The 70,337-nt window shown below is 53.3% G+C and overlaps 1 protein-coding gene across 3 annotated transcripts; it reads right to left on the bottom strand.

The window, feature by feature from the left end:
- Window positions 1-1,405: 1,405 nt before the first annotated feature.
- On the bottom strand, window positions 1,406-58,657 carry DISP3 (dispatched RND transporter family member 3). Of its 3 annotated transcripts, none has more exons than XM_032393677.1 (21): window positions 58,408-58,657; window positions 30,753-31,854; window positions 29,620-29,839; window positions 21,147-21,283; window positions 20,111-20,245; window positions 19,651-19,811; window positions 18,193-18,332; window positions 17,104-17,252; window positions 16,737-16,898; window positions 15,732-15,893; window positions 13,587-13,700; window positions 12,628-12,764; window positions 11,405-11,589; window positions 9,403-9,533; window positions 9,154-9,326; window positions 8,021-8,147; window positions 7,341-7,486; window positions 5,295-5,454; window positions 4,399-4,512; window positions 3,756-3,922; window positions 1,406-2,958 (listed from the first exon to the last, which is right to left on the bottom strand). In XM_032393677.1, the coding sequence occupies exons 2-21, from the start codon at window positions 31,849-31,851 to the stop codon at window positions 2,596-2,598; spliced, it is 4,182 nt and encodes a 1,393-aa protein (XP_032249568.1). In that variant the 5' UTR covers window positions 31,852-31,854; window positions 58,408-58,657; the 3' UTR covers window positions 1,406-2,595. The 3 variants fall into 3 exon arrangements, with proteins under 3 accessions (XP_032249568.1, XP_032249560.1, XP_032249579.1); XM_032393669.1 differs by lacking the exon at window positions 58,408-58,657 and adding an exon at window positions 50,748-51,169; XM_032393688.1 differs by lacking the exons at window positions 20,111-20,245; window positions 58,408-58,657 and adding an exon at window positions 50,748-51,169.
- Between the last annotated feature and the right edge of the window lie 11,680 nt (window positions 58,658-70,337).

Here is a 70,337-nt window from a genome sequence, read left to right on the forward strand (position 1 = left end):
GCCCCCCAACAAGGGCTGCCGGAGCCCTGGGTTCACCGGCCTGAACCCCTGAGCAGCCCCTTCAGGGCTGTGTGGTCCCAAGCTCAACCTGCCCCTGAGCCTCAGTGCTCTTTGCTGGGCCTCTGAGGGCTCCGGTTTCACAGAAGGCTGACGGGGAAAGTACTTAAGGGTGAAGTATTGTACACATTCAAGGGTTTCCAGCCCAGATTTTCTAAGAACAGGCCTCTTGATTTGACCACCAACCTTGAATGTCCCCATCTGTCAGCCTTTGTTACAATTCTCCCCGAGGTTGTATACCTTTAAAGGTTGGGGCAGACTGGCTGGGGTCAAAGTCTGGCTCCTCTGTTACGAGCTGTATGACCTAGCCAAGTCAATCTCTTAGAGCCTTGGCTTCCCCCCCCATAATGGGTATGATAGCACACACTCTGTAAGGCTAACAAATGAGCCGATGCACGTTGAGCCCTGCTGGTTCTGGGTTGAAACGTGTCCCCCCCCAGAGATACAGTGAAGTCCTAACCCTGACCTATGAATGTGAGCTTACTTGGAGACAGGGTCTTTGCCGATGATCAAGTGGAGCCATTAAGGTAGACCCTGATCCGATACCACTGGTGTCCTTGTATAGGGATCAGAGGATGTGAACATCATAGAGAAAAGATGGCCATGTGAAGACGGAGGCAGAGATGGGAGGGACATGTCTATAAGCCCAAGAACACCAAGGACTGCCTGCAACCAGCAGGAGCCAGGAGAAACGCCTGGAACAGATTCTCCCTCGGAACCTCCAGAAGGAACCACCCTGCCAACACCTCGAGCTTGGACTTCCAGCCTCCAGAACTGAGAGAATAAATTTGTTGTTTAAGCACACACCATCCCCCCACCCCAGTTGGTGGCATTTTGTTCTGGCAGCCCCAGCAGACGGATAAAAATCCTGAGAAGAACATCTGGCACAGTAACTAGAACCATGAATTACTTAGGGTCTGGCTTCAGCATAGATGGTGGGTCCAAAAGTCTGCTGTTCCCCATACAAATACTGAGTCCCCACTCGGTCCCCGGTGTGCACTAGGTGGGGACACGCTATTGCACCTCTGCCTTGCAGACCTAGCCCCTCGGTTAATATCTACAGATGACCAGGTGAGCTAGCCTGGAGGTCACCCTCGACGTCTTTCCCACCCTCAGGGCTCAGTTCCAGCTCAGTCTGCGTCTGGCTTCCTAATGCCCAGGGGGGCAATGTCTGCCCCAAGGAAGAACAGTACCTGGCACACCAGAAGGGCTCAAAAATACCCCAACTGGGGCGCCTGGGTGGCTCAGTCGGTGAAGTGTCTGCCTTCGGCTCAGGTCATGCTCCTGGGGTCCTGGGATTGAGCCCCGCATCAGGCCCCCTGCTCAGTGGGGGAGCCTGCTTCTCCCTCTGCCCCTCTCCCCACTCATCTTTCTCTCTCTCTCTCAAATAAATAAAATCTTTTTAAAAATTGCCCCAACTGGCAAGCCAGATGAGCCCCTTAAAAGAAGGTGCATCTACTGAACCTCACTCCCATAGTGCTACCTGAGGCCCCCAACCTCGACCTGGGCACGCAGAGCACTCTGGGACCTTGGTTCCTGGGGAGTCTGGCACCCTCCACCCACCTCCCTCTCCTTCCAGGCCCAGCCCCACCCCCTGTGCCAGGTTCTGGCCGAGCAGCCTGCAAGCGCTTAGTTATTACAATGTGAAGAATGCGGCGGGGCCAGTGATGCTTTGATGCTCGTGTTAATGGCTGCGGTCTGCGGTGTCATCTCACTCGAACAGGAACCATCTGCTGTGAGCTGGTGGCAGGCACAGCCAGCCCCCCACCCAGGGACTGCCTCCCCCAGTTCCACCCCCCAGAGTCGAGTGGGGGAGATGGGGGCTTGGATCAGTGAGGAAGGCTGTGTGGGGGCCCAGGGTAGGACATGCAGAACCCCAGACCCGTCTCTTGTACTCTCTGGCCAGGACCGAAAGGCCTGGGAGGGACCACAGGACCACCCAGCACTGGCCGCCATAAAGCTGGGGGAAGGGGAGGAGGGTGGTAGGGGGGTGCAAGGCCCCTGCCCTTGAACCCACTGTGCTCTTCCTGCAAATTCCCCGAGGGAGGCATGGGGCTCAGGAGGCAGCTGGGTTCTGCCACCGCCCCAGCTCCATGTCAATCAGTTTGCCTCCTGGTGCCTCAGTTTTCACAGCTGTAGAATGGGGGCCCTGTAACACCCACATGGGAAAGCTGTCACCAGCACTGAGGCAGTACGAGAGGGACACCCCCTGACCACAGGGACACCCAGCATGGAGGGGGGCTGGACTCTTCCACTCTCAGGGGGTGCCTGACACAGCTGCTGGCAGCCCAGCAGAATGGGGTGGCGGCCGGCTTCCCCCCCCAGCCCTGGCGGGGTGCCGTCATGAAGGCAGTGCGGGCCACACAGGTGGGCGTCTGCTCCCACACTGAGCGATGGGGCGCCTCTTCCCGCCCAGGCCTGGGGACAGAACTAGTTAGAGCCGAGCCGGGAAACAACGTGCCTCTGGGGTCAGATCAAGCGCCTCGTCCCACACCCGCTGGACAGGAAGGTGCGCCAGTCAGGACCCAAGTGCCAGGGCTATAGGGAGGCCCCAGTGGGCAGGGGGATCTTATAGCCGCTCCGAAGGAGCACGAGACAGGCGGCCAGCCCCAGGGCCCCCGCCAGGAGCACGGCGCCCAGGGCTTTGAGGAAGGAAGTCCTGGTCCGGGTGAAGGAGCCGGGCGCCATGATGCCGAGCAGGGCCGTGCTGACCGTGAGCGTGTAGAGGATGGACACGCCTGTGTTGAGCGCGACGATCTTGCCGAACTTGGCAAACGGGGCAATGATGCAGAAGAAGAGGGGCACCGTGGCGATGACCGTGGTGAGGGCGCTGGACACGATGGCCACTCCCACGTGCCGCACAGCCTCCAGGGTCCGCCACTGGCGCTGCGAGTGGGCGTCCTGGGTGCAAGGAGAGGGCAAAGGCTGGGGCCAGGGGCCCGACACCCAGTGGGCTCCCTCCCTGCTTGGGGCCAGCCCGCTCCTGGACGCCCCCAACTCTGCTCCCATAAATGGGGCCGGTGACAGCACCTACTCTCCGGGCTCGGTGGGAAGAGGACCAGATTCCCTGCCGGGGGCGCACAGGCAGGCACCTAACGGCTCAGGACAGCCAGGCTGCTGCTGGTTTGCGTAGTAGGTCCTCAGAAATGGCCCTGATGGCAATGGATCTCTTGCTTTGGACTCTAGGCAGCTAAAAACGTAACTGATTTAATTTATGTATTTATGAACGTTTCCACACCAATACAACTCCAAATTAGGAGAAAACAAAACACTTTACAAGACCCAGAGCTGGTCCTGGCACTGAATATATGAGCATGCTGTTGCTAAGCCACAAAGATCTGGGGCGGGGAGGTGGCCTCAGAATCATGACTAGGATGGGCCACCCTGCTCCCCAGGCTGGAGAAGGAGACTTGGACTCAGGGAAGCAGGGAGGGCACTTGGACATCATCTGGTCCGAGGCCTTATGCTCACTAGAGAAACAGGCTGGGGGATGGGCCCGCCCAAGGCCCACAGCGCTGCTCTGGTGGGGCTGCCTTCGAACCTACATCCCCTGGGCATAGAGATTGGCCACGAAAACCTCGGCCCCTAGAACAGTCTGCTTGGGAGCTGGGCACCAGGGGTGTCCAGCTGGCCTTGGGGGCCCCTCAGCTACACCGGGGACAGGAGGTGCATTGGGGTAGGGCCAGCAGGGTGCTCACCTCAGCCTGGTGGGGGGGCAGGTTCTCTCCAGCCAGCAGGTAGCCCTCAACCAGATGGACGCAGTAATCCACAGAGGAGCCGACGAGGATGGACAGGGAGATGGCTTCCACGGCCCCCATCTCCCAGCCGCTCCAGTACATGATGGTCACCACGAGGCAGACGATACCTGCAGGGGGCAGGGGACAGCCGGCAGGCAGCTTGGACCCAGCCTCACCCACACAGTCCTGGAGGGATGGTGGGTGAACTCAGAGGGCCCCTGGGGGATGGGGTGAACCCTAGAGTGGAGCCCCCACCTCTGGCGACAGGAGGGACCAGGAGGACCAGGGCCAGAGAGAAGCAGGGGTTTTGGGGAGAGGGATAGGTGCAGCAACATATCACTGGGCCAGGAGCTACCACCTGGCAACATCCGGGTCCCTTCTGGGAGCACACAGGTTGGTGGGGCACCATCCTGTGAGTGACCGTCACAGAGGGTCTTTCTGCCTGGGGTGGGGGTGGGGTGGCTGGGAAACCTTCAATAAGGATGTGTGACAGTTAGGGATGGAGAGGAACCTCCTGACCTGAGGCCACCAGCAGGACCCCTGCTGACTCCTGGCCCCACGGCCTGATGCCTATTGCCCGCCCCCCCCCCCCCCCGCCACATACCCAGGATGCTCAGGAGCACGGGCAGGAGGAGGAGAACGTGGGTGGTGAACACGGCCACTGCGGCCACACAGATGAGCAAGGATAGGGCCAGGCCATACAGTGCACTCTGTACCCCTGGAAGGCAAGAGAAGAGGGTCCTCAGCTGGGTTTTGTGGGGGGGTTGCCTATAACAACTCCCTGCCCCCACCGCCCCTCCATGATTCAGAGGTTACTGGGATCCCACGGATGGGCACTGTCACAGCTAGCCGTGTCACTCTGGGTAAGCCACAGAACCTCCCTGAGCCGCATCTATAACACAGTAAGAGTACCCACCCCACACAGGCCTCCCTTGGAGTTTATTATTATTATTATTTTTTAAGATTTTATTTATTTGAAAGAGAGAGAGACAGCAAGAGAAGGAACACAAGCAGGGGGAGTGGAAGAGGGAGAAGCAGGCTTCCCGCCGAGCAAGGAGCCCGATGTGGGACTCGATCCCAGGACCCTGAGATCATGACCTGAGCCGAAGGCAGACGCTTACCAACTGAGCCACCCAGGCGCCCCTCCTTTGGAGTTTAAAGAACACGGTCAGGCCCTCAGCACGGGGCGTGGCCCTGGGAAGGCCCATCATGACAGAGAGCTGCCACAATGGTGATCACTGTTACTGTTTAGGTGGCCAAATTAAGGAGCAAAGAATGGGGCTAGGTGCCCCTGAGCAGGAGACCCACACTCTGGCCTCTGACTGGTGTTCCTGGCCACTGGGCCATTCCGGTTGCCCCAGGACTCTTGGCCAGGACAGAGATGATAAGTTGCAGCTCGGACAGGCCATGCCGTGCCCTCCCTGCCCCAGGTCACCTGCTACCACCTGCCACTTCAGGCCCGGGGAGCTAAAAGGGATGAGGGGCTGGACTGCCGCTTGCCTATGATCTCCATGAAGATCTGTTTCCAGTGCTCACAGGTCTGGAATCCTCGGCGCAGGGCCGAGCCCTCGGGGAAGGTCTGCAGTTGCTGCTGCAGGAAGCTCTCCCAGCGCAGATAGTCCGAGTACGTCTGGAAGGAGGACTTGCCCTTGTACGTGGTCTGTGAGGCACACGAACCAGTGAGATGGGGGGCGCAGTGTCCACTCACTCTTCCCAGGTGACAGCTGGTCCGCTGTGTGGCAGCTACAGCTGGCCCCTGGCCGCCTGCACACGGAGGGTGCCCCAGTCCAGGGTTACCTCCCACCGGCCTCTGGGTGCCCGTGTTAGCCTTACAAGGGCAGCAGCTTCTGATGCCACCAAAGACCCCATCCCTTTCCAACAGAACCAGCGGCAGCTCCCGGAGCCCCCATGCTCTGCGTCCCAGCCTGTGCACACACTGTTCCCTCTGCCCGCACAGCAAGGTCCCATCACCCTTCAAGGCTTCTGTCTCCTCCAGGAAACCTTCCCGGAAGACCCGAGACGGGCCTCTGCTGGGCTCCGGCAGGCCTCGGTGTCTCCCCATCAGAGCTCTTGTCACAGCCCAGCAAGCCGCCGGTCTCCAGCCCCCAGCTCCTGGGAGCCGCTCAGCGGGGGACACAGGCACTCACCCTGCTCTGGGACCTTCCCACACACGCTCTCCCTGCGCACAGACCAGCTCACGGCGTGTCTGTGCGCACGTGTGTGTCTGAGTGTTGGTGGGGTCAGCTTGGAAGTGACACCCTGTGGTGTGGACGAGCCCGAGAGGGGATTCCATCCTCTCTCAAACCATCTAGGGCCTCAGCCTTTGAAAGCGAGGGGATTCTGACACAGGCCAGAGCATGTGTGAAATTGGGGACCATTATGCTGAATGAGATGAGCCAGACACAAAAAGACCAGTGTTGTAGATCCCAGTTACCTCAGGGGCCCAGAGTAGCCACGTTCCCAGAGACATGAAGTGGAACAGTGGGTGCGAGGGCTGGGGGAGGGGCGGGAGGGAGTTCGAGCTTCACAGGACAGAATTCTGGAGGTGGATGGTGGTGCTGGTTGCATAACAATGTAAATACGCTTAGAGTTACTGAATAGTGCCTCAGAAATGGCTAAGACGGTCGATTTTACGATGCATATTTTACCACAACTAAAAAAAACCAACGGCCCGGGGCTTTGGAGTGGTGTCTACATTGGCCTGGGGCTCCCTTGGAGGAGGACTGGGAGGGGCTCTGGGGCCTCCTGACTTGGGGCGGCTGCTTCTGTGGCGAGTGGCAGGTGGTGGGAAGGAAAGCAGGTCTGGGGGCCAGAGAACGAGGACTGGTTTTCATCCCCCACGTCTCTACATGGTGGCCCTGCTGCTTCCCGGGACTGCCACACAGAGGGCAGGGATCTTCAGAGGAGGCACCCGAGGCCGGCGGGGAGCCGTGACTGACTCAAGGAGACACAGTGCGCACCAGGATCAGAGCTGGGACCGGACCCTGGGTCTCAGCACACGGGCGGCTGCAGCAGGCTCGGTACACAGCCGTGTCACAGCCACAGGGCCCGCAGAAGCCCAGGCCAGGTGTGCTTGCGTGTGCCCGTGTGCGTGTGTGAGCGCGCTCGCACATGGGCCTCCCTCCTTGGGCGGGGTCCAGGGACAGTCAGGATGAGAGAGGAAGTAGTGAGGTGTGGGGATGGCTGGTCCCCTGGCTTCCAAGCTCTCCTGGGGGAGGCCCAGCGCCCGGGTCTGTGGCCCAGAACCCGGCACCCCAGAGCGGCAGAGGGGAGCGTCCGGGACTTCCGCCAGCCTCCAGCCCCACTGGCTCCTCACCCCAGAGGCGACAAACCAACACACAGCCTGGGCCGGTGGGAACAGCCTACATGGTGGAAAGGGCAGCGCCCTGTGGTCAGATGCCAGGTTTAACACTTGATGTCGACACTCCTAACAATGTGACCTGGCGGGGGGAGTAATTTCACCTCTTTGGGCCGCAGTATCCCCCTCTCTGAAGAGCCGCCCCTCTGATCTGGCCACACTGTGAGGCGAGGCCACTGGGAGCTCACCGACTCAAAGGCCATGGAGATCCACTGCACTCGGCCCTCCTTGACACCCAGCGCCCCGTGTGATAGCTGCCCAGGGAGCAGGTTGGGCTCGGGCAGCTCCTTGCATTCCGGATGCAGCATCTGCAGGAAGGAGGAAGTGCTGTAGCCTGCAGGGAGAAGGGGAGACAGGTGGTCGGGCTGGGGACCTGGACAGCACCCCTTCCCCCCATCCCACCTGGGCATGTGTACTCACCCCCCGGTGAGCGGGTGGCAGGGACACAGCCCTGCCCCCAACCTCCCAGCCTTAAAACGTGTCTGCCACCAGTGACAGTGGGCCGTGAGGTAACCTACAGCAGTCATTTGCCACTGGGGTAGAAAAGCACACCCTGGGGCACCCTCAGCAGAGCCCTGGCATGACCTCAGCCGGGTTTATCGGTGTCCAACCCGGCACACTCCGGCAGGTGTGCCCACGCACTGCACACATCCCCACACACGCGCACCTCTGCACCCATCCGTGTTCGCGCACGAGACGGCTCTAGAAGACTCACGCGCCCTCGCCCCAGTGCGGACACAAACTCGAGCTCAGACGCGTGTCTGCAGGACTCATGCCGGGCACGGGTGGCCTCGTGGCTGCCCACCCTGGGAGCAACAGACGGCCTCCCCGGTGTGTCCTCCCTCTGACAAACGGCTCTCCCGCGCACCTGAGGGCAGGCACTGGGCCCCGCCCGGCTTCACCAGCTCCGAGTTCCCCGCGATGGTCTTGCAGAGGTGACACAGGTGCCCAATTTCTTTGAAGAGATCAAAGCTGCTGTCATAGACGACACTGCCCTTTCCCAAGGAGACACAAGTGGGCGCGGGCCGCTCAGTGAGTTGGGAACTCAGTCCCGAGCCCCGCCCCAGGGGAAGAACCTCCACAGCTCCCCGCCACCCGCACAGACATCAGGCTGGAGCCTCTGCATGGTCGCCTGAGGTCCCTGGCCGAGCCTGCTCTGTCCTGCTCCCAGCAGCACCTTCTGCTCCCAACACTGCCCACCCTGCATAGGGTCCCTAGGCTCAGCCCTGCTCTCACTCACACGCTCTCACCTGGGCTTCCTGCTGTCTCTCCCCGCTCCGCACAGCCAAATCTCCGTCCTCCCTCACTGCTTTGTGTCCTCCCCGCCTCCCACCCTCCTCTGAACACCTGGGGGACTCGCTGTCGGGACTGATCCCACAGATCTCTGACTATCCTGGCTCCTGAACTACTTTGGGTCTGGAACCTTGTATACCCAGCCGGACTGACTTCTCAAGGCAGGAGCTCTGACCCTACCACATCCACGGTCCTTCCCACCACATGCTCAGCACCCATTCCGTGCCAGACAGACCTAGCCATGGCTCCAACAATTTCTCTCCCTTCCAACACCCAAGAACCCAGCACGGGGCACAAGCACCTACAGGGGGCGGAGCCCACACAGAGGGGAGGGCCCCGCAGTCAGGCACGCAGCAGGGGCTGTGGGTGCAGGGAGGGGCCTCCTGCAGGAAGAGGACGGTGGGGGGGGCGGAGTTTACACGCTTGTATCTCCCTTAGCTCCATTCTAGCCCCTCATGGTGAAGGGCAACCAGCTCAGGCCCACAATGTACCCAGATTCCTGGGCGATTCTAAGAGCTCAACCCTGATCGCTCCTCAAGAGAAACAGTGCCCTCGAGGGCCTGTGGTGGTCCTGTCTGGGCCTCGTGAGCAGTCAGAGGAACAAGAGGGCGTGGGGGGAGCTGGGCCAGTGGCCATCTGGGCTGGTACTTGTTTGCAGATCTGGTGCGGTCCGGCCCTTTGACATCTGCCCAAAGTGGGCCCACGTACCGGGTCTCCGATGACATGGTTGTCCACCTGCCGCGTGCGGTTGATGCCAATAATGCCAAAGACCACGAAGACCATGGCCCCTGTATCCACCAGCGGCCGCACGGCTGGCTTCCCGCAGCCCGTGTTCACACAGGGGTTGAAGCCGAAGGTGGCCGAGAGGCGGGCCTTGGGCACTGCAGAGGGAGTCACATCTGTATGGGAAGGTGGGGCCCAGCCTCCCGAGGCCCCACTGCAGCCCCCCGCATGTACCTTTCTCACTGGGCACATAGAAGAAGCCTTTGGTCGGGCCGTCGGGGCTGGAGCTAAGCAGGCAGCCAGGAGGGGCTGCACACACACGCCCGTGGAAAGGGGGCTTGTGGGACTGAGCAAAGTACACTTTCCTGTGGAGGCAAAGGAGCCCGGCTGAGGCTGGGAAGGCCAGGAGGAGTCTGGGAGGTGAGGCAAGCATAGCCACGTGCGGCTGGGTACCAGGACTGGAAGAGGGCAGGGACGGACTCGGGAGCCCCCCCAGCACAAGGATTTAGTCTCAGTTTGGGGGCTGGGGTGCGGAGGTCACTTCTGGTCTCCCCGCTGCCGGGACGCGCCACGTGGCCTGCTCAACAGCCTCCTGTTGTGTGTGTGTCTCCCCACCTGGGGCATGAGGGATGGAGACCAGGAGTTTCCAAACTGTCCTCCAGGGGGTGCAAGAGTTCACAGAGGGGCCCCAGGCCAGCCTTGCGGTTCCCTACTCAGAAGCACCCCCACCTTAAGCTGAATAGTTACTGAGCCTCAAGATTCTGTGTGAAGCAAGGGTTCCATGGTTAGCTTGTTCACCACTGGACCTGACATAGCTCAACGTTCTTTCTAGAATGTTCTGAGCTCATCCAGGCAGCCTGATCCCGGTTGCTATTGTGTATGTGCAGAGCAAGCCCAGCCCTGGGCTCAGGGGAGGGTGGGCAGAGGGACCCCCACCCCCTAAGCCAAGGTACCCTCGGCTGGAAGGGCCCAGTGAGCCCATCTTGGTCACCTGCCCCCACCTCCACGCCATGCCTCTGTCCCAAGTGACGTCCAGCCTCTATGGGTGCCCAGCACCCCGAGGTCAGGCTCTGTCAGAGTCAGAGCCCCGCATGTCACCAGCGCAGGGCCCGCACTGTCGCTCTCTAGGCCCAGCACCGCTCCCCCTTCCAGAGCAGAGCACGTGCCCTCATTTGTAACGACACTGTGGCTGACTTGTTAGCTGCTGTCTCCCGCTAGCCAGCCTAAGGGCAGGAGCCACATCTGTCTTATTTACCACCGTATCCCCAGCACCAGCGGGCTGCCGGCACCTAGTCGGCGCCCCATGTTTGTTCAATGAACAACGAAATACAGCCTCAATGGATACATGAATGGGGGGCCCTGGTCAGAACACGGGTGTCCCCAGCTGCTCAGAGCCCCCCTACCCCCCTTGGGAACAGAGTGCTGTCACCGTTAAGTATTTTGGGGCACTTATTACATGCCAGGCACTAGGCAGGGCCCGAGTATGCAGTAGCTAAGTACAACAGTCTCTATCCTGTCTCCTTATGGTCTGGCGGGGCGGGGGAGGGGGTGGCGTTAATTAAAATATTTGCAGAATTAATTATATAGAGAGAGTGAACAGTGCCTTGGAGAGGAGGTGCAGAGCGTACACATCCACTCATTCGGCAAGTGTTCACTGAGCACCCCCTGGGCGCCAGGCCCTGTGCTGGGCGCGAGGGACACAGCGGGGGAAACGGTCAGCGTGCCCACCGCACGATGCTCCCGAGGAACGACAGGTTATAAACCACGGGTCAGAGTGATCCCAGGTGGCGATGGGGGCTGGAAGGGGAGCAGGTGTAGCGCATGGAGAGGGACCGGGCATGGTTCTTCGGGACGGGGAGGGAGTTCCGGTCAGGGACAGCTTCTCCCAAGAGGGGCCATCGGAGTGGACGCCTGAATCCCGGAGAGAAGCCATCACACCTGAGGCGCTCGGGAAGAGCATTCTAGGCAGAGGGAGCAGCAAACGCAAAAGGCCCGAGACGGCGCCTGCTGGGCATGCGGGGGAGGGGCAGCAGCACCAGCGCAAGGCAGGGGGGCGGGGGGGAGCTGGTCACTGGCCCGTCCTCTGCGCCGGCGTCCCCCACTCCCCAGTCCTGGGCCGAGAACTCTCTGAATACATGTGTGCATGTGGACAGGGGCTTCCTAAAGGTGCCTGCTGACATCTCCCGGGGGAGAGGGCTCCGGCTGGGGGAAAGGGGCTTATCTGCGAGGCCGTTACCGCGTGTGCTGCAGCTCGTTGGCGGCCGCGTAGAAGCTGAAGTCAAACTTCCAGCCCCGCTTGGCGTCACAGGCCAAGGTTGTCACCATCCACTTGCGGGAGGGGCTCGCCGGCTGGAGCAGCCCTACTGTAGACATACAAGCGGTCAGCTTCTTGGTGAAGTTACCCAAAGGCGCTCTATACACCTAAGCAGTGGATCGACAGAGACAAGACAGGTGACTCCGGGGGGCTGCCTCGGCCTGGGCCCGGCCTCAGGCTCCGGCCCCTCCCTCCAAGGCAGGTCCCCCACCCTGTCCAAGCCCCCCCACCATGGGGGGGCAGAGGCTCAGGAGGCCTGGGTTCGAGTCTGAAGATGGAGCAAATCCTTCCCTCCCTGGCTGAGCCTCAGTCCTTCCTCCAGCGGGGCATCTACTCTACCCAGGGCCTGAGCTGGGCTCTGAGCGTGCGGCAGCGAGCAAGATGGGCTTGGTCCCTGCCCCCGTGGAGCTGCCAGTCACAATGGCTTTACGGTCTTTTAGGGGCTATGAATGTAATAGGATGATAAGACAGGATAAATGGGCAGGGGAGGAGGAGGGCAGACGAGAAGTGGACCAGCACAGGGCTCTCTGAGGGGATGACATTCATGCTGAGGCATCAGTGACGGGCCTGCTGTGCGTTCCACCAGAAGAAAAGCTTTCTAGGTAGTGGGAACAGCACTGCAAAGACTCAGAGTCAGGAAATGCCTCAGACACCTCACCATTCAGATGGAAATATAAACCCTGAACAAATGAGTTGACACAGGGTGTAACTTGTGATTCAGATGATTCCTGAGAGGGAGACCCTGGAGGCCTGGGGTGGCCCTCAGAGGCTGGAGCAGCTGCTGAGAACAATCACATGACCACCGCCTACTGAGCACTTCCTGTGTCCTACATGCTATGTACTATTACCTCACGTACCTCCTACCCTGGCTGGACTTTACACACCCCATTTCACAGATGAGGAGACTGAGGCTCAGAGGGATTAAGCAATCTGCCCAAAGACACACAGATTATAAATGGCAGAGCCAGGACTCGAACCCAGGTCTGGCTGACTTGGAAGCCCATACTGTCACCACTCTGTAGGTGCCACAGACCTGGCTGGGAGAGGGTCCCCGTCTCCCTCAGAGACCCTGCCTCCCCCTCCCGACGTGGCTCTGAGGGCCCCCCCCGGTACTGGCGGTTCAGGTCATGGCAGCCCAGGCTCACCTGGAAGGAAGGTACCTCCCCGTCCCCGGGGGACACGATCTGCCAAGGGGCGGGTAGGCTGGCGTTGAGGGAGAACCTGTACACAGCAGGGTGGCCTTTACTCTTCACCTTGGATACATACACGGTGCCTGGGGAGTCTGGGAGACAAATGAAGGATGGAGGAGGGGTGGACAGTCCCCTTCCCTAGCTTCCCCTGACCTGGGGCAGCCCACTCTCTGTTCTGTGGACTGAGGAGCTGAGCCCTAACTTGGGCTCCTCTCTAAATGCTGGCACTGTTCCTCTCTATTGGACCGAGCCGATGGCCATGATGGGGGGTGCTGGTGGTGGGCAAGCCGATGGCCGTGATGGGGGGTGCTGGTGGTGGGTGTGGGGATGGGGTGGTGGCACGGATGAAGCGGGAGATGGCAGTGGTCACCAGGATGGGGTGGCAGTGTAAGTGGATGGATTGACCCCAAGTCATGGTGAAGATGTGCCATCTGGGTTAGGGTAGTGGCAGTGCTGCCCGTGATGGGGGGGCGGGGTAAATGGTGGGGCCGGGGCTGCAAATGACAACCGCAGGCACGGAGGGTGACAACAGCCATGGGGTGACAAGGACACACAGAACTGCCCCATGGGGGGCTAATTCCCACACGTGTCCCAGCATCCCACCTCTGATGGAGACCCGGGCAGGGATAAGCCAGCCTCCGGGGCTCAGGATGCCCCTGCCCTCCCCGAGACACACACACAACAGGTTGCTGGGGCGCCAGAGGCCTGGCTGGGGTGGTGGCAGGAGGGGATGCCTACTGTTCTGACTGAGGAGAGCTAGTAGGATAGTGGACGAGGGCCCCAAGTTCACCCCCCAACCCAACCCCTCATCAGTGACTCCAAGAACACAGACTCTTGTTCTCATAGGAACATCCTAGTACTAGGCAGGATCTCCCGAGGCCCTCCCCCCCAGCCAGACCACACTCCCCACTAACCCTGTGGGGTGGCCTCAGGTCGGCTGGCCCAGGGGACCCCCGAGCCCCGCTTCTTCTTCTCCAGGGATGTCCGGATGTTGTTCTGCAGGCTGTGGGGCTTCTCCTGGAACAGACCTACCCCCGTGCCTCATTAGGAGGGCTTCCCTGGCTGAGCCCGGCAGGGGAGGGCAGAGATGGAGAGAGATGGCCACCCTAGGGACACAGGCCTTGGGGCCCTCAGCTTGGGGGAGGGGTGACAGGGGTCTGAAAGAAACTGTATGGAACTGAAAAAAATGCCAAATACTGAATTTGCAGGAATCTGAAGGCAAAAGGAAGGCACCTGTCAGCTCCATTCAAAGGAAGACACTCTGACGCTTTCCCTCCTTGTCCTCGCCATGCCTTAAGTACCTCCTCTGTCAAATGGGGTGACTCCGAACCCCCAGAGGGTGGCGGAAGGACCAAATGGGATGCTGCATCTCATGCATTTAGCTTGTGATAAATGCTCGAGTGGGAACAATTGGGAATGGGACATCATCAACCAGCAGAGATGACAAGAGACTGTCCTGTTTTGCCTCAACCACTGGGATGGATTTTCTGTTTTCTTTTGTTGTTGTTTCATGAGAGAAATTTTACACCTTCAAAGATGCAATCTTCACAATAATTCTCGGAGATCATTATCATTAACCCCATATGACAGAGGAGAAAGCAGAGAGGTTCGGGGAGGTTCTGTGACCCGCAGAGGAAGTGAGAGGCAGAGCCTCATTTGGATCTAGTCTTGGCGGCCCCGAAAGCCCTTTCTGCTGCAACCCCAACAGGTCTCCCTAAGAGCAGTTCAGGGAGCTAAGAGGGGCAAGGGGCGGAGGCTGGACTTGGGCTAGTGTCCTGGCCCTTCTCTGGACAATTCCAGGAGCTTTGGCACCGTCCTGGGTTTTGTCCATCTAGGAACGAGGAGTGGCTTTTTGACTCGCAGTTGGTCCCACAGCAGCAGTGGTAAGGGAATTTAATGTGTAGGCGCGGGCGGGAGAGAGAGGAGCCAGGGATGCGGCCGGGGCTAGATCCAATTTAGGAGGGGCTCTTTGGGCACCTCTCTGAGCTGCAGTCGATTATCATGCATTTGGCTAATGCCATTACCAAGGGGAAGGCCAGGTTAATGTGAACACTGCCCTAATTAAATGAAGGCAATTACAGCAGTCAGCGGATCTTCTCCTAGGAGCTGGAAGCTCCTAGAAGCTTCTCTAACTGACCTGGCAAAGCTGTATGACCTTGGGCCAACCTCCCCTGGCCCCAACCCCGACCTCAGGCTTCCCTCTGTAAAATGAGGGCCTGGATCAGACTACCCCTAAAGCAAGGAGACATCTTCAACTCACCTCCTTGCTCATCCCTGACACCCACTCCCCATCACCAAATCCTATGGATTTCACCTCTTAAAAACCTCTTGACTCCACTGCCACCATAAGCACGCTGGCCCAGGCCCACTGTCTTACGTTCAGATGAAGGCACCAGCCTCCTACCTGGTCTCCCAGCCAGCTTCTACCCTGTCCCTCCCATCTACCTCCACACAGCACCTGGGAGAATCAGTCATGGCCCTTCTCTGCCTAAAATCCTCCAGTAGCCCCCCTGCCAATTAGAATTAAATGCAGACTCCTCACTCCAGTCCTCCAGTCCCTGGCCCAGCATACCTGGCTAGCCTTAGCTCCTGAGACCGACTCTCTCAAACCTGGCCCTGGTTTTGCCCACCTCTGGTGCTTCCCTCTGCCTAGACTTCTTCTCTTCTCTCTCTCTCTCTCTCTCTCAGCCTGGCTAACTCCTTCCCTTTCTTTGAGTCTCAGCTTAGACACTGCCTCTTTCAGGAAGCCTTCCATGATGCTGAGCTCCCCAGGCTCCCTGTTCTTCCTCCATCACAGCACAGATCTACTATTCCAATGCTGGCCCCTAGCAAGCAAATGAACTCCCTGAGCTCAGGAAGCCTGTCCTGCCCACTACGGTTTCCCCAGCACCCGGGAAATACCGGTTTCAGGAAATGGGGAAACACTCAGGCTCAGATGTGGAGTGATTTGCTGAGGTCGCACAGTGACCTGGACCTTGCATCTCGCAGGCCAACAGTCTTTGAGACCTGAACTCCGAAGAGAGCAGGGAGCCACAGGGGACACCCGACTGAACTCTTACCTGAGCAGGTGATGCAGGATATGCCCTCAGCGCTCAGGTTGTACTTGAGGTCCAGCAGCACCTGGATGTTGGTATCGGGCCGGAAGAGCAGAGGGGCCCGGCTGGCGGGGCGGAGCCGGCTGGCAAAGACCAGGGACAGGATGAGGACGGAGACAAAGAGCCCTGCCAAGAAAGGAGGCACACTAGGCGGGGCCGGGGGCCAGGGCCTGGGGCCTGGGGGGGTCCTCACAGCCCTGGGGAAGAGCTGCTCCCTTTATGGGGGAGCAGTGTGGGACGGGGTCCCCGGGGAGCTGGCAGAGTTGTGGCACGCCAGCCTGTGGGTGAAGCTGGTCAGGGATTGGTCCTCTGGGGGTCGGGGTTGGATGTTATTCGTGTCACCTGGGGGGCAGGTGACAAGCTTGCATTCTTGGACAAGAACCAGCCACCATCTTAGAGCACCTAACAGTTTCTGAGGAGCTGGCACGTCCACTCGATTACAAACAACTCTAAATACTGTCAGTGACTATAACTATAATAGCATTCAGCATTTATTGAGCACTTACTGCATGCCACACACCGGGCTGAGTTCATTCCTTGCACCGTGGCTTGCCCTCCGACTGCCCTATTGGATACATACTATTCTTATCCTCAGGAACAGGATAGGAAACTGAGGCTCAGACTAACCGACAAACCCAAGGTTACCCAGCCAGTACATGGTAGAATTAGGATTCCAACCTGGCCAAGCTGGTCTGACTCCAGAGCCCAAGCATTAAGTGCTCTGCTCTACCACCCGGTGTGGTGACGGGCACAGTAGGTGCTCCATAAACCACAGTTATGGGGGGACCAGCTCCATTCTACATGGGAAGGGGGTGACGCCCAGAGAGTGAGACGCCAGCCCAGGGTCATGTGCAGGAGGGGGCTGGGCTCCCAGGGCCGATACGTCCTTTGGGGAGTCTATCCTCCATGCCTCGGGCACTGAGGAAAAGCTGCAAGTCAGAGGGGAAAGAGGGTGGAGACCCCACTTACCCACGATCACCCAGCGGCTCTTGACAGCGGACCACAGGGCCCAGTGGTGCAGCATCTCCTGCAGCTGGGCAATGAGCTGGCCCCTGCTGCCCCGGTCGGGGGGTGGCTGGAGGCTCTCGGGGGGCACAGACACCAGGGACACGTCTCCCAGCTCCAGCGACACTGCCAGGGCAGAGCAGCGGCTCATCAGAGGTCAAAGCCCACTCTGGTCCCTGTCCTCTCCAGGGAAGCCCAAGTGCTTGATGAGGATCCCCGATGGCCATCAGGACCAGCCTGTCCTCACACCATCTCATCAAAGGTGACCTCCCTGGCAGACGCAGGCCCGGGTCTCGCCAGGGTCAGCAGGGCAGGCCGGCGCCAAACTTACCTGGCTCCTCCTCAACGTTCAGCAAGGGGATGTCATCGTCCAGGTAGGGCATGGGGCCCTGGGCAGGGCTGCCCCCAGGCCGCTCAGGAGTGGCGAACACGTCCCCGGGAAAGTGCAGGGAGCTCTTGCGGCCACACTTCTGGTGGCAGCTGTGGGGAGAGTGGGGGCGAGGGGTGAGCCCCGAGGGCCCCGGGTGCACAGGGAGGGTACCAGCCACCGTATGAGCCCTGGCATCACACTGCTGTGGACGTTTCCTGGAGGACATTCACCATAGACTCCCAGGAGCCTGTTGCCTGATTCCTTTCCAGGGCCATCTCCCCAGCCAACCCCCCGCCCCCGGACCCTCGGTACCATTCTTCCTCTGGGAAGACAAAGGATGACGGCAACCATGACCCAGGGAGAGGGTCCCCTGCGCTGGTGTGCCCCGCCCCAAGCCCAGAGCCCCTGTCATTCTGAGTACCCAAGCCCAGCCAGCCACCCAGGCCTGACTCCATGTGGTCACCATCCCTCCCTCCCCCCTTCCCCGACCACCCAGCCCGCGAGACCCCAACACTTTGACCTCTGGCACCACCTGTGGGCCGACCCATCCAACTCTGCACACAGCTCACTATGTCTAAATATGGTTACTCCACCAAAAACCCGAGAAGCATTTAACATGGTGGCTGGCATGGGGGGGCTGGTCAGACCACTGGGTTTAAATCTCAGCTCTGCTGCCTACTGAACGGGTGACCTTGAAAATGTCGCCCACCCTCCCCCAGCCCTTGTTTTTCGTCAGTAAAATGGGCGAAACAAGGGAACCCAGTTCCGAGGGTGCTGGGGGGGGGGAATAAGGTCTTGTATAAAGGCGCTTTGCCCACTTCCTGGCACGGAGTAGATGCTCCCAGATGGTAACTCCCCGGCAGGATTCTCTTCTCCCTCCTCGGTCCCACAGGAGTGCCCAGCATAGAACTGGGCACACTGAAGGTGCTCAATAAAGGATCCCACAGCTTTTAGAAGAGAGGGTGGGGCGCTGAGCGGCCCTAGAGGACGTGTTACGGGCATTTGGTGAGAGGAGGACACGGCCCCCCCCCACCTCTGCCGGCCGCTCACCTGGTCCGGCAGGCGTTCTCTAGGGGTGCCATGTAAAGGCTCCAGATGCCCAGGGCGGCTGGCATGGTGAACAGCACAGCCAGCCAGCAGCAGGACACGATGAGGGACATGAACAGGCCAAAGTCGTGGACGGCCGGGATCTGGCAATGGAGAGGTACAGGTGGGCTGTGAGGCCGCTCAGGCCCGGAGTCCAGGGAGCCTGGACCTCTGTAGCCAAAGGCACTCAAGACCCCAGACCACTCCCAGAATGGGGAGGGGGTGGTGAGGAGGCCCAGGCTGCCAGGAGGACATCAGAAGGCGAGGGCTGGCAGAAGGGGGCACAGCAGGGGAGGAAGAGTCCCACCTCTGGGGCAGAGGCTCAGGTCCACACTGCAGCCCCCTGCCTACGGTGATGCCTAGCACGGAGCAAGCACTCACTAACGGTCATTACCCAAGCGCCTAGGGGGTCAGAGGAAGACAGCCTGTTAGACCAGGCCACATGTGAGTGAGGGTAAGGGAGAGAGTGCTCACATGTGCACCTGGGGCTGGGGAGCCATGGGGGGTGCTCTGGGGTGTCCCAGGGACCCGCATAGGGATGTGGCAGTTGAAGGAAACTGTAACCAACAGCACACAGGTCTTCGCTGTTTGTGAAAAACTTTGACAACCAGCTCATTTCAGTCCCTGAATAATCCACACAGGAGGCGAGTGAGGCTCAGAGGTCTTAAGGTCACACGGCCAGTCACAAAGGGGACCTAGAACCTAGCTCTGCCTGTTTTCTGGACACAGTTCTCTACCAAGGCCCAAATAATCCCAAAGCATCTAGTGGTTTCTAGATGGGATACTTGGCCCAGGTCATTAAATGTTTCGAAGGCTTGGGTGGGCTCACTGCCTTTCGGGTTCTGTTGGCACCAAGGACCTGGCCCAAACTCAGATAACTCAGATCCTTCTCCTGAGCTCAACTCAGGGGCCTGAAGGAGCATGGGGTCAGTGAGAGGGATGTCGATGAGAAGGATGACAATGTAGGGTGAAGCTGGCTGGTGGGTGGGAAGAGCTCTGGACTGGGGGTCAGCGGACTTGGTCAGGCTCACCACTTACCAGCTGTGTGAACTTGAGGAGGTCACTTTACCTCTCTGGGCCTCAGTTTCAGTATTAGGAAAATAGGGATGTAATTGTACCTCTGTCATATGTCTTGAAAACTAAACGTGGAAGAGCTTTGGGAATTGCCACACACCCTTCAGGGCAGAGGTTGGTTTACTATTAATGAGCATTAATAATAAATACTATTTGTATTTTCATGATTTTCCCATTTGTTAAGTTCTGGTAATGACGACCAGTAGCAAGAACGGAGTCTAGGGACGTGGCAGGTGCCTTGAGGCAAACGCTGTGTGGCTGCAAGAGAAGGGGTGAGTGGGAGGAGCAGAGCCCAGGGACCATGGGAGGAACGGGGAGGCCGGGCCAGGGACAAAGGCAGTCTCTCACCTGGGAGAAAACATTAGCTGCGTAGGCAGCGGCCGTGGTCAGGGATGTGAAGAACGTGGCCTTGCCTGCCGTCTGGATGGTGTGGATCATCCGCAGCTGGGGGTCCTCCAGGTGGGTGGCCTGGCGGTAGGTGTTGATGAACACAAAGACATCGTCCACACCTGTGGGCGGGAGCCCCGGGCCAGCAGGGGCAGGCTCAGGATCATGTTGCTATCTCCAGAATCAGACCCACGCTGGGCCTACACTAACCCAGAGTGGCCCCCTGAGAGGTCAGGCTCCAGGGGATTCCTGCTTCTCAGCCTGGAGTTTGGAAAGACCCATCCGACTTTGGCTCTACCCACCAAGAATCCAAGCCCCACCCTCCATGCTCCCTGGCCCTACCCCTTCCCCAGAATGAGGCCCCTATTCCAAATCTTCACCTCCTTTCCACCCTTCCCACCATGCCACAGAGGCAACTCACCGATGCCCACTATCACAAAGGCAGCCACGCCATTGAGGATGCCCAGGTACTGGATACCAAAGACCACATGGTACAAGAAGAGTGCCACCAGGCAGCTGAGGCCAATGCTGGCAATCCCGAAAAAGGACAGGAACACTGGGCAGGGCAAGAGGCACATGGGATAGAGTGGGAGGGCCCAGCAGAACACACACCCTTCAGGGACACAGCTGGATCCTGCCTCACACCCCATGTCCCCACAGAGTGCCCTTCACCACCCTGGGTGTGCCCTGAACAGTTCTCATGCCCAGAGAGAAGGGGCCAGGCAGGAGGCCAGAGTGGCAGAGGGAGCCATCTGAGTGGGTGGTTCACAGACCCTCATCTTCATAGAACTGACCTCGGTTGCTAGTAGGGAATTATTATATGTTTAACATCTGTCACCCCAGTAGACTAGAGGTTCCATGGGGGTAGTAAACGTGTCTATGATATTCTTCACTGGATCTCTGGCACCTCAGAGCATCCGACACATAGTCAGTGCCCAATTAATATTTGTTATGTGGATGAATGAATGAATGTCTTTTCTATTTTTGAAGGTCTGGCTAATCTGTCGTTCGCTTGGGCAATAGAGAGTACCTACTGTATATGCAGAAAGCAGCAGCCAGGGTACGTGGGAAGGTGGCAGTGTTACAGTGAACTGAGGGACAAAAGGGCAGCTGGGGACTATAAAACAGGCTACAGAATAATCCATAAAGGAGGGTCCGATACTCCAGACTCCCCAAAACAAAATTTTTAGCAAGGAAATGATGGTCAAAGGGCACAAGGTTAACCATGTGAGGTCCCGGGAGTGGGGGCCCTCAGGTATGGCCCGAGCTGTGTCTGGACCACAGTGCCCCTGCCTGGGGTTGAAAGGTGACCTCTGAGCATCCCACCCCACCAGCTCTGACATGGCAGATTCAAGATGATTTCTGGCATTCTGGAGAAGGCAGACTTTGGTGGAACAAGAGCACGTGGGGTGGGGAGAGGGGAGCTGGCTCCTGCTGGGCCTTCTGAGGAAGCCTACCTGAGCAGGAGGTGAGAATGTAGACGAGGGCCGCGATGCAGCTGCTGCTGATGAAGGCCAGGAGCATGTCGTTGTTGAAGGTCCTGCGCACCTCGTAATCAAAGAGGTCTGTCCCCCCGTATAGAACCTGGACTTTGCTGGTGGGGGGTGGAGAAGAAAGACAGAAGTGGTTTGCAGATGGCTGTTGACACTTGGAGGACCAGGAGATATCCACCTCCACAGTGGCTCTTTACCTTGGCTATACGTTGAGTCACCTGGGGGCTTCCAAAAATCCTGATGTCCAGGCCAGACTCTAGACAAATTAAACCACAATTTCTGGGGTGGGGCTGAGTCATCAGTGTTTAAAAATCTCCCAGGTGATTCAAATGTACGGCCAAGGTTGAGACCATACTCAACACAGATAATAATCAATCACAGTCAAATCCTATGCCACCTCCCAATTCTCAATATTTGCTGCAAAATTCTAAATTCAAACCAGCTTCCATATATGCAGTTTTACATGGCTATTCAGTGTGCAGGTGACACAAGCTATTCTTTTTTTTTTTTTTAAAGATTTTATTTATTTGTCAGAGAGAGAGAGCACAAGCAGGGGGAGTGGCAGGCAGAGCAGGCAGAGGGAGAAGCAGGCTCCCTGCTGAGCAAGGAGCCCAACATGGGACTTGATCCCAGTACCCTGGGATCATGACCTGAGCCGAAGGCAGATGCCCAACCGACTGAGCCACCCAGGCGTCCCACAGGCTATTCTTAGTAATAACAAAAACATAACCAGCTGGTCACATTGAGTTTTAAAATACAAATCTGCTTCTGGCCATGATGGAGTGATAAGATCAAATCTAGATCTACCCTCCCCATGAAATTAACAACAACAAAAAAGAGAAAATATATAAAGCAAGACTCTGGACATGAGATAACACAGGATGATAGTACCTGAGAGACGAGAATCAAAATGGGTCCTATGGTTATCCTGACTTACCACCTTGAGAGTTGCTGGGCCCCAGTGCAGCCTAATATATGGGCTAGTGGGCTCCCTAAAGGAGGGTGCAACTTTCCCAAACTTGATGGAAACTATAAACCTGCTGATTCAAGAAGCTCAAGCAACTAACTCCAAGTACAAAACAACAACAACAACAACAACAACAAACCCCCAAAACCATGAATGAAACAACAACAAAGCACATCATAATCAAATTGCTCAAAACCAGTGACCAAAAGAAAGTCTTAAAAGCAGCCTGAGGAAAAAGATGCATCACACGCTGAAGAACAAAAATAAGGATGACATCTCATCAGAAACAGTGCAAGTGAGAGGACAATGGAGCAGTACATTTTACCTACTGGGAAAACAGTTGACCCAGAATTCTATACCCAGCAAAACTATATTTCAAAAGCAAAGGCAAAATGAAGACCTTTTCAAATACACAAAAGCAGAAAGAATTCATCTCCAGTACCCCTGCACTATAAGAAATGTTAAAGGAAGTCCTTCAGGTACAAAGAGAAGGATAACAGATGGAAACATGGATCTATACAAAGGAATAAGAAGGACTGCAAATAGTAATGGCATGAACAAATATATAAATTTTTCTTATTACTCATTAAGTCTCTTTATAATTGACCATTTAAGCAAAAATAATAATATAGTGTGGTATTTATAACGTGTATGAAAATAAAACACATGACAACAATAACATAAAGGCCAGGAAGAAAGAAATGGTAGTATACCACTGTAAGGGTCTCACACTATACACAAGGTGGTATAACATCATCTGAAGGTATGCTGTGATAATCTAAGGTTGCATACTTTAAGCCCTAAACCAAGCACTAAAATAAATAAAAAGTTATGGCTAAAAGGCTAACGAAGGAAATAAAACATAATAATAAAAAATACTGAATTAGTTCAAAAGAAGGCAAAAGAGAGGAAAAGGGGAACAAAGAATATATGATAAGTAGAATAAAATAAGATAGGCTTAAGCCTAACCATATTAATAACTGCATTACCTATAATTGTCTAAACACCCCAATTAAAAGGCAGAGACAGTCAGACTAGCTTTTAAAAAAATCAAAACCTAGTGGCCTACAAGAAACGCATTTTATGATTTTTTTGAAGATATTTATTTATTTAAGTAGTCTCTACACCCCATGTAGGTCTTGAACTCACGACCCTGGGATCAAGAGTCGCATGCTCCTCTGAAACCCACTTTAAATATAGACACAAATAGGTTAAAATCAAAAGGATAGAAAAAGATGTGCCATGCTAACTCAAATTAAAAGAAAGCAAGAATGGTTACATTAATAACAAACTAAGTAAACTTCAGAGCAAAGAATATTACTAGGGATAAAGAAGACAATTTCAAAATGATAAAGGGTTCAATTAATCCAGACAACACAATCAACCAATTTGACCTAATTGATATTTATTAAGCACCCCACCCAGCAATAGCAGAATATGTATTCTTCTTAAGGGCACAAGGGAACATTTAGCTAGACAGACCACAATCTGGATCATAAAACAAGACCCAATAAATTTAAAAGGACTAAAGTCATACAAAGTATGCTCTCTGACCACAAAAGAATTAAATTAAAAATCATCTACAAAATGATATCTGGAAAATTACCAAATATTTGGAATCTAAATAATATACTTTTAAATAACACATGGGTCCAAAAAAGAGATCAGAAGAGAAAATAGAAAGTATTTTGAGATGCACCTGGGTGGCTCAGTCGGTTAAGTGCCTTTAGGCTCAAGTTATGATCCCAGAGTCCCGGGATCAAGCCCCGAGTCAGGCTCCCTGCTTCTCGTTCTTCCTCTCCTTCTACCCCCCCCCCCCGACTCTGTGTTCTCTCTCTCTGTCTCAAATAAATAAAATCCTTAAAAAAAAGTATTTTGAATTGAATAAAAATGAAAACACAACATATGAAAATTTGTGGGATGTACTAAAACAGTACCAAAAGGGAATTTTATAGCAATAAATACCTATATTGGAAAAGAAGAAAGGTTTCAAATTAATGAGCTCAGCTTCTAGTTCAAAAAGTATAAGAGAAAATTACATGTAAAGTAGGTAGACAAAAGGAAATAATGAAGATCAGAGAAGAAGTTAATGAAAAACAAAACAAAACCAACAGAAAAAAAAAATCAAAGAAACCTAAAGCTAGGTCTTTGAGAAGAACAGTAAAATTGACAAGCCTCTAACCAGACTGATCATGAAAAAAGAGAGAAGATACATATGAAAGAGGTGACATCACTAGTTTCTACAGATATTTAAAAGATAATAAGGGAATATTATGAATCACTTTATACCAACAAATTTGACAATTTAAATGAAATGGACAAATTTCATGAAAGACTCAAAAACTACCAAAGCTCATGCAAGAAGAAATAGATAATGCTAATCGCCCCATATTTTTTAAATGAATTTTTAAAAAATTGAAATAGCAGGGGCGCCTGGGTGGCTCAGTCAGTTGGGCGGCTGCCTTCGGCTCAGGTCATGATCCCTGGGTCCTGGGATCGAGCCCCGCGTCCAGCTCCCTGCTCGGTGGAGAGCCTGCTTCTCCCTCTCTCTCTGCCTGCCTCTCTGCCTACTTGTGCTTTCTCTTTCTGTGTCAAATAAATAAATAAAATCTCTAAAAAAAAAATTGAAATAGCCCTGTGTGTGTGTATTTTTTAAGTGTGCAAAAAAAGAAATAGATACAGAGTCCAGAAATAAACCCACATATATATGGACAATAGATTTTTGTCCTAGGTGCAAAGGCAATCTTTGTTGAAGGGATAATCTTTTCAACAGATATGCTGGAACAATTAGATATCTGTATAAAAATATGTGGCATGTCCATACACTGGATTACTGCTCAGCATCTAAAAATAATAAACTATCGATACCTGCAACAACATGGATATAACTTAAAATAATTAGGCTGAAAGAGGTCAACTAAATGAGTGCATACTATATGATGCCATGGATATTAAATTCTAGAAAATGAAAACCAGTATATAGTGATAGAAAACAGAAAGTGGTGCCTGAGGTAGGGGTGGACAGACAAGAAAGGGCAGAATACAGTGATTAGCCAGGGTATAGGAGGAAACTTTTGGGGGAGATGGACAGGTTCATCATCTGATTATGGTAAAGGTTTTATGGTATATACATGTGTCAAAACTAATCAAGCTGTAAATTTCAAGTATGTGCAGTTGGCTGTATGTCAATTATATCTCAATAAAGCTGTTTTAAAAAACCAAATGGAACATTTAAAAGCCAAGTAGAAAAGATCTTTGGATTATCTACTTTGTTGAACTAAATAGGTTAATTGATCTTTCATTAGAGTAGAACACTGAAAGTTCAAGCAACTGTTTATTAATTAATTAACTCATTCATTTGTATACCATTTATAGAGTGCCTTTGAAGTTCTAGGTCCTATCTTAGTTGCTGGCTATAAAAAGACACAGGCCCAAACTTTTACTCTCAGGTATAAAGGAATAGCTCATGGGAGACAATATTCTTGCCAAGAACTACAAAAAGTCAGATAAAATTCAGAAGTCATCTATTTAATGACAGTAGAGAGTTCCTAAAGTAATGAGAAGTAGAGGAACTCCAGAAAGACTCTGGAAAGAGAAGAACCTAGGAAAAGTAAGTTGCCCTTCTACAGCTGTTTTCATCCTGGAGGCATCTGCTGATTCTGAACACAGGCAGAAGGCTGAAAATCAAGGCTAGGAGTCAGATGAATTAGCATAGTTTGGGGCAGAAACTTGTAGACCAGCAGAGTATATGGTCAGTTTCTCCCTCAGTACTTGTGCTGGGTAGTGGAGCTGCATGAAGCATTAGGCTGCAAGTCTAAGCAGAAAGCCTCTGAAAAAGTGGCATGGAGTTTTTGTTTTATTTTTCTTTTTGTAGTTTTGAGAAACAAATATTAGAGTTTGTAACTGTCAGGGAAAAGAGTTGTGCAGAATACACCAGGCTCCCAGTTGAAAATTCTAGAGAATCAAGGGCAAACAAGAGGCAGATTGAAACTTTGCACGGCTGCAGCCCTGACTCAGCAAAATGGTTGGCTACTTAAGGTGATCAGTCACAAATCTGTCTGCCTAGTGGAGAGAAGGACAAACTTTCTGTGCAGGAAAAAATATCATCTGGACCTCTTTGTTTTTTATACACAATGTTCATCACTCAATAAAAATTACCAGGCATACTCATAGGCAGGACCACATGACCAAAAACCAAGTGAAAGAATAGACTACAGAAACAAATCCACAGGTTATTCCTATATTGAAAGTCAGCTGATAAGGACTTTAAAATAATGATAATTAATATGTTTAAGGAGAGAAAGGATAATATGGACAAAAGAAATAAAACTAAAGAATTTCACCAGGGATTTAGATCAATAACAAAGAATCAAATGGAAATTCTCCACAGAAAAACTTAACATTAACATTAAAATCTCAGCAGATATTACTTGGCAGATTAGATATAACAGAAGACTAGAGTATAACAGTGAACTGGAATATCTAAAACATAGAAAGAAATGAAACATAGAAAGTAACATATACTAGAACATAGAAAAAAAAATAAAAACCTTGGAAAGAGCAATGAAAACACATGGAACTCAGTGAAAAGGTCTAACATTTGTGTAATTAGAATCCTAAAAAGGAATCCTAAAAGGTAAAAACAATATTTGAATAGGCAATAGCCAGGAAACTCCTAAAACTGATGACAGTTATCAACCTACAGATTCAAGAAGTTCTGTGCATTCCAAGCAGAACAAATACAAAGAAAACTACACTAACATAAATCATAGTTTCACCACTCTTGGTGAAACCAAAGCCAAAAAAGAAATCTTAAATGCAGCCAGAGAAAAAAGATAATTTTTCAAAGAGCAATCAAAATATTTACAGCTGACTTTCCCACAGAAATGATGGAAGTCAGAAGACATGGATTGAGAGCTTTAAAGTATTAAAAGAAAATAACTACCCATTTATAATTCTATACCAGCAGAAATATGCTTCAGAAATGAAAGTAAAATAAAGATGTTTTCTAGGCAAACAACACAATTTATCACCAGCAAACCTGCACTAAAAAAACAAAAAAGACAAAACTACTAAAGAGAGTTCTTCAGATCAAGAAAACGATTCCAGGGGGAAACATGAAGTTGTAAAAAGTAATGAAGAGCAACAGGAAAAGTAAATATGCGAGTAAATATAAATGAGTACTGACTCAGTAGAGTAATAATGTAATGTCTTATGGGGTTTAAATGTATATAGAATTAAAATGCATGCAACAAGATATAAGCTCAGTGAACATGTTCTAAAATTCTAGTATTATCAGGGAAGTAGTAAAAGTGACCATGTGTATTATTCTGTAATAAATCAAGGAGCATGTTGCCATTTCTTGGGTAACCAATAATAGAATAATAAAAAGATCTGATTATTCCACAAGAAGATACTAAAGTCAAGCCTATAGGAACTCTGCTTGTCACCACACCTATGAAGCTCTAGGGGGATGGGAAGGGGAAGAGAGGCTTTTCTACTCAGGCAGAGGTTTTGATTCAGCAGCTGAACATATTACACAGAGGTAACTGTTGGTATCTGAAACCCTACAGATCTTCCTGCAGCCAGCCTCTCCCAGCTTCCTAATGCAGCCAGCCTCTCCCAGCTTCCTAATGCAGCCAGCCAAGTACCTTTCTCAGGAACATCTCCATTTATTCATCCATCTACCCATCCACTCGTTCATTCCCAAGACAAATCCCTCCTAAGGGGTTCCTGGCACTGTACTGGGGGCTAGGCCTATAGAAGTGAACCAGGAACAATCCCAGGCCTCAACAAACTCACACTCTACTGAAACATAATGAATCTAGACTTCCTGAAATTTTAATGTGCAAACAAGTCACCTGGGAATCCTTCAGGTCAAGGAAAGGCCTTGAGATTCTGTATTTATAACAAGCCCCCAGGTGATGCTGATGCTGCTGATCTAAGGGCTGCCCTTTGAGTGACAAGGAATTAAACAACTAAAATACAGACTGCCAAGGGCTACTATGGAACTGTAGCTCAGAGAGGTGAGAGAGCCCACTGAAACTCACACAACTAAGTGGAGTCGCTGGCATGCGACCCTAGATATATCTAACTCAACATATGCTTTTCCCTGCCTCCTTTAGGGAGAGGGAAGGGCACGGTGGAAGGGGGCAGAGTGGGCTTTTGATCCAGCTTTAGGAAGAAACTGCCCAGGCTGGATCTTAGTGGATGAACAGGGCTTCCTTGGCAAAGAAGCATGGCTGGGAGAAGGCTCCTAGTGCAGCGACTGGTGTAAAAGCACAAAGGGTAAGGGGTCCAGATTCAAAAGCCTGGATATTTTTTTTTTTTTTTTGAGAGAGAGAGAGAGCATGTGCAAAAGTGGGCAGGGGCAGAGGGAGAGAATCTTAAGCAGGCTCCACACCCAGTGTGGAGCCCAACGTGGGGCTCAATCTCAGGACCCTGAGATCATGACCTGAGCCGAAATCAAAAGTCGGATGCTTAACTGACTGAGCAGCCCAGGTGCCCCAGAAAGCCTGGATTTTAATGTCATTCCACCATTGGACAACTTCCTTAATTGTGCTGTGCCTCGATTTCCTCAACTGTAAAATGGAGATAATCATAATAGCACCTACCTCACTGGGTTGGTGTGAACATTAAATGAGATGTTGTGTATAAGGGGCTTCTACCTGCTCTGTGCCACATGAATTTTAGCTCTGATTTTCACAGTAGTTGCTCAAAGTAGTTGCTCAATGTAATGGATGAGTAATGGAGGGAACAAGGGTATTTCAGGCAGAATGATTCCTCCTGTGTCTGGGGCTGGCCTGTCAGGGCAGAGGACTGAGAGGCATTCCAGTTATTGTCCATCAGGACTGACAGATGAACTATCTAATGCTCTTTCTGGGTGAGGAGGGGCCTAGTTGTATTCTTAGACACATATCCCAAGGTTTGGAGGACAACCAAAGCACCCACTGCCTGAGAGCACCTTCACATCTCTTGGCTCATCTCCTCCTAATGCCTCCAGAAGGGTATCAGGACTCACCATCCCCGTTTTAAAAGCAGGCAAACTGCAGCCTAGAGAAGAAGAGTGACTTGCCAACTACCTCCCTGGGTAGTAGAGGCAGAGAGGCCAATACTCCCTGGTCAATACTCTTTTCAGAAAGCCCTTTAGCACCATCTCAGGAGAAAAGCAATACCCCACACCTCCAGGGGCAAGAACTGTGGGATTTTCTGCCTCCGCCAAAGCTGTCATGTTCATTACCTATTAGCACTGATCAAGAAAAGGAGTCTTTCAGCTATCCGAGTGACAGGGAGGATGCATCGGGCTCTGCCCCTGATTCAGGAAGAAAGACTTCCTAGGGAGAAGGTTGAGGGCAGGTGATCTGGGGTTTAGGAGAAAGAAGCACCTGGAAGATAGTTTCTTGCCCTAACACAGCCCTTTCCTGGTATACACAAGGGCAAATACACACTGGGTGCAGCTGGACCTCCTACCTAGTAGACTGCTTGGCCAGCATGGCCACGTAGGTGACCACAAAGCTCTGAAACTTGGCCCGCTGCTCCTCCCAGCGATCGTCCACCGAGTAGTAGTTGGGCAGGGGTGCTCCAAACAGGATCTCGCTGCGCAGGAGGGAGCTCTTGAGGTTTTCTGCGGAGAGGCCCTCGTCCACATACCAGTAGAACTCGGGGTGAGTCATGGCCAGCTCTAGGGAGCCTGCAGGGGTGGGGGCCCAAGGAGCTCAGAGTGTCAACTCCCCCCCAGCCCTCCATCAACGTCACTCTGGCCTCCTCACCATCTGACTCCTTTCTAAGGACGTAGGAAACTCCCCCTCAGGCTGCCTCCAACTGTCCCTAATGGGACAGAGAGAGGGTTTAAAGAACTCACTGCCCAAGAGCAGCAGCCCCCAGACCTGCTCAGGCAGCGCCCAATAAATTCACATTTTATTTGCATGTGAACTTCACCTAATTCCAAGGCTCAGTCTTTGTAATCCTTGAACTCCACCTTCCCATTCCAGTCCCCCTCCATCTGCCTAGAACCTTGTTTATGTGTCCCTTAAAAGGCACACCTAAGCCCCCAAGCCTCGCAACCATTCTCTAGCCCCCTTCAAGTCTCATCCCTAAATTACCTCGAACTAACCCCATCTTGGTCTCCCTTCAACCCCAGTCTCTCCCCTATCTTCCCCTGATTAGATGCCCAGTCCTCTGTCACCACACCTGGGCTTCCCTCTAACCAACCTCATGCCCAAGCCCCAGCCCATGCTTTCTCTAACTCCCAATTTCCCTCAACCTAGGTGTGCGCCCAAACCTCCTTCCTTGCCTCCCTCGGATCCCATCTCACACCCAACACTGCTCCCAGCCCTTCGACCTATCACCTTCAGGTCACACCCAGCAAGCAACTCCAGCCTGACTCCGACCCACAGCCGAGTCCCACCCCAACCTCCTTCAGGTGTGAGTCCAAGGCCAGGTTTCCTATGTGCCTCTAAAGTACCTTGTCTCAACCCGAGGAAGACCCAACCCCCAGCCTCATCAAGGCCCTGCCCCTTATAAGCCCCACCCACCCAGGGCCCCATCTCTTACAAGCCCCTCCCCACCGATCCCCACCCCCAGCCACAGACAGGTCTGCTCACCCCGGATGTCAGCCAGGTCCTGGCCCATGCCATCATAGTAGATCTTGCCGCCTCTCTCAGTGGGGAAGAAATAGGTCATGAGCGAGCTGGGTGGGGAGCAGTAGGAGTAGGACCCTAGTGGAAGGTCCTTGAGCACCTCATGGGGCTTCCAGCAGAACTCCCGGAAGCCCGGGTGGTCCATAATCTTGCGCTCAATCTCGTGGATTGTGACCAGCCGCTCACTGGTGAAAATGTTGCGTTCTGCGTCGCCGCGTGCCAGGAAAATGAGCTCGATGCGCCAGTGCGCATGCGTCTGGGTGTTGGAGCTGACATACGAGCGGGAGTAGTCCCAGCGTGAGGCACCTCGGCGGGCTCGGCTCTGATTGGCCGCAGCCACGGCAGGGGGCGGGGCGCTGGGTTGGCACCGCCCATTCTTCTCCAGCCTCCTGTTCATTGGGCCTTCACTCTGGTTGGCTGCCAGATCCGCCGGGGGTGGGGCCTCGCGCCGAAGGCGCCCAATCCGATTGGCTTTTGGTTTCTGGTCGGCGGAAGTGTCCGGAGATAGGCCTGGGCCGCGCCTTGGGGCCGCAAGGACAGCTGGGGGGGGCCTGCTGACCTGCCGGGAGCGGTTGCCCAGATGCAGCTGCTGCAACTGCTCTGAGATAAGGCGCTGGAGCGTCTCAGAGGTGAAGTCGGCCAAGTCGCGCCGGTTGCGCCCCCAGGACCCAAACTGGGACTTGAGCGCCAGCGCGAGGGCGTCAAAGCGCTGGGAGGCCTCGTGGTTGCGGATCTCAAAGGCGTTGTAGGAGATGTCAATGTCCAGCGGCGGGTAGTAGAGGAACATGAAGGCTGACAGGGCCATGGGGATGCTGCAGCCCAGGAAGAGCACCAGCCCCGCACAGCACGGGTTTGTGAAAGCCCAGCCCAGAGTACTCCAGAAGCCCGAGGCCGGGGGCCGGGAAGGCAAAGTCCAACGCCGCCAGCAACACTGCCCTCCTTCCCCAGCTTGCGGCCCTGGCTTCTGGGCCCTCCTAAAGGCCTCACCCGTTGCTTCCTCCTCCTCTTCTTGCTCCTCCTCTAGCCACACATCCTGCAGCAAAGGGTCATCCTCCGAGTCCATAGCCTACAGGAGAGGGAGAGGGTCAGCAGGCTGGAGAGAGGGAGAGGAGGGTGCCCCGTGGCTGCAATTGCCCAGCCCTGGGAATCGACCCCGTCCACAAATACTACAGTGGAATTGCATCGAGCAGGCATTTAACTCAACTGAATTTAATCACTCGTACACAAAACAGAAAAAAATATGTTATTTGTCCATCACCTCCCCCAACTAGATCTTGGCTCTCAAGGTCCCGGAAAAGGGAGAATCACAGCCCAGTTGCAAACAGAAGAGATATTCCTTCCCACGTAAGGGCTTTTTGAAGGGAACTTTGTGCCCGATTTCCCAACTTTTGCTTCACGCTCTGATTTTATTTTATTTTATTTTATTTATTTTATTTTATTTTATTTTAAAGATTCTATTTATACGACAGAGACACAGCGAGAGAGGAAACACAAGCAGGGGGAGTGGGAGAGGGAGAAGCAGGCCTCCCGCGGAGCAGGGAGACTGATGCGGGGCTCGATCCCAGGACTCCGGGAACATGACCCGAGCCGAAGGCAGACGCCCAACGACTGAGCCACCCAGGCGCCCCCATGCTCTGATTTTAGAACTCAAGGCCAAGGTGAGGTGTTACTCCACTATAATCACTTTTATTTAATCAGCAACTCTGAAGTACCTTGCAGAAGTATCAGGGTAGAAGGGAAAGAATGTGATCTTTGGAATCAGATGGACCCGAGTTTGGGTCCTGGTAGCGTGAACTTTGGCAAGGTGGGAAACCTCTCTGAACCTCAGAGTCCTTGTCTATAAAATAGAGGTGGCCATTCCTGCCTCACACAATTGCAAGGAAGGTCAAGGGTGGAAGCACGCTGCAGTCTGTGCAGTATATTCGTTATTATCTGTCACATAAACAGATTTCTTTGCTCCCCTCTGGGGGCTGTAATGTACTCAGCCATTGTCCATGGGGCTGTGCTGGAGCTAGATGCCTGTCATGGCTCTCCTCAAGAACTCTCAATGGCTCCCCACCCCCTCTTTGGGACGCTGCAGCTGCAGCCACTGTTTGTCAGACTCAGACCACTTAACATGCAGCTCCAGCAACGTCAAACCTTTGGGCATGAGCAGGGGCCAGGCATCTGTCTCCCCAAGACTTGGGCACAAGCAGCAGGAGGGCCTGGCAGGAGAGGGCAGGCTGGGCAGCCTGAGGACTCCAGCAGGGTGGCCCGAAGGCAGGAGGCCTTACAGCATCCCCGGGCATGGCCTGTCCCCCTTGTCCCTCCTGTCCTCTGTTTGGACGGAGAGAGACTCATTATCCAGTTAGATGCCAGGCATTGAGAAGAGGAAGCTAATTATGCCAGAGCTGGCTAATTAATGCTGCCTTTCCTATTAACATTCTCTAGAGTGCTTCATTTCAATTAGACGGTCTGTCCAGGAAGAGAGGGGGCTGCCGACAGCCCAAAGAAAGTGAGGAAGAGAGGGTGAGGGGAAGGAGGGGAGCAGAGACAGGGAGACAGGAAATGGGAGAGATGAGAGACGAGACAGTTGGAAAGAGGAGACAGAGAGGAGAGTGGAATTGGATGGGGGTGGGCAGACAGAGATGCAAATAGGGAAACACAGAGAGAGAAACAGAGTGGGGCGAGGGTGGGTGGGAAAGGAGGAGGGCAAAACAGAAGGCTTGAAAGGGAGAGAGGCCTGGCAGGGGTGGGGACTGCTCCTGTAATATGCAAGATTTCTATGATGAGATCATCAGACTTTCCATTTGCCATGCCCTAAAGCAAGCCTGCCGAGGGGATGGTATATGCTCCGCGGCCCAATTTGTATCAGCAGAAACTCCCGAGTGTGAACCAGAGGCAGCTCAGACTCACCCGGAGTCCAAAGGGCAGAACTAAGTCAGCCTGTGGAGGTGGGGGCAGGTGGGAGCCTCAGCCCCATTCCCGGCCTTGGAAGGAGGATGCCGATGGCATATGATGGAGGGACTGGGTCCACTTGTGCCTTTTTTCTGGGGTCCATCCACCCTATCCCCAGCCTTTTGGGGTGTACAGTTCATAATATGTTGATGTGTTTGTGTAGGGGGGCATCCCAAGGCCAGGATTCTGGATCACAGCTGCACTCCCCAAGTGATTTGGGGGATCCTCTAACCCACTGCTATTCCACCAGGAATGCCACTCCCTTCCCCAGGTGTCTGAGTCTAAGGCATCTTTCAAGGTCTCGCTCAAGTGTCACCTGTGACAAGAAGGCTTCCCAGATCTGAAGCCCCCAGCTGCCTGCCTAAGCTTCTCACCGTACTTCAGGGGTAAAAATTACTTAGGGACAAGGCAGGCGAGGCAGAATGTTAAAGACTATGGCTTTGGAGGCAGACAGACCTGGGTGCCGATCCTAGCTGTATGACTTAGGGCAGACAGGGTAGCCTTCCTGAGCCTCGGTTTTCCCATCTGCAAAATGGGGCTAACAGTACTCCTCACAGAGGTGGTTGGATGATGTACACAGTAGGCTGACCACAGTCCCTGGGAAATGACAACTACTGTCCCGGTATACTCTGCTTCTCCCCAAAGGCTGCGAACTCCTGCCAGACCCATGTGGCCCATTGCATCTGCCATAGATGATCACAGCAATCTCTCTTATCTCATGTGCTTTTCTCATGGTATGACTGAGATTTCTCCCGTCCAGAATTAATGTCTGCATTCCTTCCCCTTGAATCCGGGGGTGTGGGGGTGTTGGTGGTGTTGAGACCACAGCAGAAGTGGTGCTCTGAGACTTCTGAGACAATGGGAGAGGCTGCTTCCCCCGGGCTCTCTTGGGACACTTTGTCCTTGGAACCCAGCTGCCACACTGGGAGGAAGTCCAGACGAGCCCAGGCAGAGAGACCACACGTAGGAGCTCCTGCTGATAGCATCAACCACCAGACACGTGGGTAAAGACACCTCCAGTCAAGGAGTAACCCAAGCCTTCAGGTCTTCCCAGTTGAGGCCCAGGTACTGTGCAGGAGAGCTAAGCCACCCTCTCCCGCACCCTGTCCTGAAAGTCCACGAGCATAACGCATGGGTTGTCGTACATCACTAAGTTTGGGGATGATTGCTGACATCGTAACGGTAACTGGAACAATTACAATGAATCCCTGTCCCCCATGTGTGACTCCATGCCCTGCAGACAACATTTGCTGGATTTAAGTGACCAGAAAATTGGGCACAGCCATTCTGCCTCCTGGTGAGAGCCCCACAGCTGGGTAGACATGTCCAAGAGATCAGGGACTTCGCTGTTATGTTCCCTGCTGGGTTCCATGTGGCCTAAAGTACTCGGTGGGGAGCAGGGGGTGGTGATCGTGCTTAACAGATATTGTTGAATGAAAGAAGGCAAAGGAATCTCTGGAGAACCTGACTTAGATATTAGATAAGACTTCCCCCTGGACAGAGGATGGTCACCAAACAATATAAACATATGGCCGAGGGTGTGGTTACTTCTGCCTGGGGGCAGGGGGGAGGATCTTGAAGAGGATGAAACAGACAAGCAAGAAGTGGACTTGATGAGTTCTTTGTCTATTGTGCCCCCTCCCACCCGCATGCCCACCTTCTCAGTCCACCCCTGGAAAGAAAAGCTGCCATGTGGGAAATGACGCCAGACTGGTGGTCGGCCACCAGGGCTGCAGGCCTGGCTCAGTCACCAAATTTCTGTGTGGCCTTGGGCATGTCCCTCTCTTCTTGGGGCCCTGTCTCGCCCATCTGGCATTGGGATGGTGAAGAGCCAGGTCCTTCTAGCGGTGACATCCGTACAAATTGCAGAGGAGTCCTAGTCTGCAGGCCAACAAGGGTGGGTGAGATCTGAGAGACCCTCCCCAAACCCAGGGAGGCCCAGCTGGCAAGTGGGGGCTGACAGCGATGCCGCAGTGGGCAACCACCTCCTCGGGCCCTTCCACAGGGTGCGCAGCAAACTGCACATTTATTTTCCTTTCTCAAATGATGGGAACTGATAGCTTAGCAAGGAGCTCCAGCTGCTCCATGGAAAGGAGCTAAGGACAGCTCCACAGTGCCCGGCGCCAACTTCCATTGTGCCTTTATGGTCTTCCATTAGGGTGGGCCCTTGGGGGTTGCTTCTGCTCCTCGCCCGCTCTGTCTCTGTCGCATACACACACACACACACACACACACACACACACACTCACTCACTCACTCTCAGAGGTGGCCAGAATTGAACTCTGGGCCTCCCAGGAGCCCATGAGCCAAAGTGGACATACATCCACAAAACAAGCTCTCCTCCCTTCTCTTGGGAGAAGCGAGTGGGGCAGCTGCCTACAAGGAATGGTAGACCCTCGGGGCCTGGAAGGGAAGAACCTGGCCCAGTTTTAAGGGCCAGGTGTGGGACAACCCAAAGACACATTTGAAGCATAATCTCAATTTTATAACAGAAAAAATAATTCCACATGTATATGCATTAAAAAAAAACCCATTTATAGTGGTTATCTCGGTCTGGGAGGATTATGGGTGATTTTTATTTTCTTTTTTATACTTGTCTATTTCCAAGTTTTCTGCAGTGATCAGGTGCAGCCTTACTTTTAGAGTGAGAAATAACTGTTATTTAAAAATAGAATGTGTGTGTATATGCATGGAAGGGATTTTGCTAACAACCTTCAACTCTTTGAGGAGTTACTATAATCAGCCTTGGAGGAGGGTTCCATCTACCAAGGAGAGAAAATGAGGAGGGGTGACCAAGCTGCAGCAGGAAAGACCCTGGTTAGACAGCAGAAGGACCTGGAGAATGCCCAATGAGTGAGCAAGTGTGGAAATCTCCTGCTCCCCTGAGATGAACAGAAGGGTCTTTAAAATGAACAGGGAGTAGATTATGGCTCACTGGGCCCAGAAGGGACACCAGAGTGTAGCCAGTCCAACTCCTTCATCCTCCAGCTAGGGAAACTGAGACCCGGTGAAGAGAAGGGACTTACCCAAGTTCTTATTGGGTAAGAATGGGCCTTTGGTGGGAGGCGATGTTACCCTTATTGGGTAAGGCCAGGTTCTTCCTTTCCAGGCTCCGAGGGTCTACCATTCCTTGTAGGCAGCTGCCCCACTTGCTTCTCCTAAGAGAAGGGAGGAGAGCTTGTTTTGTGGATGTATGTCCACTTTGGCTCATGGGCTCCTGGGAGGCCCAGAGTTCAATTCTGGCCACCTCTGAGAGCGAGTGAGTGGCAGAGCCGGGACTCTTGGCTTGGAGGGCTCAGTCGGCTCCATCGCCAGATTCTGAGCCGGGGGGTGGGGAGGGGGGGTTGGCAGTCCCCGGAAACAACCAGGCATGTGCACCCAAAGAGCCAAATGGGGAAGCTATTTTTAAGGTCTAGGGAAAGAAGCATTCTTCAAGTCCCAAGCTGGGTGGACTCCCCTACCTGGACAGAATGGGGCTTTGGTGGGAGGCGATGTTGCTTCACAGACACCCCCAGGCCCCTCCTTGCTCTCCTGCGGAGTGGCTCCCAGGGATGTGGCCCCACACCAGAGGCTGCCTTCGGCCCTAGTTACAACTTCCCTCCTCCCCACGATGGGTGACAGAAACCTTCCTTCTTCATTGCCTTACCTCAGCCAGACTGTTAAAATGTAATAAAAAAGATCACATTAGACCTGCAGATTCGACTTAAAATACGTATATGTATATATAATTTAACAGCAATTAGGAGCTAATCAGCTTTTTCTTCCTGTCTCGGGGTGTTTTGTCTCCCCGATGCAGCAGCACTGGTCCTTGGAAACATCTCGGGGTCTTTGATTCTCCTACCCTTCGGCTGAGAGATTTGGGCGCAAGTTCAAAATGAGATCGTTTGAGCTGAACAGTCCCATTTTCCCCTGATGCTGGAGTGGGGACATTGTGTTCTTCTCTGCTTCCCGATTCTGGGTCTGGTCCTTTGGTGGATTCAGCTCATCTGAGGCAGAGAAGGGAGGACAGGAGAAGGGCGGTCCCTCCTGGGCAGCGATGTCCTAAGTCCTAATGCCCCATCTTCTGAGAGTCTGCCACCCTCCAGCTGCCCCAGCTATGTGCCTGCCATCCCGAATCCCAAGCCCTTCTCCGAGACTGGGGCACTCCATCTCAGGAGGCTGCAGAAGTATTAGAGACATGGTGGTGAAATTGGGGCCAAATCACACGGATGGGGTGAAGCCAAGAGTCCAACTGCCACAATGCAGAAACTGCCACCCATTTAGATAATCATAGTTTAATAATCAGCTGCATGTCTACCATGTGCAGGTGCTCTATCCACCCTCTCTCGTACTCACATCAGCCCTGCGAAGGAGGCATTACAAGCTTCCCCATGTGACAGCACAATAAACAGAGAGGTTAAGTGACTCCCTTGGGGTCACACAGGTAATAAGGGGTGAAACTAGAGTTTGAACCTCAGGTCTTCGGATTCTGAAGCCCATGATCTTTTCTCCATTCCAGGTAGCCCTTAAGTTCCTTGAGAGCTGAGATGTCAATACCCATGGAGGAAACCTACAGCTCTTTAGCAAGCCCACATGAGCCCCACAAGGCCGGAAATCACTCAGGTGTCAGCAGTTCTGCTTCTGGTACGTGACAGCTCAAGGCATGACTTAAAGGAAGTCTCCACCAGTCTCGGAAGCCTGGTCTTCCCTTTGATGGGAACATGGGTTGGTGGTTAACTTTATGTGGCTGGGCCATGGGATGTCCAGACTTGGACCAATGTGTGGGTGTGGAGACTGAGTAAAGCAGAAGGCCTTCCCTAATGTGGGCGTCATCCAATCAGTTGAAGACCTGAAGAGAATAAAAAGGCTGAGTAAGAGGAAACTTCTGCTGGAGCTAGAGCATTGGTCTTTTCCAGCCCTCAGACTTGGCCTAAAACATCGGCTCTTCCTGGGTCTCAACTCTGCTGGATTTCAGGCAGGAATTTCCACCATCGGCTCTCCTGGGTCTCCAGCTTGCCAATTGCAGACCGTGGGACCTCTTAGTCTCCATACTTATGTGAGCCAATTATTTTGTCTATCTATCTATCTATCTATCTGTCTATCTATCTATCTATCCATCCATCCATCCATCCATCTATCTACATCCTATTGGTTCTGTTTCTTTCTAATACAATTTCCCTAGAGGGAAAGTACAGGTGAGGCAGGGAGCCCCAGCCTAGCAGCTAGATCTTAGGTGTCTCCTAGAGTCTTCTCTCAAAAAGCCGCAAGTCTTACCCAGCATCTCAAATGAAAATGGCTAAGGAGCCAGGGAATGCCCTCCAAATCTATAGAGGGAGGGGCGAGGTTAGGTGGCTCTCAGGGCGTCTGAGCCCTTCCCTCAGCAAGAACACCCTAAATCTCCCACCCCCATCCTCCCTGCCCCCAGCCCCTGGGAAACCTGGCTTTGTAGCTGTTGCTGAATCAAGCACCTACACCTATGCCCCTTCAGACCTCCTGCCCCCCAAGAAACACCAGCCTCATTAGCTAAATGTGCCAGCAGAGGGCAGGAAGTTCAGAGGGATGCACATGACCACTTCCCACAAAGAAAATCTGGGCTTATTTATCGGGAGCCAGGAGGGGTGGGAGAGGGAGTCAGCAGGGACTCTGCGGTGAGCCTGTCCAGCCCCTCATTTCCCAGAGCAGGGCGAGCTGCGGAGATAGAGTGCGTGAAGGACAGCTGGCCTCCCGGGTTGACAGCTGGTGAGGAAACTGGACACTGACTCGTAAGCCCAACAGCTCAATATATACCTGGCAAACAAGCTTTGCTCTGGTCAATATATCACCCGGGGAAACGTCCCAGCCAGCACCAGAGGAATCCAGTATTAATGGTCACAGGAGCACTGCCGCCCTCTCCCATTCTGTGTTCTCTCTAGTGGGCTCAGGGGGACAGAACTTGTCCCCCCACCGCTAAGAAGGATATGGGGTACTGAGAGCACCAGGGCCTGATTTTGGGGGGTGGCGGTGGGGAGCTAAACATGGATTTTGCAGTCGGATAAACCTGGGCTCTAGCCCTAGCTCTGCCACCCGTGGGGGGCCTGGGGTTTCAGTTTCTTCATCTGTACAATGGCAATGGTGACACCCAGCTTGCTGAGTCACAGCTGTTAGTATGATGGTGATGAGCTTCAGAGATGGGGAGAGCCCCAAATCCGGCCCCTGCTCATGGCTGGAGCCGACTCTCATTCTCTACCTCCTAGACCCTCAGACTTTAACATGGGTCAGGCACCAGGTGCACCTGTTAAAACACAAACTTCTAGGCCAGACACCAGATCCAGTCAATCAGACTCGGGGCGCGGGGGGGGGGGGGGATGGTGAGGCCCAGGAATCTAGTCACACCACCTCCCCAGGTGATTCTGTTGCAGATGGTCCAGGATCCTTCTTTGAAAGACCCTGCTGCCCTGGTCACCCTCCCCAGTCCCCAGAGACTTCTTCCAGCAGGTGGTCTAGCCGTTGGTGTTCCCCACCCTGGGGCTCACACTTGCCTCTCTGCAGGCTCGCCACACTCCTGATCCTGAGGATGGACTCAGGCTCCCGGATCTCTGGCCGGGGCTCACTCCTCCAAGCGCCTCTTCCTCCAGCCGTGGGGAGGGAAGAAATGATGGCATTTGGGCCAGGACTTTATGTCCAGAGAGAGGGATACAAACAGGATGCCCAGATCTGCCAACCAGCTCTTCAACGAGCAGTGAAAGAAAATAGAAGGCCAAGGGCTTACTGTCTGGCAGAAGCTGTGCGAGGGGCTTGGGCAGGGAGCCCTGCATCCACCAAGCAATGCCATGTGCCCAGTGCTGGCCACTTCATTTATTTATGTCATCTCTGATCCAGCCTCAGCTCTACGAGGCAGTGGGCAGAGGTGGGGTGCTGGGGTCCGGGCCTCTGCAGGCCAGTGTCAGAGCCCATCATTTTAGCCTCTGTGCTCTACTGGCAGGGGGAATTACACCCAGACTGACCCTCTCTTGCCCCCACCCCACTCCACCTCTTGTCGTCTAAGAACTCAGGCCTCACGGCCCAGACCCATCAGTCCTGGCTCCTGGAGCCCGCCAAGCAGCCTTGGCATCTCTGAAGAAAAGGCAATGAAAGCTTAATAAAACCAGTAACGCTTACAGAGCCCATAAAATATAGCCAGGCCCCCAGGCACCCCTTGCCTGAAGGGTCAGAAGGTTCCTGAAAACCCTCACTACATACCTTGGCCAGCCTGTCCTCCTCCCACCATCTCTTCCCCACCCCCAGTCCCAAGTCCTGGCCGCTGTCTGGACTTCAGTGTGAACCCGGAGGACCCACTGGACTGCTGGGTTAATAAAAAAAATAAAAAGATCCCCACAAAATATGACCAATAGCCATGGCCATAAAAGCCAAATTGGATTCCTTCTTGGATGATGAGCTTGGGGTCCTTCTCTCTCTCTGAGACCTGATTAACAAATATGTAGAACAATTCCCCTACCATCTCTGGCTCCAGCCAGCTCTCCCCGCAGCTCAAAGCTCAGGGACAAGGAAGGAGGCAGGAGCAGGGGATGCCCATCTGGGCAGTAAAAGCAGCCCCAGGGCCTGGGAGTAGGGACGCCCCCACCACTGACCTGCTGTGTGACTCAGAGCGAGTCACTTAATACCCCTGAACGGTGGTCCCCCATCTGAGGATAGATGCTCTCAAGCCCTCCCCCTTTGGATTCTCAGTCTCTGCCCAAGACGGGGAGACAACGGATGGGGAGAGGGCTCCCGTTCATCCCATTCGGAAGCTGTTGTGTAACTGGGGGGCCCGGGGACATGCGTGTGCTCAGTGTCAGCAGTTTTGCTGGGACACAGCAGGTGGCCGCCTGTCGGGTCTTAGCTCTGGGGGCGGCTTTGGAGACTATCCCTCCCCTCCCCCCAGCACACCCAGACCACATCTGTGGGTCCAGGGACATTGCAAGACCCTTCTTAGCCCCACACCACAAAAGACAAGCTTGGGGGTAAACTGGAAGCTGAAAGATACAAAGCACATAATGCAAAGTGCTCAAACCCACAGAGAGGCCACCACGACTGGTTTGGGATGGAGTTCTAGGAAGGCTTGGACCCCAGCCTGATTGCCTGGAAAAAAAGGGAGAAACCTCAGGGCAAATGTTCCCTCTGAACCCTAGGGGCTCCCCCAGCCCCTGCTGCTGGGTTTGCAGAGGGCCAAGAAGGCCAGCACCGGATGAAAGCACATCAAGGAGCTCAGCAAGGAGATCCTGGAGGCTGCTTGGGCCCTTGAGTCCCCAGGCCAGAGCCACCGCTCGCCCTGCCCTCTCATCCTGGGGGACTGAATGATCTTGTGTCCATGCAGCAACTTAACAGCTTGTAGATCATTTTCATATGGGTTTCCAAGTCTTAGGAATTATTTCTAATTTGCAAACAAGAAAACGGAGGCTAAAGGAAGTAAAGGGATTTATTTGAACCAGATTTCTGATAAGCTTGATACTCTTCTCACTATATTCGATTTTTAGTCTTACATGTTGAAAACTCTCCGAGATGTGGAGTCAGCCTTCCTGACCCCCACTGGTGTGCACACATGTGAGCTCCTCCTTGCTCTCTCCCTGTCTCTCTCTGTCTCTCTCACAGTGTCTGCCCCCAGAGTTATCTGGCCGCAGTCTAGGCACAGCTCTGGCTCCAGGGAAGAGAGGAGAGAAGCATCATGGACTAACAAGCAAGTTCATCAACTTGGGTGTCTAGGTGGAAATGCAGCTTCAGTGCCCGCAGGTCAGTGGCTCCGGGGAAGGGCTTCCTGGCTACACTTATGATGGATAGCTCAGGTGCCTATAGTCGGGGGTCGAGGGGTCAGTCTAGGAGGGGTACCTGGTACCTCTGTGCACATGAGGCCAGAACAGAGGCCCCTGACAGGGTGGGGAGTCTGACACTGGCTCTTAGCCTTGGCCCATACTCCGTGAAGGTGCAGCTGCCTACAGAGACAGGAATTGAGGGTTGGAGCTGAGCGGTCAGAGCAGAGGGCCTGGGATGAAGAGCAGATCTCCAATTATCATCCCTCTTCAACTCTGCTGCCTTTCCCATAAAAGGCTTGGGAGATTCAGTGCCCCAGGAACTAACTGCTGCTCCCAGCCCCAGAGGCCAGGAGAGACCCCAGTGAAGTTACCTGGGCTCAAGGATCTCAGTCCCTCTCTGCCCCATCCCCACCCTGCTCAATGGTGCAGTGTTATCCTAAGTCAGTGGGAACTCTCCCCAAATCCTTCCACAATAATGGGGCTCTGTCTCCTATCTGTTTGTGATCTTGGGCTAGTCTTCCTTCCTGGGTTTCAGTTTGCCCTTTGTCAAATGGGAGAGTTGGACTCAATGAGATTTCAGATACCTCCCAGTTGTCATTGGGAGTCCCCAAAGGGCCAGGACACAGAAGTGTGACAAGAAAGAAACTGGGGCGGTTTAGGGCTCGGGGAGCAGCTCGGAAGGTGAAGAGCGTTGCAGATTTCTCAGGGTGCTGGGGTTGCCACCTCCATCAGCTTTGCAGGCCCCTGGTTCCAATCCCTGCCATGGCCAGAGCCAGGGGGGCCCTGTGACCAGAGGGTCCAGCAGAATGGGTGGGGGTGGGGTGTGCAGTGAGAGGGCAAGGTTCAAGGACCCAGACTCTCTCTTCCTGATCCTGAGCTGAAGGACATTCCAGCAGACAAGAACAGGTCCTTTCCCTTTGTCAGTACTTGGGGCAGGCTCTATCAAATCCAGGACCTGGCTGTCGAAGTCCACTTCCCATTCATTCACTCACTCCCTGATTCATTCATTCATTGTCTTCATTCATTCACTCATTGGTGCTCGCTATATAAAATAAAGACTTGTTGTTAAATCGCCTTTATCTTGAACTCCTTTTCCCCAGAAGGCTCTATGAACCTTCCCAACCCAGATTTATTCTTATGCTCATTCATGCCCAAGAGGGCCTCTTGGCTGACACATCCCCGTTCATCATAAATTCCTGGCTCTGTTACTCTGGAACCATCTGCTCAAAGCCTCTGGAGACCGGGTCAGAAAGTCAGGAACCCTTGCAAGGAACCTGCAGCACCTACTACCTGCAATGCTCTCCACCAGTCAGCTTCTTTCCAGCTTCTCTGCTTGAAGAAGGGAAGGCAGGGTCTTCTCCTCTGGCTGCTGACACTTTTCCAAAGCCTGATTTCTCTCTAGCTTAGCCTAATGTGTCTCAGGCCTGGATGGCAGAAAGGAACCGAAACCAACATCCTGCCTTTGGGAAGTCACAAGATGATGCTTTAAAGCCAGCAAATACTTTTCAACCAGGGATTTCACACATTCGGTCATGTCCAGAGGGATCCAAGTCCCAGCTGTGTCTACACAGAATGGAAAGGGGGAAACATCGGGAGGAAAGCCAGACAAGTCCTGCCAGTCTGCCAGATGTTGCACACATCTGGACATCTGAAACATGATCTGTTTGGATGCTCGGCAGTGAAGAAGCAAATGGTCTATGCATGTCGCCCTGTCAACCAGGACACAGCCCCATACGTAAAAATTTCTCAGATTACTGAAGGATCCAAAGGTACTTTGGTTGCAATCTTTAGAGACCCAAATCAAGTTAATATAAAGGCCAAAGCAAGGCCTCAATCATCATATGGTGGCTGTGCTTATGGCACCTGAGGGCAGCCTGCCCACGTTCCACTGCTCATCGGCAAGCTGCTTCATCTTTCTGCATTTCACATTGCTGATCCTTAAAGTGGAATACTAACAGTGATGCCCTCATAGGGCAGGTATGAAGATGAAGCTGTAATATCTATAAAGCTCTAAGCCCAGTGCCTGGCAAGTAGTAAACTTTCCAAATATGTTGGCTGTTATTAGAATCATCATCATCATCATCATCATCATCATCTTTGTCATCGGAGTGGTCACCTCGCAGAGCTCTCCCAGCCAAGAACATGAGAAATCCTCCAGGACAGTGCAAAGGCCAGAATGGGGGAGAGGGACACATGCTCCTCCCCGAACATCCCAGGAACACCAGTTTGCCAAACGCTTTGCCCAACTCAGCCCCATCTAAGCCGCCTTCCCCAGAGACAAGAAGATCACCACATTCTCCTCCGTGATAGGAGTAGCTTCCAGCTGGCAGTCACGTCTCCTCTATTAAGAAGGTTTGGCAGAGGATGTATTGTCCAGGTGCCAGTATGTGTGTCAGATATCTGGGGCAGATGGTTGGGCAGGGATGAGCCTTCTCTACTACACCCCATCTCCCACCAAGACATCAAGCTGGGAAGAGCACCCAAGTGTGCTGCAGGCACCACCCGTGGGAAACTTTTCTCCTAACCCAGGAATGACTGCTTGCTTGGATCATGTCGTCTGAGCCCCAGAGGACACCTGGGTCCCTCTTCTACTTCTGGTAGGGGACCTAGAGGAGCCATCGCTTTCATCCATCATCACCTCTGCTCTAGGCAGGAGATGCTGGGTGGGGATGGGAGACTCTGGTGAGCCCTACAAGGACGAGACAGGCTTTTCCACCTCTGTACCCAGTGCCTGGCACACAATGGGGCTGCCCAGGCAGACACTTGTGGGATGGAGGTGGGGGGTTAAGGAGAAGACTCTTCCTGGTAGAGGAGGTTTAAGCCTCTGGACACTGTCTTCCAGGACATCACTCCCTGGTTCCAAGGAGCATCCCCTATAAGAGACCTAGATGGCACCTGCTGGCATCTGAATCCAAGCCACTCCTTCTCATTGTCCCCACCACCTCCTCATTTCCAATGGTCAAGTTCACTGCATACAGCAAGACCCTAGATCTGCCATGTGATGGCTTTTTCTGAATTTCCCAGGTTCCCAGTCCGGTTCCCTCAGAGGGAGGAACAAAGGAAGGAAGCAGGATGCCAGAATCAAGGGCATGCTCCAGGGGTTCCACCTGCCCAGTGGGTTCTCCCCTGAGTTCAGGGAGAAACATACCCAGACCCGAAGCTTCAGTAAAGCCCCCCAGGGGATGGTCCCAGGACCCTGAATCAGGCTTCTTCCCTCCAGGTTTTGGCAGGGACACAGCTCTTCCTGGCACAAATGCCGGCAAGCGTGACAAGACCTGGAAGTGTAATATAAATAGCCTGCTGCTGCCCATCAGCTCCTCCTTCCCCTTGGTTTCAGTTTCGGATTTTCCCCTTCCTTACCCCCCAGAATAAACCTGTTAACGGGGGCTCTGTGGGCTCCACCTACCTCCTGGCTAGCTGTGTGACCTTGGGCAGGTGAGTCAACCTCTCTAGCCTCAGTCCCTTCAGCTGTGAAGTGGAGTAAGGACACCTACCTCTGGGTTGTTGTAGGGATCACATCAATTAATGCGTGTAAAGCATTTAGCACAGTGCCTGGCACATGACAAAAAGTTCTGTTTTTGCTAGTGTTGCTGTTTATGATGATACATAGGTGGGGACCTGGGCAGGTCAGCAGGGTCAGGCTTGAGGTGGGGGTGCAGGGTGCAGAGGAGAGGACTTGGTATGAAATGCAGTGAAAGACAGCTGCATTTCACCCCTGCCCTTGGAAAGGAAGTATTACATTTACCGCCTGCATTGGCTCAGCTCCTTCACTGGGGGCCCTTGGATGCTTCCCACACACTCACCAGCCTGGCTCCCTGGCATTCAGGGTCTGTCACCAATGCACTGCTGCGTGATGCTTTGCAGCTTGCCCTCTCTGAAGTCACTTCCCCATTGGCAGAGGCCTCTTAAAGCCCTGACATCTCACAGAGTTAAATCATTTTTCCTAGTCCAAGCTTCATAAGGGGCTCCCACCTGAGCCCATCCACAGGCAGACAGGTTTGGGCTCCCGTGGTTGGGGACAGAGTCCAGGATGCCAAGGCAAAGCCCCCAGTCCCAGCCCTGGCCCAGAAACCTCAGGTACCCACCCCCGGTCCCTGAGAAATGGCCAGAGCTAAACTCAGGCCACAGCATTACCCTTCACGCTTCACCCTTGTTGGGGCCAGCAGAGGAATTTACATTCTTTTGGAAATCATCATGTAAACGGTTTCTCAACAAAAGCTATTCATTCAATGGATACATGGATGAATACCAGAAACAAAGCAGAGTACTGGGCAAAATAGGGACTTTAGGTTTATTCCATAAAAATCTGTCCCTAATTTGGCCTCTTCTAGGTGTATGACCTTGGGCAAGCCTCTTTACTTCTCTGAACCTTGGTTTTCCTGTATATTAAATGGGAATAATGATCCCTACTCCATGAGGTGGCTACAAGGTTGAGTGAAATAGTATATGTAAATACTTAGTAGGTACTCAACAAATGGCAGTCTCATTGTCAGCATTGTTATTACCAGCCTGCTGCTCCCATTGGAAGGCAGGGGACCTGAGGCCATTAGCCTTGAATGGTGCCCATTTCCGAAGAGCTTTGATGACCACACAGACACACGCTAATTGCCGTCCTCCCACCCATGTGCCCTCCAGCTGGTGAGGAGCAGGAGTGGCCTTCTGGTCTCCCTGTGGCCAAGCAGGGAGCTGGCTCACTGGGGGAGGCTCTGCCCCCTTCCCTGGGCTATCCTGGCAGTGTCCATGCCTCTGGCCTTTGTCGAGCAGCTGGAGTGTGAGCTCCACTGTCTGCCCGTGAAATGCGACTTTCAGAAAACATGCATATTTGTGAGTTGGTGCATGTTTCTATTTCGGGCCGACACTGCCCTCTTTATTTATTTTCCCTGGGCTTTGCATTTGGAACCCAGCTTGGAAGGGTGTTTTGACAGACTTTGACACTCCTCCCCGCTCCTCTGGCAGGAGACATGCTCTGGTGGGGGAGGATGGGCAGGGGGAGGAGGATTTAAAATGACAAGCTTTCTCTCAGCTAGGATCCACCAACAATCAGACACCCCTGCCTCACTGGTCCAGCCCTCCATCTCTCCATATTTGGGTGGGTGGGGGAGGAGTAGAAGAGGTTCAGGTGGGGAAACAATTTCAAAGAGGGGGAAAAAAACCAAAGAGGCTAATCAATATCAACACCAATAATGTTATTATCAACCACTGCTTTCACCACCACCACTTTTGGGTGCCTATTTTTATGACTGACAGTGGCCTGGAAGACTGCCCTTACAGAAACCATCTCATTTTGCAGCATCTCACTGTGCTCATCTGTAAAGGCAATTTTGCAGTACTCAGCTAGTGGGGCTGTAAGAAGTGGCCACTCAGTCAGATGGCAGCAGTGACTCTCTTCCCTCCTGGCCTCAGATCTTGGCCAGCTGCCCATGGACATCTGACATGATCCAGGTCTTAGGGACTTGGGGCTGATTGCCAAGACCCTACCCACCAGGCAGGCCTCTAAAGGTGTGCTCAGCGAGTCCCTTCTCTGTGGTCATTTACAACCAGCCCAGAGTTGACCTTAACTTAGGGAGGAAGGACCTTAACTCAGACAACTCCATCTGCCTGGATGACCAGATGAGTGAAGGGGAGATGAAGAGACAAGAGAAATGTGTTTAAACTGTCAGAGAAAAGGGCTTAAACCATAATTCTAAGGCTCTGAGGGTCAGGAGATCCAGGTTGAAGTTCCTACTCTTCTGTTCATTCATTCATTCATTCATTCATTCACCTAGCATCCACCAGCAGAACCAGTGGTTCATGCAGAATCAATGTCCGCCTCAATGGAGAATGCGCTGCAGCAATGTGACCTCAAGAAAATTACTTGACATCTCTGGTCCTATAAAGGAAATTATCTGAACATCCCTCATTCAGGGGACAGGATGAATTCACCAGTGGTGGGTACTTTGAGCAGGGGGGAAAGGTACTATAAGCTCTGAGGTTAGAACCCTGATTTTCAATCCCACCCACACTCAAGAGTGAGTTCATGTTCCACATTATTAGGACCAAACAGGGACCCTTGAAGGTCACTTCAGCCAGCCCTGTTCTTGCAAAGATGGGAAGCCTGAGGCTCAGAGAAGGGAAATAACTTGACCAAAGACACACTGGGAGACTGTGGCCAAGCTGAGACTAGAATGCAGGTCTCCCTACTCCCACTCTAGTGCTCTTTCCACCACATCACACTGGGACTCTTGCTCTTCCAACATGGTTTTGGATTTTAAGGGCAATAGCAGAAGAGGTATCAAAGGGGAAGCCAGAACATGGGTACCAGATCCTTCAAAATCCCCATAGGGTGGGGGCTTGCTGTGATTCCAGAACAGAGGAATCCTGGCCCCTTGGAGAGACTGTTGGGGCTCTGGGGCATCTGGCCCTAGACATGTTCCCAGGGAGGGGCCGGAAGCTGCTGAGGCCATGGGCCGGGAGGGGGGCGGTGTCAGACTTTCACAGAGAGGGGAGTGGAGGCATAAAATCTACCTGGAGAATGGAGTCGGCTCCCCCTAAGGGTCAGCTGTGTCCAGAATGGAGCAAAGACCGACTGGGGTCAGACCCAGGCTGAAGGAAAGTTGGTGAGAGAGTGAAGGCAGCTGGGAAGGAGGAACTGGGAAAGACAAAAAAAAAAAAAAAAAAAAAAAAGGAGGGAGAGATACATGGGGGAGGAGAACAGAGCAGGGAAACAAAGAGAAAGTGCAAACAAAAAATGATGCAGAAAGAGGGGCGTGTACCCTGGTTGTAGAAGATTTGTCTGGAGTAGGGTCTGAGGAAGGGGAGCAGGCATGGGGGTGGTGAGCTGAGCAAAATGGATTCTGAGCCTAAAATCCAGATTCTGTAAGGCCAGGCTTCTGCCCATAGCTTCCACTGGGCCATAGCCTCCTTCCATTTGGCAGATGCCCGGCTTCCTGCTCAGGTCTGCATGGCGGGGCGGGGGGGCGGGGGGGATTTCTCCCCCCCCCCCCCCCAACGAAGTGTGTGTCTGTATGTGTGTGTTGTGCGGGGAGCCTGAGCAGCTCTGTGAATCACTGGGTATCCCTGCGAGCACCCAGAGAGGAGGTCTGGAGTCTGGGGCTTAGAAAGATGTCCGGAGACAGCATGACCTGGAGGAAGACGGCGCGCAGATACTAGCGCTTGTGGGAAGACCTGAGTTTGCCCACGTGTGAGTGGATGGATCGTCCCTCTGTGTGTGGACTGTGAGTGGATATATATTTGCATGAGTGGACTATGAGTCTGTGTGGGGATGGTTTGCAGGTGGCCTGTACGTCTGTGTGAGTGTTCCCAAGGACCGTGGGTCCGTGGGCGGGCGCGGGGGCTGTGGGTCTCCAAGGCCGGCTCGCGGCGCTGTCCGCGGTGCTAACCCGGGGCGTGGACAGGAGGGCACCTGCGCCCAGCCTCAGGGGGACCGCAGGAGCCTGGCGCCAGCTGTCGAGCAGACAGGGGCCTCAGAAAGGAAGTCTCCAAGTCTTCCTTGGAGGCGCCTTGCCAGTCCAGCTGCAGGTCTCCCCGGGGAGTTGGGAAAAGTTCTCCCAGCGGCGGGGCTGGCTCACGGGACTCCGCGCCACTCACACCAGGAATCTTACCCCAAGCTCAGCGCCGCCACTGCCCGCTGCTCAGCCCACCTCCACCTTCACTCGCGTCTCGGCAGGGCCCGGGGACCCTATCGCGCTTCCACCGCCCGCCCAGTCTGCCCCAGAGCTCCCGCGCGCCCAACTGGACCTGCAGCCAGGTTAATTGCTTTCCAGGACTCGGGAAATGTCCGGCCGAAAGCACGAGTGCGCTAAGGTGGGGAGTGGATGGAGAGGAGGTCATTAACCTTTTCCTCCCTCCGCTCTAGCCGGGCCGAGAGCCGGATCCCGGGCGGCTTTTAGACCTACACTCAACTTTTACGGAATCAGTCATCCACCCGCGAGGACAAGCAGGGGGCTGGAGGTCGGAAGCCTCCCCGGAGATCGGAAATCTCGCCAACTGTGGACATCAAACTGACCCATGCACAACGAAGAAGCTGCTCCGGCCCCGGGAGGAGTTGGTGCGGAGCTGGGGCCCGGCCGCGGGGGGCAAGCTCCGGGCTCTGCCCACCATCAGCTGGCTTTCCCGGGGAAGCCAAGGCCTGCACCCAAGGCTGGCCGGAGAGCAAGAGAACTCCACACACAGCCCCGCGCAGGCCGGGGTGGGGTCGGCGCGGAGGGCTTGCCCCTTTCTCTGAGCAATGCATCCCCCAGCCCCGACCCGGATGGCGCCCAGCGGCCGTCGCACTCACCTCGGCTTGCCAAGCTGAGCTGGCTGAGCCGCGGGCGCGGGAAGGAGGCACACCGGAGGGGATGGGGGCTCGGCCACCCCGCCGTGAGGACTTGTCCCCTCGCGGAAGTCTCAGGGAGAAGCTCTTCGGAGCTGCAGGAGGCCGGGGTTCCCCACTCCGCTCCAGAGAGCACAGACCGCGCACAGCGTGATGCTGATCCTGGTTCCCAGCGCACAACCCAAGCACTCAGCGCCGCCGCCGCCTTTTATTTGCCGCCCGCCTTTGTTTGGGTCCCGGCTCCTACCACGGGGTGTGGGGGTGTCCGGGGCAGGCTCTTGAGCTGCGCCGCCCCCCAGCCACTGGTGCCTCCGGCCTGCGCGCCGCCTGGCCTCGCGTCAGTGGCCGGTGAGGGCCTGCGATCCGCCGCTCACTGCTGTCTCTGGAGCCCGCCGCCGGGCGCCGCGGTGGCCGCCGCTCCCCCTGCGGGAGCTGCGCAGTGGTACAACCGGGCTCACAATGCCGGCGGGCGGGGCTGCGAGCGGCGTAGCGACCCCTGGGGGTCGATGCACGCCTCTGCAAACGGCCCAGGCCGTGACTCCTGCTCCGACCCCAAGTTTCCTAGGTCCCCAGGTCTCTCCCGCCTGCGCTCCTGTCTCCCGATCCGCACAGCCTTGGCAGATCACCAGCCGCCTGGACAATCGAGGGCATCCCCGGGTCTTCTCCAGAGGGAGCTGCCAAACCCGGGCTCCTGGCGCCGTCCCTCCTTCCCTCCTTCATCCACCTTTCTGGCACCAGAGCCCAGAGCCATGCCAGCCCCTGGGACCGGGCATCCCTCCAGCTCTTGCACGTGGTCTGCCTGACACCCCTGTCCGAAAGGCCACAAGGAGAAGGGGCCGGGCAGCAAAGACCAGTGCCTGGCCCATTTCTCTCCATCAGGGCTCAGAAGGCATCAGCATTGGTGTCACTGAGGGAGAGCCGAGGGGGTCGCCTCAAAAGCGGGGTAGCCACAGCACCCCAGCTGCAGAATGGAGAGGTTTTACTTAGAGAAGCCAGGAAGAAGGGAGGCCACCACCACTGTTGTGTGAGGGGTGAGCCAGTTTATCATACATCTTCAGAGTGTGTGCGGAGAGGAGCAGGGAAGACAGAGATGGGGGAACCCAACTCAGCCTGCAGCAAGTTCCCAGCTTCTGGGAGAGATAAGAACACGAGAGAGTTCTAAAATGAAACACCAAGCCCCATACCCACACACAGGTACTCAACCCGTGCCAGTTTCTCCAGCCCTTCTCTTTAAAAGAGGAAAACTGGGGCGCCTGGGTGGCTCAGTTGGTTAAGCGACTGCCTTTGGCTCAGGTCATGATCCTGGAGTCCCGGGATCGAGTCCCACATCGGGCTCCCTGCTCGGCAGGGAGTCTGCTTCTCCCTCTGACCCTCCTCCCTCTCATGCTCTCTGTCTCTCATTCTCTCTCTCGCAAATAAATAAAAAAATCTTAAAAAAAAATAAAAATAAAAAAAATAAAAGAGGAAAACTGAGTTGAGGGCACCTCTAATGTTAAGGTGCTGAGTGGAGCTCCTGGTCTGTGGCTCACTTACCATTCCTGCTCTGTGGTATCCAGTCCCTGGGAGCTGTACCCACTGGCTCACTGCCAACTGGACACATTGGTATTTATGACCCTGGATGCCTTGAGAGCTCATCTATGCAGAAGCAAATGGCCCGAGCCAGTGTCCCTGCCCCAGCACTCACTCCCCATGTGCTCAGGATCCTCAGGGGAGCCGTTGCCAGACTAGCCAAGCCTGTTAGGAGACTCCCAGTGGCATCATCTGGTCTTGAAGACATTTAGGGTTGGAAGCAGCTCCTGACTCCAAGGTTGCCACCCTGAGCTGGGAGGGGAGGGAGACAGAGACAGAAGGCCTCTCCTGAGAAGTGGGGAGTATGTGTGTTGCTGCCCCCAAGATCAGTGGCCAAATCTGACATAGGAGTACAAAGGAACAGACCTAGCGCCACGGTGCACACTTCTGGTCTCTCTTGCCACATCCCAGAAGGAAGCCAGAAAATGTGAAGCTATGGGAGAGGGTGGGAGGAAGGAGAACAGAGAAAAGATTGGTTTTTAAGGGAGCAATAGGGGAGATACAAAGTATGTTCCCAAGCCCAGCTGAGAGCAAAGGGTTTTCTTTGCTGGGTGAATGGCTTACTCTTCTCAGTTGGTTTGATGGCTGCTTCCAGGAGCCTCCTCAAAGTTCTCCAAGCCTCCTGCACTGTTGCTCTCAGTCTGACAGATCCACAGGGAATGCCACAAGGAATGCCACCCTTGGCCCACACCTGGGACACAGTCCCCGCTCCCCTGGGAACTATTTTTAGCAGATGGGGGTCCTAGCTTCATGCCACCTAGCTAGCCACAGCTGTGGCCACTTTGGCCACACCCTGCTCCAAGTCCTTGCTGCCTCCAGGGGTCTCCAGATGATCTCCAGTGGGAGATGGGCTTGCTCTGCCCTTGTCCAGGGATTTCTGGGTACCGAGGATGCAGAGGCAGAGGCCCACGGAGTGGGGGAGGAGGTAGGGAGTGTGATGCCCGAGAACACTGAAAGGATACAATTTTCCCAGGCAATCAACAGAGTTTTAAAAATGCAAATGGAACCGGGCCTTTGAAATATGCCTGCCATAAAGTGGAACTGGTGGTGGCAGCCCTAGCTGGTGCGGGCTCGGAAAGTCATGAGAAACCTCCTCGCAGGGCCTCATCCTCAGACTTCCTTCCCTCCACTCCCCACTCTGCCTGTAGGACGAGTGTTTATGGGGGACTGGGGATGCTGGACTCAGAGATCCCTGCCCAACCTCAGGGCACCTCCCTGAAGCCTCAGTGATCTGCCCAACAGAAAGGTGGCAGAGACTGAGATTCTCCATCTCCCACAGTCCGTACCCCCACCTTACCCCCTAACCCCCCCACCTCCCCACCCCCTCTGCCGCTCCAGTGCTGTCTGCTGGAAGTTCTTCCTGGATCTGATTTAAATGCCTCTTGCTGCCGATAAGCGGCTTCCCTTATACTCTGTCTTCAGGACTAATTGAAAGCTTCTTTTGTAAGGTGTTTGAGCTATAAAGGGCTGCTTTGTCCTTCGTTCCCATCCCTTTATTTCTGTTTTCATTTTCTCTCCAACTATGTCTGAAGTAGGGCCTCTGAGCCCAATCTCTGAGTCCACCACTCCCAATAAAGCCATGTTTCTGTTCCACCCCTTACCAGCTGTGTGACCTTGGGAAAGTCACTTCACCTTGCTGAGCTCAGTTATTTTGTCTATAAAATGGGGGTGGGAGAAGTACTTATCTCATAGTAGTGGTTATAAAGAGTTTATTAAATGAGTAAATCTCAGTGCACAAATAGCATTTAGCACAGTGTATGGCACAAACCAAGCTCTAAATAAATATTAGGTGGTGGTGGTGGTGGTGATGATGATGATGATGGCCTGCTGAGCAAGAGAAGGCCTGGAGGTGTGTTGCTGAAGGTGACCATAACCCTTCTCACTTCTTTGCCCCACCCCTGATGAGATGAACTGTGTACAAACCAAGTCTCTCAGCAGATGGTTGAGCAGCTCAGGGGAAGAGTATATGGAGAGGGTTGGAATTGTTTATCCTGAAAAATATGGTAGATTAAGACAGTTGTTCTACTGTTCCAGCATTAAGGAATAGAATAATTACATTTAAAAGTAATTATCTCTTCAATCTGCTAACACACTGACTTTGGAGCTCTTGGCCCCAACTTCTAGTCTCACTTCTCCAGGAAACCGTTGAGTAGAGGCAAGTGGACTTGGGTGTGCTGGAAAAAAGCTCTAGATGTAGAAGTCTTTTACTAACTCTATGACCTTGGATAAGTCACTTCATTTCTCTGAGACTCAGTTTCCTCAGCTGCAAAATGGGAGTATAATGATCTGTGCCTATAATATGCCGGCAATGATCTTTGCAGCTGAGGTGGAGCACGGATTTATAGACAACCATCTGATAATTAGTCACATATATAGTTATATGTTGTTATAGTTATATATAGAGATGGGTAGAATGATCATTCCCTCTTTCCATGACTTTCAGGGTTGACTGCACTTCATTTGATATAATGGGTGCAAAAGAGCTCAGGAAACTTGCCCATGTTCATGGTGAATGAATTTCTGACTCAAGGTCATGTAGGAAGTTAGTGGAAGAGTTGGGTTGGACCCAGGCCTCCCTGGGTTCAATCTTGAGCTTCTACCAAGGCACCATCTTTCCTCCTTCTCCCTGGAGCTCTGTTCAGGAGGTGAGTGTGAGCTTATGGGGGGCAAAGGGTAGAGGGGCCAATAATTCAAGAGAAGATAGAAAGGTCTGGAGAAAGGTGATAGGGCCAGACTGGGATAGACAGGGCCTGGGGGAGGCTGGACAGATGGCAACCCTCTCCTCCTACCTCCAGAATTCTGCAAGCAGCCAGACCTAGCACTCCTTTCCCAGCCTTGCCTGCCTCCTCCAAGGAAACAAGCAGCCTGCACCAGAGTGAATACAATCCAAGTTATTAATTGCCTGCAACAATTAGCCCCAGTGCCTGGGCCTGCAGACACCCAGGTCCTGAAAAAAAAGCCAGTTACAATATTCACTCTGCTGCATAATTCTCCCCCAGTACCACCCTACTCTCCATTCATGTTTTAGGCGCCTTTGCTCTGACCCCAGCATCTGGAGAAGACCAAGTTTTCCCTAGGTCTTCAAGAGTGGAAGTCACTCAGGGGTTAGACCCTGAGGGGCATTACACATAGCAGGGCCAAAGCAACGGCAGGAAGGAGCAAGACCCTGCCAAAGATTTAGCCCACTGTGTGGCACTAGCCAAAGACTATCCCACTATATAGGAGAGAATACAACCTCCAGGTTGAACGTTTTAAATAGATTTCTTGAGGGTCTTATTGTTAGTCCCAGCAAGGGAGAGATCAGAAATGTCCCCAAAGTTCTGGTTTGAATCAGTTCAGTCACATACTAGGTTTGCATCTTTGGGAAAATCCCTTCATGACTCTGAGCTCATTTCCTTATCTATAAACTGGGGATGGTGGTCACACCTCTTCATGGAGGGAGATTCAGGGAAATGCTATGCAGAAGCACATAGCAACACACTAAGTGGCACGGGATGAGCTGGAAATAAATGGTATTCTGTTCTATATGGACAGAGCCCTGGCAGGAGAGTCCATGCTGCCTGTGGGTCCCCTGTCCCTTGGCAGGGGAGCAGACATGGGAGGCAATGGGGAATGAGGTAGATGGGGAGTTAAGAGACCTGGATGCTGAACCCAGGTTTGTTGTAACTTCCACTGTGGTCCTGGTGTCCTTTCCACTCTGGCCTCTTGTTCCGACCTGACAAATGAGGACACAAACCTAGTGAGCTCTAGAGCCCCTCTAACTGATTTTTTTAGAAGAGTATGAGCAGAAGGAATGAGTTTAGAATGGGTAGGAGGCCATGGGGAGTGTAGAATCCCCAATTATTCAGGGGTGAATGGCAGCGGTAAATGTAATGGAACTGCCAAGAGACCATGAAACCAGTTACATAAATAGTTAAGCCTAGAGTCACTAATCTGTTGGTTATGCATCAGTAAAAGAAAACACTTACCTCTTATCAAGACAGGTAATAAAGATCATCACCTGGTTCAGAACTACTTGGGAGAGGCTGGGTAGAAGTCCCCAGCACAGTTCTCACTGGTGGGGTGTTTCAGGACCACAAACAGCGGCAGATGCCAGCCTCCAAACACCTGGGCCATGGTTGAGGTGAGGGCAAAGGGATGAGGGACATGGACTTGGCCACTCAGTTCGATCCTCAGAGATGGTGTGATGATGCTGATGTTCAAGAATAACTTAGTGTGAGCAATGCTGACATTCAAGAATAACTCAGTTACACATGGTGGGTCTCTGAGTGCCCAGAGGGATTGCCTAAGTGTTAGAGAGTAGGGTTATGTATAGGGCCTGTCTCCCAGCCCCTCCCCAGGAACATCTAAGGCTCCTCGTGCACCTGCCTGGGTGTGAACTCTTTCATGACTCAGCATGGAATTCCAGCCCCATCTCCCCCACCCCAAACCCTACCCTACCCTGACCCTTTGTCCCTCTGGCCTCAGCTTCCTGGTACAAGTTGGCCAGTGCCTCCCTTTGCCTCAGCCTGGCTGGCCTACTGGCGCCAGAAGCCAAGCTGGCTTTAACCCTGACCACCAGGCCCCATCTGGGCCTCAGCAGTGACAGCAAGAAAGAGCTTTTTTGGCATTTTCCCAGTCAGAAATCTGCATGGCTCTGATGGGCTGCCCCAGTACCAGCTCTTATTCCGGCACATCCAGTGTGGGAGGGTGGGGAATGTTCTGTGCCAGAGAGCTCTGTGGCCAGGGCCCCTGAGCTGGAATGAAGGGCTGGTAGAGAGATCATCAGTGCTCAGGCAGTTAAAATACCTTTTAGGCAGCAAGGGATGCTACTGACAACATCAGCATCATTAATAATTAATGGCTACAGTTTGTTGTGTGCCAGGCCCCATATATGTATTACTTCATCTAACCTCACAACCACCCCAGGAGGTGAGTCCTTTATCATCCTCATTTCCAGGTGAGAAGATTGAGGCTCAGAGAGTAAGTTGCTTCAGGTCACATGGCAGGGAAATACTGAGGACTCAGCTTTAGGCAGTTTGATTCTATAGCTCAGATTCTTTACCACATTGTTATTCCCATTTCACAGGTGGAGAAACTGAGGGTCAGAGAGGTGAGGGACTTGGTTAAGTTCACAGAAGAGTCAGTGATGGAGAGGATTTGAACCAAGATTTGCCTGATGTTGGAGATACCACATTTATCTGTTCACTCCACTGCTCCCCAAGGAACTAGGTCCCTGTTGGGTGCCCACTCTCAGAGTCCCCTTCCTAGGTCTAAAACACAACTAAGCTAATCTGCCTGTTCTTCCTTAGGGAAGTCACTGCCTCTCTCTGAGCCCCAATCTACCAAGGGCAACATGCTAAGACAGAGCTCGCATTCTAATTTGAGAATTGCTTTGTCTGATAACATTCTTCCATGGAGACTAGAAGGGCCATCCTGCAAAATGGCAGGACAGTCCCCAGGACCCAGAAGGACAGGGTCATACTCATCCCTCCCAGGACAAGATGCAGGAGCCAGGGCTGCAAGCTGCAGACATCACCTGACACAAAATGCCAGGCCGACTCCTAGCTTCTCATTTATGAGAAGACGAAGGCCCAGGACAGGTGACTGCAGTGGTGTGGTTGGCTCCTGACAGCACTGTCCCTTTGGCCATCCCTCCAAGTCTTCTGTGTCCTTCCCAACACCTCTGAGTCCTCATTTTGCAGCTGGGCACGTCTGGGGACAGCTGTTCTAACTGGCATCCAGAGCCACATCTGGCAGATACGGCAGCAGGATGCAGGAGGAATATGTGAATAGTCCTAATGACCACGTGGGGCAGCAGCCCGGGCCAGGCTCACACGGCCGGTTGTGCCTGGGGAGCCGGGCTGGTGGCATGTCCACTTACCCGCCTCCTCCTCTTCATCCTCCCTGTCCTCCTCCTCTCTCCCGGCCCTTCCACTGCTCCTCCTCCTCCCCCTTGTTTTCCTTCCTCTCTTCCCCCCACACCCCTAAACACCTCCAAACTCCTCACCTTCCCTCCTTTACACTTATTCCTTCCCTTGATAACGACCACAGTCAACATTTGCTGAGCACTTACTGTGTGACAAGCCCCGTACCAAGCATTTTTCCTGCACCATCCTCTTCAATCTTCACGACAGGCCCTTGGAGAATAATCACGTCTCTTTTATAGATAAGGAAAGTATGGCTCAGAGAAGTCAGGATGTAAGGCCCACACTCTCCTGTCCCTTTGTGCTGCTGGGGACATAGCACCTCATCACACATGGGGCAAGAAGGCCGGAGGTGGTGTGATCCATTCTCTTCAGCCTTGGATGGATTGTTGGTAGATGTGGGGTTTTTTTGTCTTTTGATTTTCCTTTAAAGCTCTAAGCTGATTTCATCCCCCCACGCTGGATTGCTGTGTTCTCTGCTCCTTCTAACCCTTTCCTTCCCACAATGTGTATGGGCAGTCCAGAGTCAGCTGTTCATCATGCTCGCTAAGTCAGGAAATGCAACCAGACCACCACACCCCCGTGGGACCAGGTGTTAGTGGGCCAAGTGCAGAGGACTCCCCTCGTCCCCTGGGGATTTTGTGATCATGGTCATTTCAAAGCTTTTTTTTTTTTTTTCTTGAGGGGGAGGGCTGAAGGGAGAAGGAGCTAGAGAATCCCAAGCAGGCTCCATGCCCAGCATGTGAGCCTGATGTGGGGCTCAATCTCACGACCTCAAGACCATGACCTGAGCCAAAATCAAGAGCCAGATGCTTCACTGACTGAGCCACCCAGGCGACCCATGATCATGGTTATTTCAATCCATGGATAGCTAAGGCCTGCAGCGCAGTTGGCTAGGAGCATGGAGTCTGGGGTCAAAGTCTTGAGTCCATTTATAGCTATGCCACTGGCCAGGTGATGGTGGTCAACCTGCTTGAATTCTCTGAGTCTCAGCGTTCTTGCCTATAAAACAGAGACAATACTCACCTCGAGGAGTGGTCGTGAAGATCAGTAGGATAGTGTATACAGTGTCTGGTACACAGTCCACAGGCCATGGCCTTCTCCATCTCATTTTGGGTCAAGAGAATTAGAGAAACATACTCCCTCTAGCCCAGGGCGGTCCCCCTGGTACTCATTCCCCAGAAATTGCTCTTCCAAATATTTTTTGGTAGGATTTAGATAGCACGGTCATAGCCAGCATTTTTGTATGTGTCCCATGTGTGATAGGCGAATTGATCATGTCATCTTATATAGAACATGTGAGTTCCGAGCGTAAGTCCTAGAGCCAGACAACCTACGTTCAAATCCCAGCTCTGCCACTTACTGGCTATGTGACTTTGGGGAAGTCACCTAACCTTTCTGTGCTTGGCTGTCCTCATCTGTCAAAGGAGCTTATAGCAGCACCTACTTCCTAAAGGTGCGATGAGGAGTTGGGGGTGCATGGAAAGTTACCAAGATCAGTGCCGAGCCTTGATAAGTGGTTGGTATAAATGTCACACACTATTATTTAATCTCTACACCAATCTCAGAAAGTGGATATTATCATCCTTGTTTTACAAAAGAAGTAACCGGTAGAGGTTAAGTCACTGGTCCAAGGTCTTATAGCTAGTAAGTGGCAGAGGCGGGATTTGAACCCAGTTCTGACTGATTCCCAGGCTTCCGCGTTTCGCACTGCAGTCACATGTCTAGGAGGGAAGAGGAGAATGGGGCTTCGAGGCTCAGTCAGCTCCTCCAATGCCATGACCCAGATGAACTCACTTGCCACCCTCTTGATGTTCCCATTCAGTCATTTATTTCAAAGAGACTCCCGTTTAACTATTTACTCCTATTCCCAAACCTGCTCACTCTGCAGGCCTCTCAAGCCACGGGAGCCTGCAGTGGCCCTGAATCCAGCCTTGCTCTCCCCCAGGGCTGGCATGAGCTGTGGGAAGCCAGGAGAGCTCCCAGGCATCCAGGAAGCCCCTAGGACTCCTTCTGTTCCCTGCTGAAGGGTCTGCTGATCCAAGTGCTCCATGGCTCCACCCTCCCCACCGCCCGCAGGACACAGCCCTGAGGGAATATGGCACCCAAGGCCCTTTCCTCCTCAATGGCCTCTCTCCAGCCCTGTTACTGCAGCCCCTCCCCACCCCCAGGAGCCTCAGCTCCACTCCCACCCCAAGAGCCCGTGATGGCTCAGATATGCCTCACAGCCTTTCTCACGTCACTCCATCTGTCTGAAAGGCTCTTTCTCTTCTTCTCTACCAGCTGAAATATTACTCATCTAAAGGCCCAACTCATCCCTTCCATGCTGGAGCTACCCCCCAACCCTACACCCACTCTTCCCTCAAAGTCTTTAGCTCTTTCTCGTCTTTGCTCCTGGAACAATTTCACACATCTATTTCTGCATTTGTCACAGTCTGACTTGTTTTCTATATAGAGTCTGTTGCGCGAGGGCACACGAGGTGTGAAGGTGCATGAGGACTCTGCGGAGGGGGCCACTTCCCAGGCAAGGGCTGAGGGCATGAAGGGCAGATCTTAAGCAGCAACAGAGCCTGGAGTTCCAGGACCATCTGCTCCAGGACCTGGCTACCGAGGCCAGAAGCTAGAGACAGGCGTTACTCCCCATGATCACATGGCACTTCGTTGGGAAACTATAGAACCTGGGCCTCCAAATCCTGATCCTGTGGGGTCCCCCAAAGTCCCCGTTGTACAGCTGGGCTGATGCACACTCTCTCTGCCACCCAGAGCCTCCAATGATCCTTGCTACTTTTATTAGTCAGCAATTGCCATAATAATGCTGCATAACAAACCACTTCAAAGTCTCAGGAGCATTTAACATTAATACGTGTATTTTGCTCACAGGTCTAGAACCTGACTGGAGAACTCTGCTTCAGGCTGTGGTCCAGCTCATGTATGCTCCATGTGTCCTATAAGGGGCTGCATCTACCCTGATTAGGTTCCTTTTGTGGCTGTGGCAGAAATTCAAGAATGCAAGCACAACCGCCTAAACACATCTCAAGGCTCGTCTCTCATTGTATTTGCTGCCATCCCAATGACAAGAGCAAGTCCCCTGGCCAAGCCCAAAGTCAACTGGTGATGAAGGAGACTCAGCTCACGATGTAGCCATAGCAAGACTATAAATGTAAAATACCAGTCTGGGAGGCTGGAAAATTAAGACCAATAATTCAGTTTATGCCTCTACCTTCCCTCCTACAGATTCAAATTGATTGCTGACTGCCCCGCAAGCCACTAGACAAGTCTCTTCAGCCTCCTTCCCTGCAGTTACTACCCACAGAGCTTTCAGCGGATGCTCCACCTTCCCCATCTGAAACTTAGCCATGCTGATTGCAAAACAACGGTGGAAAAGAAATGTAAAGAGAATACTCAGGCTCCGAGGGTTAAAGGTAAAGGGAGAGGAAGGAGGCACATCCTTTGTTTAACTTTGGAAGGTGGACAGTGAGGGAGATCTATCCTCACCCCCATCTTCCAGCACTACCCTTGTCCCAAATCTGAAAGGTGAGCTTTAGGGATCCCTCAAAGCTTTGAGTCAAGTTCTCATAGGACCACTCATCTACACGGCTTCGGAACCTCGGTGTGGGGACACTTTTTAGCAATTTTTATCTATTTTCATCAGCTCACCATTTTTTTTTTTTTTTTTTTGATAGCAGCCCACCAATTTCCAATGGAGAACCATCATTTCCCCTTTAGACCATGTGATTTGGTGGGAGGCATGCACATGTGACCCTGGCCTAAGCCAATCAGAGCATCCCATTGTCCCCTTGGCTACAGTGATTGATTCAGGAATAGACCCCTGGCAAATCCAGGCCAATGAGAATTCAGTCCTGGACTTTTGTCAAATTTCTGGGCATGACATGAGGAGTGAGAGGGAAGCCAGGAAGAGACTCTATTTTTCCTGCAGGACCGAATCTGAGAGGCTATAGATTCTGTATTACTAATAGCCATCATGGCACCACACTGATTCCAAGAATAAAGTGTGCCAACCTCACCATGAACTGAGGGACAAAGGGAGATTTGACTTAAGCTCCTGGATCAAGCTATGCCTGAAGTCCTACCTTGAGACTTTTCAGCTATTAGATCAGGGAGAAAAGGTTTTCTGTCACTTATAACTGAGAGTCCTGATTAAATAATTATGGACTCCTATAATCATGGAATTTGGGGCAGCTAACACCAAGGATGCTTAGGATAATAAATTTGTTGGGGCGCCTGGGTGGTACAGTTGGTTGGGCATCTGACTCTTGGTTTTGGCTCAGGTCGTGGTGTCAGTGTCATAGGATCGAGCCCCGTGTCAGGCTCCATGCTCAGCGTGGAGTCTGCTTGGGGTTCTCTCTCACTCTCCCTTTGTCCCTCCTGCTTGCGCTCTCTCTCGCTCTCTTTCTCTAAAATAAATAAATAAATATTTGAAAAAAATAATAACAAATTTGTTATATCTCAGAGTTTAAGTCCTTAGAGACTAAGCCTGACTGAAAGGAATATGGAGAGGACTTCAAAGCTATGGGTGTGGAGCAGGGGAGGGCCCAAGTTGCCTTTATGCACCCCCGCTGGTGCCAGTGCATTTGTCCCATACCAGGAGCTCCTGCAGTTCCAAGCACCAGACTGTGGATTGGCCTGGGAGAGCCATGTGCAATGAGATGCACAATCCCAGCTTCCTTGTCTTAGCAACAGCCCTTTAGGATTGTGTTTCTACATGGCACCCTCTTATCCTTTCATCCAGGGAGGAGGTGGGGTCTGAGCTGGCCTGGAACAGTGCAAGCTGTGCTGCTGGGAGGGAGAGGTGGATGGTGAGGACACCCCTTAGAAAAGCTGCATATGGGGGCAACTGGGTGGCTCAGATGGTTAAGCGTCTGCCTTCGGCTCGGGTCGTGATCCCGGGGTCCTGGGATCGAGCCCCACATTGGGCTCCTGGTTCAGCGAGGAGCCTGCTTCTCCCTCTCCCTCTGCCTCTCTCCCTGCTCATGCTTTCTCTCTCTCTCTCTGTATCTCTGTGTCTCAAATGAATAAATAAAATCTTAAAAAAAAAGAAAAAGAAAAAGAAAAAAAGAAAAGCTGCATTTGGCCAGCAGAGGAGGCTGCCCCAGACCGGACTGCTCTGAGGCAGGCGCCTGGCCCAGTGTGCCAACCTCCATCTTGGCATCAGTGCCCACTCTTGCTGGCTGACCTTTCTGAGCAGATATTTCAGGAAAGGGAATGGAAGCTCACACCTTGTGCTGGCTTCCCCACCTGCTGAGACGATCTTCAAAGGTGCCAATGGCTGAACTGGCTGCTGGACCACTTCTCTCTGCCAGGACCCAGGCTGCCATTGGCTGTGTTCCTCTCCAGCCCACAGGGCCTCCCACCTGGCCACAGCTCCTGGATCCAGCTTCACTTCTGGCCTGGCCACTCTTCCTCAGAAGGTAAGTGGCTCTTTTGCCCTGCATGGAGGTTCCTGAGTATAATAATTTGGGTTCCAGTTCCGCTTTCTCCAGGGGCTTGCTACTTGTATAAATTGGCATCAGTTTGTCCACTTGAAAAACGGAGGCTTCCCTAATAGTGATAAGCCTCACTACACTTTTATGAAATGGGCCTTCACACTCCCATTCTACAGGCTAAGAAGCCAAGGCTCTGAGGGTCCCTGATGCTATTCATTCAGCAGTCTCATTGAGCACAGTCTACTTGCCAGGCACTGTACTAAGGTCTCAGGACATTAAGGTGACTAAAACAAGGTCCCGACCCACAAGCTGCTCAGTTGGGGTGGGTGATACACTTGCCGAAGGGCATAGAGCAAATTGTCATCTCCTCTACACACAGTAGGTACTCAATCAATGCATGAATTGGCTGAAATGCCTTATGGGCAACTGACAAGGAGCAATCATGGTCAAAAAAGACAGCAGGATGCAAAGGATGCATCAGGAGAAAGGGAGATGTCAATTTTCAGCCTGGACGCTAGGTTTGCAAACAAAAAATCTATCATATCTGACGCTGTTTGCTAAAGACTAGAACAGAGATGAAGGAAATGAGCAGCGGCGGATGGTGTGCTTGGCTCCTGCCTGACAAAGCAGCTGGGGGCCTGCAGGGCTCTGGAATGGTCCCCAAATCCCCCCAGTCAGGGCTGCAGAGAGGATGGAAACAATGCAACCAGGATGGCCTGCTGGTAACACTGGTAACGGGGAGGGAGGGTTTGCAAATACGAGGATGAACCCTTAGAAGGGACCAGCCTCAGAGATGATAGCAGCAGGCTCTCTTTCTCTGGACCTTGCTTCTCAAAGCATGGTCCATGGACCAGGAGCATTGGCAATACCTGGGCACCTGTTTAAAATGCAGATGCATTTATTGCATTATGCAAATACAGTATCTGGGCATTTGTTAAAAATGCAGACTCTCAGTCCCATTTCGCACCTACTAAATGTGAGTTTGCAATGTCAACAAGGTTCTCCACTGTTTCCCAAGGCTGGCCGCATATTAGAATCATCCAGGGAGGTTTGGAAAACCCTGGCGCCTGGATCTATTCCAGAGATTTTGATTTAATTGGTCTGGGCTGTGGTCTGGGCAGCAGGACTCTGTTGAGATATAATTGACATGTAACATTGTATAAGTTTAAGGTGTAGGTGTGATGACTTGATACACTTATATCTTGCAAAACAGTAACATTAGCTAACACCTCCATCACATCACATAACTATCATCCTTTTCCAGCAGGACTTTTTAGGCCAAGTGATGATCCTAATGGGCAGCCGAGGCTGGGGACCACTGCTTTAACTTTACAGAGTACATCCTGAAACTTGACCTCATGGGCCTTCACTACAACCCTGGTAGCTCAGGAGGGCCTGGTTGTTTCCATCTTTCAGAAATGGCATTATCCTCATTTTTCAGCCTAGCAGGTTAGTATAGAAGAGTGGTTCTCAAAGTCAAGGCCCCAGAACCAGCAGCATCGCCCTGGAACTTATTAGGAATGCAAACATCTGAATCAGAAACTCTGGTGATGGGGCCCAGAATCTATGTTTTAGCAACCTTTCTGGTAATTCTGGGGCAGGCTCAGGGTTGAGAGAGGAGCTCTGGCATCTGTCCCTGGCTCTGTGTGTCCTTGGGTGGGGGACTCTCCCTCTTTGGGCTTCAGTTTCTATGTGTGTAAATGAGAGAGGGGTGGAGCAGATCGGGGTTGTCACCCTCCTTAGAGTCCCCTAGCACACTGCCCATCTGCCTCAGCATTGCTCCCCACTGTGCCCGGACTGACCCCGGACTTCTCTCAGCACTCCCCCCACCCCCACAGGCAGTGTGGCCCCCCCCCCAGGTGGCCGGGGTTGGCACTGAAATTTAAGTCTCTTTACCATCCCAGGTGCCGGCTGATCTCTGAAGCCCCTCCAAGGTGTTAGTGGCAGGGGCGGGCCCCAGACCCTGGAACCCAGCGCTTTTTCTCTCCTCCTCCTCAGGCTCTGAGAAATAGAGAAGCTGGTGCATCCACATGGGCCAGAAAGATGTGTCAAGGGGGCAGGTGACCTGTCCCCACCTTCATGCCCTTCCACACCCCGACACTTTGTACAGCTCACTCCCACTCCCTGATGTACTCCTCTGGACTAATCCTAATGCACCACTGAGGCCAAACTCAAATGTCACCTTCTCCGTGAAGTCCCCTGTGCCTCCAGGCAGGGACAGCTGAATTTGCCCAGAGAAGGGAGCGTGTCCTGCCTGCATTACACATCTCCATTATAGTCTGCCTCCTCTGGGGGACTGTGGCTCCTGGAGATGAGGGACCCATCAGGATCCCTAACGCTAAGCCCTGGGCTTGGTAGGGATAAATGCTCGAGACACATGTGATTGAATGAGGTGCCCAGATTCCCAGTGTCAGGGGCAAGATGTCCTCAGGGGCCCCAGCACACTCCCACTAAGGGCACTTTCTGCACCTCACTCTACCAGCACGTTGGCCAACTTCCCACTTGCCAGTCCCCCGGCACTCAGAGTCCGCTGCTGCCCTGCGGTGGGGCTGAGAGGTGCAGAGCCCGCGAGCTGCCAGGCTGTCCTGCACAACCGGTCTGGCCTGACTCCCTCCTGGCGAAGTGGGAGGGAGGAAGAGCGGGAGGTGGACAGGCAGCAGGGTCATAGCCCCGGTCTCCAGCGAGGAGCCAATGGGCAGGTTAGTGGGGCAGCAACTGCAGTCGGATTATTGACGCCAGAGAGGCGGGGAAGGCAGCGCTGGGGCTGTAAGCACGCTCACACATCCAGCCAAGTTCCAGGGACCTGGAGAAGCTGCCCTCTCTCAGCTTGCCTGCATGCTCCCATTTGCTGTGCTCAGCCCTGCTCGGAAGGAGGAGGCCCATTCAGTCCACATTTACGAGCACCTACTGTGCATTCAGCCATGGGTGAGACACAGTGGGGCAGCAAGGAGAAGGCAACAGTCCCTGCTCTTAAAGGGGGATGAGAAGGGGAAAGATCCTGGCATGTGATGAACACAGCTGTATGCCGTGTCTTGTGTGAGGACGACGTGCATTGAGCACCTTACCAGTCCTCGAGGGAGAGGAGTGTGTACAGAACACCTACTATGTGCCAACCTCGAGAGGGGAATATGTACTCAGCCCGTACTGTGTGCCAAGTCCCATGAGAGGGGAAGCACCTTCTCCCTAAGCCCGGGGCCCTGAGAGAGGGGAACGTGGATTGAGCACCTCCCATGCGCCAAGCTCTGTGTGCGAGCCTCGTACACAATGAAACCTTACGCCAGTTCAGGAAGTAGGTCTCCCTCCCCTACAGGAATCCAACTTCTCCTCCTCCAAGGCCCAGCTCAAAGGCCACCTCCTACGGGAAGCCTTTCCCGATCTGTTGGGTAGAACTCTCGGCTCTTTTCTCTTCTGTCCTTCAGCAGCACATCAAGGCCATCCTCATTTCGTCTGCCTGGGATGATGGACAGCCAGACAGCCATGTGTGCAGCCCTCCCCGTGGGCCAGAAATGATGCCGAGCACCGCCAGGCTCCCTCTCAGTCCTCGCCACCCAGCTGCTGGGTAAGTACTACTGCTACCCATTTTACAGCCAAGGAAACTGAGCTCCAAGGAGGCTAAAGGACCTGCCCGAAGCCACACAGCCAGCAAGTGTCAGAGCCAAAGCTTGACCATAAGCCTGGGCATTTCCACAGCCATTGGGTGAACTCCCTGGGCAAAGGCGAGGGCTGTGTTCCCCCCCGCATCTCCCCTCCCGGGTCCTGGCTCCCTGGGCGTGGCTGCCCCCAGAGGACATCCACTGGCCATTTTCACAGCAGTAAACAGACGTGTTGGTCCTGACTTGGCTGCCCCGCACCCCACTCCCTGCTAGCACCTGCCTTGGCAGGCAGAAACCCCCTCCTCGGGGGCTCACCAGGACGGGACATAGTATTCCCAAACTGGGACACGTGCTGACATTTCCGGGGAGATAAAACCAATCTGGAGAATCGGGACTTTCACTTCCCCCTGGAAATTGGCGTGCTGCGCTTACCCATGATGCTCTCCCTCCACTTCACAGAATAATTGCTGAACAGATTGCACTGGAAGGAGAATTCCTGGATTATGGAGTCATGATTCTCAATGGCTGTTTATCTGTGTTTTGCTTCATTTCTTAAAAGAAAAATGGTAGAATTTAAGTATGTGAGTTGAATGCCGGGGAAGCTGAGGCCCTGTCCATCTCCCCATAGAGGATGGAGTGGAGCACCGTGGGGGAGAGGCAGGGAGGCGTGATGATCGCCACCAGCTGCCCGCTCTGCTCCCTCCTTGTCTGTCAAAGCTGTACACACGAGGAAATGAGGGCCCAGAGAGCTGAAGTGATTGGGCCAGGGTCACACAGCGCTGGCACGGAGGCACCAGTCGGTCTGACCCCAAAGCCAAGCTTTCCTGCTTCCCGTGGTGAGTTGGTGCACTTATCAGCTGCTTCTCTCAGAGACTCGCTGGACGGCTGGTCTGCCGTGACAGAGGACACAGAAGCCCCACTGGTTCAGCCCCAGGCCGGGAGATGCCAGGCTCTGCCTGCTGTGGGCTCTGTCAGATCTGGGAGGGGAGATGCGGGGGAACCACAGCCCTTGCCCGCACCCAGGGAGTTCACTGTCTCGGGCAGAAGATGAAGGGCCCCTGCACAGTAAGGTGCAAGAACAGTGCCACATCCTCAGTCCAAGGACACATCTGAGGGCCCTGGCTTCCACAGCACTGGTGGTCTGGGCCTCTCCTTGGACCCTGAAGTACGTGATCCTCTCCCTGAGGCTCAGCTGCATGGCCCTTCAAGGCAGGGGTAGGATCCTCATTCAGACTGCTGGATTCGAATCTCCACCTCTGTAATTTATCAATCATTAGACCTTGGACAAGTTGCTTAACCATTCTGAGCTCAGTTTGTTCATCTGTAAAATGGGCATAATAATAGACCTCCCTTGTAGGATTATTGTGAGGATGAAAGGAGTTAATTCAAGTCAAGGGCTTAGGACAGTGAGTGGCATTAGGACCTAGTAAGTGCTCAGTAAATACAGGTTGATAGTATTCTTCATTCAATAATTTATTTACTCGGCACCTGTGCCCTGGGGATGCAGAGTTGAGACACAGACCCTGCCCACTCGAAGCCTACAAGCGAAGAGGCTGAGGAGAGGCAAATGGATAAAGGACCCCCTCTGCCCCCCACCGTGGGTTGTGAGTTGCAGTGCAGGTAAGCACGGGGCACTAAGGGAGCCCAAAGGCAGAGGGTCAGTGAAGGCTCCCGGGAGAGGTTATAGCTAAGGTTAATCTTGATGGATGAAGAGTTATTCACCACGGAGTCCATCAAGACTGACAATCATGGGGGACAGATAGACAATTAGACACAAGTCAGGCAGAAGGAATAGCGCACACAGAGGCTCAGAGGAAAGAGAAAGCATGGCACATCTAGGGAATTGCAGGTAGCCCAGGATGGCCAGATATCAGGTGTATGTGACAGGCAGTGATGAGAGATGAGTAAGAGAGGGAGGGACCAGATGCCCGGGAGCCTTGGGAGCTCTTACGGCTTGAACTGTATCCCCCCAAAAGTTGTGTTGAGGTCCTAACCCCCAGGACCTGTGAATGTGGCTTTATTTGGAAATGGAATCATCGCAGGTGTAATTAGTTCAGATGAGGTCACACTGGAGTAGGGTGGGCCCTTCATCTAATATGACTGGTGTCTTTACGAGAAGAGGAGGGACGCACAGGGAGGAGAATGCCACGCGAAGACAGACATGTGAGGGAAGAAGGCCGTGTGAAGCCAGGGGTCGTCTGGCGTTAGGTCGTGGTGGAGCGCCACGGAGTACCCACCACCAGCAGAAGCTGGAGGAGGCAGGGTAGGATCTTTCCCTCCAGCCTTCAGAGGGAGCATGGCCCTGCTGACACCCCAATATTGGAATTCTGGCTTCCAGAACTGTGAGAGCAGAAATTCCTAGCTTTTTAAGCCCCCGGCTTGTGATACTTTGTTACAGCAGCCCCAGGAACTAAGCCAGAAGCTGAGCCACTTCAGCTGTCAGGGTGGAGAGGGTTAATCCCAAAGCGCCTGGCCACGCTTACTCCTCTGAGTCCCCCGGGGTGCCTGGTACACAGGGGCACCTCCCAGAGACCTGACATTCTGCTACCTCCTGGTGGCGCCCACATCACCTCTGCCTCCGCCCACAGTGCCGCTTCCTGTTGGACCCAGGCCACCTGCGCCCACCGCCAGCCCAATGGCCATGGCCACAGTGGCTCATCGCCGAGATATACAGCCGGCCTTGGGCGGGGTGACGGGGCCCAGCCGGGCTGGCATGAATCATGTTTATCGCAAACAGGAAACAAAGGGAAGAAGAGAACAAAGCCCTGGACGGGGGAGATGGGGGGGCAGGAGTGAGGCACCCAGCCGGGAGTGGGGGCCAGCCGAGAGGCGCTGCCCACCGAGAGACCCATTAATCTCCTGGTGTTTGCTTCAGGACCAGGAGCGAAGAGCCCGGCGCTCTGCTGAGGTTTATCTGGGCGCCTCAGCTGTGAAGTGTGCTGCATGCCAGTTTCGTGGGTGCGTCAGAGATTTGCCAGGCTCGGGAAGGGCTGGGGGGTGGCGGGAGGCACCAAGAGCCCTGCTGGCCCATCCATTACCCCA

The sequence above is a fragment of the Phoca vitulina genome, unplaced genomic scaffold (genome assembly GCF_004348235.1).
Source record: "Phoca vitulina isolate PV1807 unplaced genomic scaffold, GSC_HSeal_1.0 scaffold2, whole genome shotgun sequence".
NCBI classification, from domain to species: domain Eukaryota; kingdom Metazoa; phylum Chordata; class Mammalia; order Carnivora; family Phocidae; genus Phoca; species Phoca vitulina.

What these genes read in the sequence shown, in the direction of transcription:
- DISP3 (XM_032393677.1), bottom strand. Translation starts at nt 31,851, where the DNA reads ATGGACTCGGAGGATGACCCTTTGCTGCAGGATGTGTGGCTAGAGGAG. An exon ending in AACGAGCTGCAGCACACGCG is followed by an intron (nt 9,534 to 11,404) that starts GTAACGGCCTCG and finishes TTGCCTCCACAG; the next exon opens with GAAAGTGTACTTTGCTCAGT. An exon ending in ACCATGTCATCGGAGACCCG is followed by an intron (nt 8,148 to 9,153) that starts GTACGTGGGCCC and finishes TCCTTGGGAAAG; the next exon opens with GGCAGTGTCGTCTATGACAG.